The following is a 72,089-nucleotide window of genomic DNA, read 5'->3' as shown; positions in this document are numbered from 1 at the left end:
CAAAGAAGATGGTCAGAGATGGCCAAAGATGGCCAGATTTCTAAGGTCAAAGTGAGATGATGGAGCTTTAGGAAAATTTATTTCAGCTGATATGGGGGAAGAAATAGAATGGTTGGCTTGAGAAACCACAGAGACACAGGTGCATCAGACTGTTAGAGTTTTAGGATGCGGAGGGTCAAAGAAAACAGAAAATCCTTGGGTATTTGAGAAGCACAGAAAGTTGGGATCAAGGAAGCGACCCATCTTTGCCAGAGTGGATTACAAATGGCTTTAGAATTTAGAGGAAGAGTATCAAGGTGGTACAAAGATTTTTCTAAAAGTTGCCATTCGATGGAGCAAGGGTTTTGGTGAACTGTCTTACTAGCACTTCTTTGCTTTTGGTTGAGCGGCAGGCATACTAAATTAAAGCACAGGCTTCAAGGAACCTAGCGCTCTGTGCTCAAGGCTCCTGAGTCTCACTCTCCCTTTGGAGGTTTAAGGTCCCTCATTATCACTGCTGCTGCCATTCTGTCTGGAGGGCTCGAGGTCACTTTTGGTTCCCTCGATCACACTGCAAAGTTTATTTTAAGCGTTGCTCACTTCGGTACAGTGGATACAGGACAGATGGGGGATAAAAGATTCACAAGCACGTAGAGAAACGTGGGCTTCCTTATGAACAGCAACAGTCTAAAGTTAGCACGCGTAACTTACCGCAAAGGCCACAGCCCTGTTATTCCACATGACAGCTCAGGAAAACAAAGTTTGGGTTCTTGAAAGTAGAAATATTATCTATTGTTTTAATATTTATTGCATTCAGGCACCATGGAGAGTTCAGTAAATATATGGGGGATATAGATTTTCATATTTCTCTCTTTTTTGTTGTTGTTGCTGTTGCATTAGAAGAATGCAACTATTTCTCTAGTTGTATTTGAAGATAAAGCCAAAAAGGAATTTATTTTCCTTTATTCAATCTGAATTTAAACGGTCAGTAAGTACTACTGTTAAAGAATATGAGAAAAGAGAAGAGTTTATTTAGAAACGAGAAAGGAGAAGAGGATTTGCAGAACAGACAAAAGATTTCTTTGGCAGAAGAAAATACCTATCTATCTACCTGGAAATATCTGTCTGTCTGTCTGTCCTCTAGCTCCTCAAGCCACATCCGGCTTAAGCACTGCATATATACATATATCAAGGAGAGGGTTTTCAGAAACAGTGTTCTTTGACAGGTAACTGATTCCTAAGAACATCTCCCAAGAAGGAAGTCCGGCATCTGGGGAGAGTCCGGTGCAGGGACCCGCACGGGATCAGTGCCGTCTTTGCTGGGTTTCCAGGCCCCACACAGGAACTGGGCCATTGCAGACTGTTCTGCCTTCACTCTGGCAGACACGCCCCCTGCGCTGTTCCCAGCTAGACTCTGTCCTAGCAAGTCCTGGCAGTATCTCGCGGCCCAGGGTTCCATGGTGTTTTTACCCAGCAGGAGAGGCACTTGACCTGGCCTGTGATGTATTTCTTCCTCTTTGATTGCCCCTGCATCTGCCTACCACAAATCCCCAGGACTTTTCTCTGTAAAAATTGGGGGTTGAGAGCTGTGCTTCCTAAACTTGTCCCTTTACTTGGAAGACTTGATCTAAATCGCCCCGAGACTTACTCAGGTGTTGTAAATACAGCCAGATGCCATTTCCATCACCTCATTTAATACTCATAATTGGGATACATTCAGTTATTCTTAGGCCAATTTTAGGAAACTCTTTGAGTGGCTACACAGCTTGCAGAAAATAGACCCATGTGAGGAATTCTGTTTATTCAACACCAAAGCCAAGTTCCTGATCAGTGTTCTTTTATCTTCCTTTTTCTGGTCACTCCCTTCCTATGTCTGTAGGCAAAACATCAAGTTAGTATGCAGCGTCTCTACTTTTAAGCAAATTCCTTCTGCATTGCATTTTTAGTCTCAGCTGACTAATAATAGGAGTGACCCCACTTCATCAAGTGACCCTGACTCTTACATCCATGAATCAGCCTTCTGCCAGAGTATAAATATCTTAAATATTTAACAAATGTGCTTTCATGAAAGAGTTATGCAATGCATGGTTTATTCATGACAGGCCAGCATATTTAAACCTGAATGCCTTGCTGTAAATATCTGAGGGAAGAGATGAAAAAGGTAAGACAGAGAAAATGCTCACAAATTTAGAGATTCAGAAGTCTAAGAGTGGTCATGAATGGCTGAGTTGGTTCTCTTTAATGGACTGTTTCTAACTCACCATCCCATCAAAGGACCATCTAATCCCACCCAAACCAACTGTGTTCCCTATGAAAACTATTTCATGTTATTTATTTATGGTTTACTTTACGTCTTTTGAGTTATGTTTTGATCTATATTTCATAGAAAGTGTAGAATTCTGGATTTTTTTTGACATTTTATTGTTACTGAGGCAGGAGATAGGCCCACTCTGGGTTAGGCATTTATAGCTGGCTTCCTGTTTACATTTCTTAGGAAATGGAGAAAAGGTAGGCTTCAGGCTGGACACTTAACCTGCCTCCTGTTTGCAGTTCCTGAGACAGGAGATAGGTGAGCTCCAGATTAGGCATTTACAATCAGCCTTTGTTTGCTCTTCAAAATAGAAATAACAACAGACGTGGGGTAAATTGCCAGGCTTTGTCTCCTGTGGACACCTTACCCTAACAGTCATGGCAGGAACAGAGAGGGGCTAAACGCGGTTTGAAGAACAGAGCAAGAGATCACACATTCCCCTTCCTGGGGCAAGGGAGAGCCTACTTATGGGCAGAAAGGCTCCTCGGGGTCTAGAGGCAGGAAAGGCCAGGCTATAGTCTTGCCATTCTCCCCCACCCCAGACACCCTCATGCTGAAGTCCATCTGGCTGGGGTTCTGTGTGCACCTTGGGGAGGGTGCTGAGATGAATTAGCCAGGGGGGCAAAACAAGACAGTTGGCCAGAGGGGAGGCAAAGATTCCCCAAGCTACCCCCTTATAAATGAACCTTCCCGAAGGTGCGCCTCTCATGACTCTTGCAGAGTTTGACCACGTACCTTTCCACATGTGCTCCCCTTTCCCAATAGGCACTTTCCTTTTCTCTTTACCTGCTGCCTCCTCATCAGAAATTTCCTGTCAAAACAGGCAAGGACTGGGGATTTAGGCTCTCTAGCCCAGGCGACCAAGGTTCGATTCCTGGTCAGGGAACTGAGGCCTCACTTCTAGCTGTTGCTCAGTACAGGCTACCGCTCACGGCCGTGTGCATCTGAAACCATCGTAATACATGGCTAAGAAGAATGGCTTTTTCAACCACGTCTCATGTCTCTCTTTCAACTCTATCAGTTGGGCAATATTAAAAAGAGAACCATGGTATCGTGTATCATGAATACTGAAACACTAATTTAAAAATACCTATCCTATAGCTCACTGTCAATAAACCAGTAAGAGATAAGTTTGAAAGTGGTATTTTCTTCAAAAGTTGGTTAGCATTGCACATCAAGGATAATACACTGGTTTTCTTTATTGTCTGTGGGTTTGAACTTGAACGTTAAACGTAGCTGTGAGACCAGATTGAAATGGAGCTTGGTCACGTTTGTCAGTTTGAGGGAACTTACCTTGCAAATGACAACTTCTTGGCAATCCAGGTAGTGAAGGGCATCTGTAGGTCTTGATATGTAACTGAATTATTTACTTGTTGGCGATGGTGGTGCTGGTGGTCAAGTGTGCTGTTTCACAATCAGCTAAAGACACAGTCTTGCTTTTAACATAAGTCATATACAATTCATAGGTTCCATCTAAGATAGTTACTTTTTTATTCAGCATTTTTCTCTTAATTTCCTGTTGTCAGTAGAGGAAAAACAAATCTAATTTTTGCTTGTCCCAGGAATATGGGAGTTTGTTGTCAATATGAAAGTGTCAGTGTGTCTGAGGTAGGGCATGTCTGCTGAAGAAATCACTCTCTAATCAAGAAGGTGCAATCTGGCCTTTCTTTGAAACAACAGATAAGTAAAAAGTAATTGAGTAGAATAGCAGGAGCAACATGTTTATACAGGGTTTTATCCACAAGTCAGACTAAATCATGATCAACTCTACTATTAAAGTGGGACAATGGTTTCTTGCAAACTGGGAAATTACTCAGGGAAGGATAAATGGAACAGAGGTTCCTCCCATGTGCCCGTCTGCTGGTTTTGTGTTTATCCTTACTTCTTTATTCTGGCTCAGTCTAACACATTTATCCGTCCCACAGGAGTTACTCTGATATGCACTAGACATTAATATGCACATTTGAATGAGGAGTCAGGTTCCAAGTTATAATAAAAACCACTTGTGAAGACTTGCTTCCCACATTCAAATCTTTAAAACAGCCACAACAGATTAGATTATTTTTAAGGCATGTATGTTGTGTTTTATTACTTCTTTTTAAATGCTCAAAATTTGTTTTATTAGTTATTTTATAGTGTGTCCTTAATGAATACATTCATATCAGACCGAGGGGAATGAAGCCCGTCAGTGAGAAGGCTCTCTAATGAGCCATGGAGAACTGAGATAACTACATATGCATTCCACAAATGGACCATTAATTGGAAAAAGAACCAAAGTGTGAAGATAAAATCCTATAGGATGGAACTGAAAATGGAGATATATTTTAGGGTTTTAGAATTTTTGAGTCAGTTATGTGGAGAAAAAGGTGAATGAAAATGTGCTTTTTACCTCTATCTAAAATAAAAGCTTTTAGAAGAGGGGAAAAATGGAAACAGTGTCAGACTTTAGTTTTTTGGGCTCCAAAATCACTGCAGCCATGAAATTAAAAGACGCTTGCTCTTTGGAAGGAAAGCAATGACAAACCTAGACAGTGTATTAAAAAGCAGAGACATCACCTTGCTGAAAAAGGTCCATCTAATCAAAGCTATGGTTTTTCCAGTAGTCATGTACAGATGTAACAGTTGTAACATAAAGAAGGTTGAGCACTAAAGAACTGATGCTTTTGAACTGTGGTGTTGGAGAAGACTCTTGAGACTCCCTTGGACTGCAAGGAGATCAAGCCCATCAATACTAAAGGAAACCAATCCTGATATTCATTGGAAGGACTGATGCTGAAACTGACACTCCAATACTTGGGCCACCTGATGCGAAGAGCTGACTCATTTGAAAAGACCCTGATGCTGGGAAAGATTGAAGGCAGGAAGAGAAGGGGATGACAGAGGATGAGATGGTTGGGTGGCATCACTGACTCAATGGACATGAGTTTGAACAAACTCCAGGAAAGAGTGACAGACAAGGAAGACGGATGTGCTGCAGTTCTTGGGGTCACAAAGAGTCGGACGTGACTGAGTGACTGAACAACAACATAAAACTGTTATTGTAACCTAACTTGGAGAAAGAAATGGTTTTTGAGATGTGGTTAATTTAATTAATAAGAACTTTTCCCTTGATCTGATGCTTTTCCCCCTTACTTAGTTAGCACGTTTCATGACGCTGGGGGCTGTACTCTGCCTCTGCCGGTGCTGCCGGGACAGCTTAGGTGAAGTATACCCACCTTAGGAGACACGGGGCATCCCTAGTGCTCTGCCCACCAGAACAAACCTGGTAAGCAGAAGGCCTTCTGTGAACAAGCGATTTATCCTCCTATGCCCAAGGGGCAAGGGGATGCGTTAAATCAGGCCAGGTACCGCCAGCCACCACCAGCCTCCATGGGCCTTGAAAAGAATGGCCTAGGCTGGGCAAACAGCCACTTCTCCCAGCCTCCCCGCCCCTCCTTATGGCCTCCCTGGTGGTCTGTCCTCCTCTGGGGTCTTTCATCCCCAGCCCCCAGTGACCTACCGGTTGCCTTGCTCAGGGTCATCCTCAACAAACAGGTGACTCGCCAGCCCCACAGCTGGGGCCACCCTCAGCCTGCCCTTGTGTCTCTTTTCAGACAAACACAACCTCTCCTTGCTTTGTAAAAACAGCAACAAAAACAAAGCCCTGAGTGCATTTATGGGTCAAAAAGGAAGCCATTAATGTTCAGAGTTGGACCACAGTCTTAAACCTGGTCTGTCCTGGACTCATTAGAGTACATGGCTGTGTTAGGGTTCATCCATGTTCTTTATATGTATACTATACACAAAGATATTTATTATGAGGAGTTGACTCATGTGGTGATGACGGAGGTTGGACTATCCGTAGTGCTCATGTTACAGTTCCAGTCCGAAGGCTGGGAGCTGCTGTAGATCCAGGAGGAGCTAACGTCCCGATGTCCCAGTTTGAAGGCCTCCAGGCAGGAGGATTCTCTGTTACTCTGGGAGGACATGCTTTTGTGTTCTATTATAGACCTTCAACTGATCGGATGAGGCCACTTGCAGTATGAACAGCCATCTGCATTAGCTAGCCTACCAATTCAAATGCTAATCCCATTCAAAGACACCTCATAGAAGCCCCAGAATCATGCATGGTCAAATATCTGGGCACCCTGTGGTCCGGTCAGTTGACACACAAAATGAATAGTTGCAGGGCTGCCCCGCTGACTGCTGAGCCGCTGCTCACCTGCTGTCTCGTGTTGAACTGTCCAGTGATACCCACAGTGTTCTCTCCTGCCTTTACGGAATGACTGCAGTCTCGGCTGCTGCTTTCCTTGCTCTCAGCTTGGGTCAGAACCATTCTGGCTCCAACTCCATCACGATCATTTACCTTTCTCTTGCATGCATTTAATTTTATCACGTCATTTTAAAGCGGTCATTTACAGATGATGCTCTGTGAAGCAGTGTGGTGTGTGTGCTCAGGTGTGTCCGACTCTGCAGCCCCTTAGACTGTATTCTGCCAGGTTTCTCAGACCCTGGAATTTTCTGGGCAAGAATCCTGGAGTGGGTTGCCATTCCTACTCCAGGGGATCTTCCTGACCCAGGGATCAAACCTGTGTCTCTTGTGTCTCCTGCGCTGGCAGGCGGGCTCTTCACCCCTGCACCACCAGGGAAGCCTAGTGTGGTGTGGAGGTGGGCAGATGGAGAGCTCGAGGCCGCAGCGGTCACGCGTCACCTTCGCTTCACCTGTGGTGGCTCTGAACTTTTTTTTTTCTGTTTTATTGGTATTTCTTCAGAGTTAGCTGTTATCTAAGTACAGATTAGTTGACTAAAATATATTTGAAAATCTCTTCATTTTTTAAATGTTTATGATTTTGCGTAAGACAATCCACAAGACTGTTAAAATTGTGTATAATCATTTGTTTCTTTATGCAGATGTATTTTTCTGAGGACACGGCACACAAATTTCTCATTTTTTAAAAAATTTTATTTTATCTTTAAACTTTACAATATTGTATTGGTTTTGCCAAATATAGAAATGAATCTGCCACAGGTATACACATGTTCCCCATCCTGAACCCTCCTCCCTCCTCCCTCCCCATACCATCCCTCTGGGTCGTCCCAGTGCACCAGCCCCGAGCATCCTGTATCGTGCATCGAACCTGGACTGGCGACTCGTTTCCTACATGATATTATACATGTTTCAATGCCATTCTCCCAAATCTTCCCACCCTCTCCCTCTCCCACAGAGTCCATAAGACTGTTCTATACATCAGTGTCTCTTTTGCTGTCTCGTACACAGGGTTATTGTTAGCATCTTTCTAAATTCCATATATATGCGTTAGTATACTGTGTTGGTGTTTTTCTTTCTGGCTTACTTCACTCTGTATAATAGGCTCCAGTTTCATCCACCTCATTAGAACTGATTCAAATGTATTCTTTTTAATGGCTGAGTAATACTCCATTGTGTATATGTACCACCGCTTTCTTATCCATTCATCTGCTGATGGACATCTAGGTTGCTTCCATGTCCTGGCTATTATAAACAGTGCTGCGATGAACATTGGGGTACACGTGTCTCTTTCCCTTCTGGTTTCCTCAGTGTGTATGCCCAGCAGTGGGATTGCTGGATCATAAGGCTTGTAACTCACAACAAATTAATCACCACTGTGGGGTTGCACAGAGTCGGACATGACTGAAGTGACTTAGCAGCAGCAGCAGCAGCAGTCAAGTGTTACGTGTGACATCACGTATTTTAAAAAAGAGATATGATTTAGAAATTGCATTCAATGACTTTGAAAATATTGATATCTAATAAATGATGTTTTTACTTCCATTGGGTCACTAATGATACTGAAATAAAACAAGGATTCATCACACCAGAAAACAAAAGACAAACAAAAGTTTTCATTCCACGTTTAGCTGTAGACACTCCTGGCTTCTTGGTGGTAGTTTTGATATATGGAGAATTAAATATCTTCCTGCTCAACAGCCTTCTCTGAGACTTGGCTAAATAGAAAAATCATCGAGTCAGATTAAGTTCAGACAGAAACATTTTCAGTTTTCTGTTGTTGCATAGTGCCGAGGTTCAGCCCCGGCTGATCCAGGGTATTCGAAGGGGAGACGGCATAGGCGACCTACTTATTTATTTATTTATTCAGAGATATAAAGAGTAATAGAATGAGGATGGCTCAGTAGGAAAATTCAGTGGAGAAAAGAAGCTGAGTAGCTTGGTTTACACGGAAAATCAATATAACCCGTGACACTGGGTTAGCTCTGACCACGGAGGCCGCAGGCGCCCTCTCGAATAGCGGAAGGTGCCCCACCTTAGACACCTTCTCGAGTGGGTCTTAGAAGCCCAGGCAAATAAATGGTCGCAGAGGATATCCGCGCTCCAGATGGATACTCAGCTGGAGGTTGAGGGGAAGAATGACATGGGGAGACCAAGCGTTGGTGAGCAAGGCCCGTAGCTTTATTTTCAACAGGGGCTTTTATACCCTAAGTTACACATAGAGGATAATAGGGGATGCAAAGTCAGCAGTCTTTGATGCTTATCCAAAACCAAGGTTTCTTTCCTGCAAATTTATCGTATACAAATGGTTTAGGTGATTTACATCATCTTCTGGCCAGAAGGCCTATTAACATTTTATGACTCTTGACAAGGACTTATCAACAAAGACTTATTTTCTCTAAGAGTAATTATTTTAAGGTTTGGCGACATCTTCCGAAGATAAAATTGCATTTCTATAGGGCAGATGTGTAATGGGTTTACAAAGGAAAGAATTTATTACCTTAAGGGTCTAAAGTTACTAACACCAAGGCCACTACTTATTTTTTCTACATACCAACTATATTAATTAATACACATTCAAGGATACAATTCAGGGGATGTGAAAACTTGGCAACAAGCATTGGTTCATCAACGAAATCTTTTACTTGTTTTATTCTGACAGTTTCTAACTCTCTGAGAGGCTCTAAGCTATTTGAATATCTTAAGCTTCCCATGCCTCTCGAGGCTGGGAGACTGTAAACAATTGTATGCATAGCTGTAGGAGTCCAGGTAAACTTGTCAGGCGAGTTAGAGAGCCATCTGAAGGTTTTGGATTTAAACACTCCTAATTGCCCAGGAACTTTATTAATTGGAGCTGTAAGTTAGCTCTTTGACAGAGAGAGTGAGATGGTGGTGGGGGACAGCCCCCAGTCAAGTCAGAGGTGAGAGCACAAAGCAATAAAGTAGGCAGACTCTGGTTTTTGGGGGTAGATGCTCGAGAATATCCGGGGGGACTCCCGAGGCTGGATGCTGCCTTTGCGTATGCCGAGCCTCCTTCCTCATGACCTTTGTCACGAGTGGAATGTCTCTCGCCGGCTCCCGGCAGCATAGCAAACACTCCCGGTGTTCGTGGCGTCAGATGATAGCATGTACCATTCCCTGTGGTTCTGCTGGCTGGCTGGCTCGTGCACCATGTCTGTCAGCTGCGTTCAGCTGGGGGCGGGCCAGGCCACCTGGGTTCTCCGTGTGAGGCTTTATCCTCCAGAGTATTTCCGTGTGTTCTCTCTGTTCAGGAAAATAGCCTGGATTCCTTATAGCATGGAGACTGGGTTCCAGGAGAGGAAGTCCCGGGGACGAATGCTGACCAACCCTCTGCTCTCATCATGTATGCTGATGTATGGCCAAAGTTAGCCTCTTGACTGAGCCCAAACTCAGTATGTGATAGAATTACACAAGGCCTGAATGCTGGGAGAGTGAGTTTTTGGGAGCCGTCGTGTAATATCTAATACATATAGGAACTTGAGAAAGTTGCTTGCATAAGCAAGCTGGTAGCTCATGGAAAGGAATTAAATCTATTTTTAGAAATTAAAAATTATGTCATTTGGAACACTTAAGTTTAGGAGATGTATTCATATATATATAAATAGAAAAATTCATACCTTAAAATCTTTAAAATAATTAAGTGTTGCATTCAAAAAAAATATATATATATAATATATATTTTAAATCCAGAAAATACATATTAAGGAAAATACAGGCTTCCCAGGTGGCTCAGTGGTGAAGAATCTGCCCGTCAATGAGGAAGATGCAGGAGATTCAGGTTCAATCCCTGGCTCAGGAAGATCCCCTGGAGAAGGAAATGTTAGCGCACTTCAGTATTCTTGCCTGGGAAATCCTATGGACAGAGGAGCCCGATGGGCTACAATCCATGAGGTCACAAAGAGTTGGACGCAATTGAATGAGCATGCACACGAAGGCATAAACAATAAAGAAAAAGAAATAATTTAATAATTTGAATAATCTTCACATGCGGTAGATAAATACCAAAAACTGCTTTCTTGAAAACACATATGGAACTTGCTCAAAAAACTGAAACCAGGGTTGCCATGTGATTCACCAGTCCCACTCCTGAGCACATATCTGAACAAAATTGTAATTCAAAGAGATACACACACCCCTGTGTTTATAGCAGCCCTGTTCACAACAGCCAGACATAGAAACAGCCTGTTTTATGTCCATCAACAGATGACTAGATAAAGAAGATGTGCTACATACACACACACACACACACACACACACAAGGGAATACTATTCAGCCATAAGAAGGAATAAAATAATGCCATTTGCAGCAAGCTGGATGGACTTAGAGATTATCATACTAAGTCAGAAAGAGAATGACAAATACCATGTGATACCACTTTTATGTGGAATCTAGAATATGACACAGATAAACCTAAGTGTGAAATAGAAACTGACTCCCAGACGTCGGAGAACGGACTTGCGGTTGCCGACGGGGAGGCGGGGAGGGGAGGGATGAACTGGGAGTCTGCGGTTGGCAGATGCAGGCTGTTATACAGAACGGGGAGCAGCAGGGAGCAGTTCCCACTGATAGCAGAGGGGACTGCAGTCAGCGTCCTGTGACAAACCAAAATGGGAGAGAATACAAAAAAGAATGTGTATGTGTGTGTGTGTGTGTGTGAAACGGAAGCACTTTGCTGAACATCAGAAGTTAATATGACATTTTAGATCAACTATGTCAATAACAAAAGAAGAAATTAGGACACAGAAGTGGACAGAGAGAAGACCCAGGGAGAAGATAGCTGTCTACACATCAAGGAAAGAAGTCTCAGAAAAATCTAACCCTGCTGACACGTGCTATCAGACTTCTAGCTCCAGAAATGCGAGAAAGTAAATTTATGTCATTTAAGTAGGCAAACCCTCGCCCTCTTTCAAAAATAATGAAATAGGAAAAGCTTTCATAATTAAAAATGAAGTAAAACAGAGAAAATGTACACAGATGAAGAATGAAAACAGGGATAAACTTATTATAACTAATTCTAATCTTATTAATATGCATTTTTAAATACTATTCTGGACTCTATTACTGAATACTATAAAGACAAATTTGAAGCAAAAATATTCAAAAGAATGGTGTGAAATTTTCATAATTTATAGATAATGTGATTTGCTAACTAGATAACATGAGTAATTCGAAATTAAGATTAACAAGAAGTTGGATATTTTAAAATACATGTAGAAAAATAAAAAGCTGTATTATTCATCAGCAATGATAACAAAATAAACAGTTTACATTTGCATCGGTATCGAAACTTTATTTATCTAGGAATAAATTACCACATTACCCGATCTATGAAGGGCTTTCAAATATAATTTCTGGAAGATCAAAAACTATTGAAAATGAACAAGAAGATGTAGAACCTATATCAATAGAGCTAATACACTTTGCTTGCGACATAATAAAAGCCTTAATTAAACACATATCAGGTTCTGAGATGGGAAGTGTGAATGTTATAGAGATGCTAATTTTATCCCATTAAAGAGTTAACTCAATTCCATTCTGTACTTCCAAAAAATTTTTTGGAACTTAAAATTATTCAGAAGTTTAATGGAAGAACAAAAAGAGTGAAGAATTGCATACATTTCTTTTTAAAAAATAAGGATGCTACCAAATTTTTGAATTAAAACTGGGCCATAATAATCAAAGCAGCATATAATTAGCACCAAATCTCAACAGTTAGATTAGTGAGACTGAATAAAAATGTCAGGAACAAGCTTCAGTGTAATCAGAAATTTTATATAATGTAAAGTAAAATTTCAAACCAGTGGAAAATAACTATTTAAACAGCAATGTTAAAAGAAAAAACATAAAAAATAAGATCTGTTTCAAATCATCATCCATAGTAAGTAAAAACAATGGTAAGTGGCATATTTGCCTATATAAAAACTTAAAATCTTTGTATGTCAACGTATTATGAACAAAGTTTAAAAATATGTTCCAGTTATGTAAAATGAATTCAGTTCTAGACATCTGCTGAGCAACATCATGCCTATAATTAACAAGATTGTATTGTACACTTCAAATTTTTCTGAAAGAGAAGATCTCATGTTAATATTTTTACTGAAATAAAAAGCAACTCAATAAGGTGCTTTTCCAACAAACTCCCCCAAAGTGACTACATATCCTTATTAAATTAAGAGCCCTTACAAAAAATAATGAAAGAATGAGTAATAAATAAATAACAAAAACATGAATAGGACATGAAACAACAGAAAAGTACAAAATTGAATTAAAAGGAATGTGAGTTGTTTAATCTCACAGTTGATTAAAGAAAACAAAAGTTTATATACTTTACATTTAAAATATGAAAAACCGAGTAAAAATGATAGCTAGTATTGGCAATAGTTTAGGTAAAAGGTATACACTTTATAGAGGAAAATCCAAGTAACAGGACGTATGTGTAGGGCAATATATTGTAAAAGATAGTATCTTTTGATCCAGTAATTTTTCCTACAGCAATTCACTCTAAGGAAATAGTCATAGATGTGAACAGAGCATTAATATTTAATAGCAAACATGAACAACCCACATTTAAAATATGATTGAAGGACAATAACTATATGATAGGAATATTTGTAGGCATTAATAACACATGGCAAAAGAATATATACTTTATGATAGACAATAATATTCAGGGTGATTCATGCTATGTCTCTAAGTAATTTACAAAATATAATGCCTTGTATAATCCCAGTGGAAAAAAATCTTGGAATATACATACCAAAATATTAATAGTGCTTATTTCTTATTTGTGGCATTATGAGTGATTTTTATGTCTTTTTAGTGTGATTATCTGTTATTTCCCCCAAATTTTTAACAACTGTTTTATTTTTATAAGAACAAAGCTATCCAGGTACTAAACATTATATACAAAAGATGATCGAGCAAGACTTCCCGTTCTGCTTGCTCAAACGTGTGCGAGCGTGCGCACACACAGCTCCCAGAGTACAGACCTCTGTGCTCTGCAGCATCGGCCTGTACAGCGTTAACTGCAGGCCCGCAAGTGCATACGCATCCACACACAAACACACACACACACGCCTCTTGTGCACTTTACCAGAAGCTCAGGGAAATCAGGTAAGCTTTTACCTGGATTCCTCAAGTGTATCTTTTGCAGTCAGCCACTGAGCAGGCCAGCCTGATGCTATAACTTTTCTGGAGTGGTACAGGTGACGTGTTTGGACAATTCTTGGAGTGTTTCCCCAAGCACATGAGGCACTGAATACACTTTTGACTACTTGGTGGAGAAAGATTTGTTCTAGTCTAAGCAAATCTGATATATGAGGAATTTTCTTGGTCCAGCCCTGCCAATTCTCAAGTATTCAGAATTCTATTGGCCTAAAAGTTATTTTCCCCTCGCCCTTCAGTTACTCTCTGAAAAGTTTTCTATCTGTGAATGATACAAGATTTACAATTTCATGTAAGTCAAGAAGAAAGCTTTGTTAAGCCTGCCTAATATGCACTTAATCACTGCTCCTCCCGTTCATTCCTCCCTTCCTCCTTCCCTGAGTCCGTTCTTTTTCTTCCTTTTTCTTTTCCGCCACACTCTGCTTCTCCTCTCATGGAGAAGGAAATGGCAACCCATTCCAGTACTCTTGCCTGGAGAATCCTGTGGACGGACGAGCCTGGTGGGCTGCTGTCCATGGGGTCACAAAGAGTTGTACACGACTGAAGCGGCTTAGCATGCATGCATGCATTGGAGAAGGGAATGGCAACCCACTCCAGTGTTCTTGCCTGGAGCTGCCATCTAGGGGGTCGCTCAGAGTCGGACATGACTGAAGTGACTTAGCAGCAGCAGCAGCTGCTTCTCCCCTCAAGCATCTACTACGTGCCAGGGGTGAACCTGATGTTGGCTAGTGATAATCAGACCTCTTTCCTTGCCTACTATGCCCTCAGTTACTTGGAGAGGGGTGTTAGGAAATAAATTTGCCATTAAGGTGCTTTGTTTTTTCAGAAATTTTATGAGATAATGGTTTTCGGGGGCTGAATTGAAAAATTCTCAGAAGAATTTCGTGGGAAAGATGTTGAGAAGCCTACGTGTTTTGACAGAATACTTCGAGAGGAGCCAGGCAACCTGCCTCGCTCCATGACAACGCTGTTACTATGGAACGAAACGTCTCGGTGAAATGACCAACTTGAAAATTGTCTTCTATCAAGTTGGGATCTTTTTGTCTCCAGTATCCTGGTATGGACCGAATACTGCATTGCCTTAAAATTCATATGCTGAAACCCAATCCCCAAGGTGATGGTTTTAGGAGCTGGGACTTTTGGGTGGTGATTAGGCCTTTAGGGCAGAGACCTCGTGAGTGGCATTAGTTTCCTTGTAAAAGAGATCCCAGAAATATCCCTTGGACCTTCCTTCATGGAAGATTGTAGCAAAAAGTTAGATAAATGAGGAGCTGGGTTCTCACCAGACACCAAATTTGCCAGATCCTTGATCTTAGATTTCCCAGCCTTCAGAAATAATTTTTTGTCGTTTAGAAACTTCCAAGTCTATAGTATTTTCTTATAGCAACTCAAACTAAGATATACCCCTTGAAAGTGTTTTCCAGCATATCTTGACCAGGAATAAATTTTTATTCTCTCCATTTACTGTTAACTGTGTATAAAGTCATCTCCCAGCTTCAGTCTCTAATACTTGCAAACTGTGATTTTATTCTCACTGTTTTCAAATGTCACCCTTCACAAAACATCTTGATTTTCTAGGTTGATTAGGAAAGTAGACTTGAACTTTTCCCTGCTTTCCTTTGGTTCCCACTGTTAATCTCTTTCGTGCACACTAAGTTGCTTCAGTCCTGTCTGACTCTTTGCAGCCCCGTGGACTGTAGCCCACCAGGCTCCTCTGTCCACGGGATTCTCCAGGCAAGAACACTGGAGTAGGTTGCCATGCCTCCTCCAGGGGATCTTCCCGATCCAGGGATCAAACCCGCGTCTCCTGCAGCTCGTGCATGCAGGCGGATTCTTTATTGCTGAGCCATTGGGGAAGCCCCGTATTAATCTCTTTTACCATCGTTTAATTTCTGAAGATTCTGGATGTGGATATATCAACTTGGGAGCTGGTATGAAAAGGTGAAACAAGATTTCAATTTCTGTTTTGAAATCTTCCCCTAGAGATGAGAAACAGTCAAGGTCATGCTACTGTTCACAGTTCAGATAGTACATCCCCTCACGAATTAAAGATAATGTAGTAATGGTAGACAGGATTCAAATATAAGAATGTTCTGATTTATTAAACTTGTCTTTCTAAGTAAGATAAAGTAGTTGAGCTAATAGACAATTCAAACCTTTTCTTCCTAAGTCTCATAAGGAAATAATTGTGCGGCATGAACCTTGGGGGAGAGAGAACTCTAAAAACAGGTTCCACTCTGATGGACGGACATTGGGAGAGGGACTGTATAATTCGGTACATCAACTGAGGCTAATTCAAATAGTATTAATTGCTGGAAGCAGAACTTCCTGTCATGGTGATACCCGAGACTCAACACAATTCCCCTGAATCTCCCCCCAGAACTGAGAGTTCTGGAAGCTGAACTGGATTGCAGGAGGGGTGAAGGTCTGGCTGTCCCTGCCCGCCCGGCGTAGCGCCCTGGGGCCAGAGCTGGGAAAGCAGACAAGATGGCAGGTGCCCGTATCACTCCTATTACTTTTTGTCACTGCTTCCTGTAAGTTAGCTTTTGCTATTAAAGGCTGCTTAATTAAATTGTGCAGAGAGATGAGGGAGAGTTGACGTGGGCTATCGTGTTAATAGCTTAAAATCTTTTGTTTGGTTCCCTTTTGACCTTCTGAGCTTCCTCCACTAGTGTCTACCTGTATAGCCATGCAGCCAGGAAGACATTGCACGTCTAATCCACTAGGAAGTTTTTTGCATCTATACTTTGCCTTGAAAGCCAGGTTATTGTTAGATGAGTTGTTTATGGTTCATATCCCTTTAGGCATGGAAGAAATCTTGTTTGGTAACCTAGATCCCTGTGTTTAAACAGGGGAAGTGTTGTTAAGAAGAAGAGGAGGAAGAAAAGTGGAGAACTCGCTTTCCCAGTCTCGATGGATGGAAAGGAGACAGATGAGAGGCAGATGGCATGTGAAGGTGTCAGCTGCAGGGCCCCGCTTTCGACTCTTCAGGTTTCAACCCAGAGTGGTCCACGTGTCAGATAAGTCCGGGCATCGCCAAGCACACAGGGTCAGGCCCTCATGCTATGCTTGCACTTGGCAGACTGACTAAGGCCATGCCCCTGAACACATGGCAGGGAAAGAAGTCTCGACAGAAACCTGGGCCAGCCAGCCCGGCCCTGCGGCGGGGCTGTAGGATCAGGTGTCTGTTCTCGAAAGTGGTGGATCAAAGTTAGACTCTGGCACTGCCTGCAGCAGCGGCGGGAGATGAAGTGAACCCTGGGCAGAAGCAAGGGTCCAAAAACGGTGCAAGTGCCCTGACTCACAAAGCAGGAGCAGATTTACGGATATCGAGAACAAATTTCTGGTTACCAAAGGGGAACAAGACAGGGAGGGATAACTCAGAAGTTTGGGATTAACACACACACACTGCTGTATGTAAGAGACAACCAGAGGACCTGCTGTGTAGCACAGCGAACTCTACTCGATGTTCTGGAATAGTTTACATGAGAAAAGAACCTGAGAAAGAATGAGTGCATGCAGACGTGTAACTGAATCACTTTGCTCTACAGCTGAGACTAACACAGCACTAAATCAACTCCAAAAAAAGAGAAAGAGACATAGATCCAACCAAAGAAGGACAGGCTAAAAGTTGACCAAGGGTTGACATCCTAAAGGGGCCTTAGAGGTTGGTAAGCAATCTTCATTTAAGAATCATAAAGTGTTCCCCTCTGCCTCTGTCCGACTGCTTTGTCTTAAGGAGAGAAGCAGCTGGAAGGAAGTTATCTTTGAGACTAAGCCTTTTTAATCTGTAAGATGGAACATATCCCGAAGGGCCCTTTCTTGATATCAGGCTAAACTTTAAACTATTTACTCAACACAGACAAGGAGGGACACAGTAGGAAGACAAAGTTTGTTATAGAAAAAATAATAAGCTATGGATGACACCACCCTCATGGCAGAAAGTGAAGAGGAACTCAAAAGCCTCTTGATGAAAGTGAAAGAGGAGAGTGGAAAAGGTTGGCTTAAAGCTCAACATTCAGAAAACGAAGATCATGGCATCTGGTCCCATCACTTCATGGAAAATAGATGGGGAAACAGTGGCAGACTTGGTTTTTTTTGGGCTCCAAAGTCACTGCAGATGGTGATTGCAGCCATGAAATTAAAAGACACTTACTCCTTGGAAGGAAAGTTATGACCAACCTAGATAGCATATTGAAAAGCAGAGACATCACTTTGCCAACAAAAGTCCGTCTAGTCAAGGCTATGGTTTTTCCAGTGGTCATGTATGGATGTGAGAGTTGGACTGTGAAGAAGGCTGAGCACCCAAGAATTGATGCTTTTGAACTGTGGTGTTGGAGAAGACTCTTGAGAGTCCCTTGGACTGCAAGGAGTTCCAACCAGTCCATCCTAAAGGAAATCAGCTCTGGGTGGTTCATTGGAAGGACTGATGCTAAAGCTGAAACTCCAGTACTTTGGCCACCTCATGTGAAGAGTTGACTCATTGGAAAAGACTGATGCTGGGAGGGATTGGGGGCAGGAGGAGAAGGGGATGACAGAGGATGAGATGGCTGGATGGCATCACTGACTCGATGGATGTGAGTCTGAGTGAACTCCGGGAGTTGGTGATGGACAGGGAGGCCTGGTGTGCTGCGATTCATGGGGTCGCAAAGAGTCGGACACGACTCTACAGAGAAGGCAGTGGCACCCCACTCCAGTAGTCTTGCCTGGAAAATCCCATGGATGGAGCAGCCTGGTAGGCTGCAGCCCATGGGGTCACTAAGAGTTGGACACGACTGAGTGACTTCACTTTCACTCTTCACTTTAATGCATTGGAGAAGGAAATGGCAACCCACTCCAGTATTCTTGCCTGGAGAATCCCAGGAACGGGGGAACCTGGTGGGCTGCCGTCTATGGGGTCGCACAGAGTCGGACACGACTGAAGCGACTTAGCAGTAGCAGTAGCAGGAGATGGATACAAAAAGATATGATGTGATTTATGTCAAAGAGTGTTCTAGTTGTGTTTTCCTCTAAGAGCTTCATAGTATCCAGTCCTCCATTCAAGTTTTTAACCCATTTTGAATTTATTTTTGTGTACGGTGTTAGAGAATGTTCTTATTTCATTTTTTTGTGTGTGGTTGTCCAGTTTCCCCAGCACTACTTATTGAAGAGAGTGTCTTTTCCGATTGTATATTCTTGCCTCTTTTGTCATAGACGAATTGACCACAGCTGTGTGGGGTTATTTCTGGGCTTCCCATCTGGCTCCATTGATCTATGTTTCAGTTGTGTGCGTGTGTGTGTGTGTGCGTGCGTGCGTGTGTGTATGTGTGTGTGTGTGCGTGTGTGTGTGTATGTGTGTGTGCGTGCGCGTGTATGTGTGTGCGTGTGCGTGTGTGTGTGCGCGTGTGTGTGCGTGTGTGTATGTGTGTGTGCATGTGTGCATGTGTGCACGCGCGTGTGTGTGTGTGTGTGTGTGCACTGGTACTATACTGTTTTGATTACTTCAGCTTTGAAATCAGGGAACCTGATACCTCCAGCTTCACTTTTCTTTCTCAAGATTGCTTTTACTCTTCAGGGTCTTTTGTGTTTTATACACATTAAAAAATTTTTATTCTAGCTCTGTGACAAAAATATCATTGGGAATTTGATAGGGATTGCATTGAATCTATAGATTGCCTTGGGTAATATAATCAGAACAACCTACCTGAGGAGGAAATATGTCTTTATGAACAGAGAAAAACTTTGCTTTCTGATTATACCATAAAGGAGAAAAAAGTGAGAAATTTTATATGCCTTTAAAGGCATAAACTTGTTTTGTTATGTGGTCCTTGGTTTATTTTATTTAGCTGTATCTCTTTAGTTATTTTAAAGCAAATAAATAAAGATAAAACCAACAGAAAGATCAACAAGCACCCTTTGGATTTCTTTTGACCTTAGAAAGAAATACAAGAAGTGAATTACTACTTTTAGGAAATTGTTTTCCAAATAGAAACATCATTTAAAAAAATATTAAAATAATAAATTATGTAAAAAAAAACATTTAAAACATTTAAATTTTACTTGGAGGAGAATATGTATATGTCCTAAAATCTTGCCACCCAGAATGAACCACAGTATATCTTTAGAAAGAAAAAATTAAATGTCTTTTGTATTAACAAAGAGTTTAAAATAAATGGGGTCACAATATAATTTGTATTTTGTAATCTGTTTTTCCCATTGAGTAATATATCATTGTCATTTTCCCACAGAAGAGAAAATCTAAGCCATCATTTTCAATGCTATATCTATTTCAATTTATTATGTAGTCGCATATCACAATTAATTTTATCTGTTTCCTATTAAAAGTTTATTTTAGTTTTTCCTAGTTGTCCACTGTTAAAATAATATATTCATGTGTGACATTTTTGTTTATCTCTACATTTTTATTTTAATTTAAAAATTTTATTAAGATATATTTCAGACATACAAAAAATATAGAGGAAAAGGCAGTGGACATCTCTATATGCACTACTGAACTCAAGATATAAGACCCCAAGATGGGGGCCCAGAGAACTGAGCCCCTAGATGTACTGACATCTTTATATCATTATCTGACTGACTACTTCAGATAGAATTCCTAGAGACTGAATTTCAGCATCAAGAGCACAGTGAAGTCATTGTTTTAAATACATTTTACTATTTGTACTTATTTATTCAAAAAGTATTCTGTGCCCGTTGAGTGCCGGGGGGCTGTGCTTAGGTCAGGAATCAAGAGATAAAAGACACACAGAGGATACAGTCTTTGGTCAAATAATTTGTCAAATAATATAAGTAAAATATCGCATGAATAGTGATGAAGGACTAAGAGCAGGACATAAAGGAAACGGAGGGAGCTGGGCTCTCCTTGTGGCTCAGACGGCAAAGACTCCGCCTGAATGTGGGAGAGGCGGTGTTCAATCCTGGGTTGGGAAGACTCCCCTGGAGAAGGAGGCCGAGGGTGTGGACCTAACCGAATGGTCACGATAGATCTGGAAGATGAAGTGACTAGATCTGGATCAGTTAAGACGTGACGGTGAACATGGAAAAGTTTTCAAGTGTGGAGCATCACTTGCAACACGAGACTGGCCACCATTGAGAAACTGGCCCCAGTCAGCTCTGGCTGTGACACGGAGTTCTCAGAATGGTGAAGGACGGAGGCTTTTGTAAGAGAAGGTGGGATTTGACTGTTAGAAAGAGAAAACAGTAGGTAGGACCACTGGTATCATCAGCTGACTTTTTTTTTTTTTTTTACTAAGTTAGTAATTACTATGATAGAAGGCAGAAAGGGAAAATTTATAGCGGGAGAGACCTAGGATACTGAGAAATCATTAGACTATTGGGCGGATTTTAGTATGTTTGTTGGTCAGTTTCTGTGTCATGACTTCTTAAATTTTAAACCTTTTCTTTTGCAGTCACTATGATACACATTTATTTCTCCAGCTGGTATCTAGGGTTCAGCTTGCAAAGAGAGTCTATGGGCCTCCCTTTCACGTCCCTTCCCTTCAGGCTGTGTGTGTCTGCAGGCAATACCAGGTACTAGCTGCTTTCTGTCTAGACGGTCTTCGTGTTCATGTTGACTGTACAGAGTTTGGTGATGTGAAGATTGGAACTAGTGAAATTATCAGGTCTCTTTTCATTAAAAATAAAGCACCCACAGTCATCCCCCAAGAGTAAATCGGCATGCATAACAAATTTTTTATGTTATAGGCCGTTCGCTTTTAAGCTTTCAGTTCAGATCAGTTCAGTTCAGTCGCTCAGTCGTGTTCAACTCTTTGCGACCCCATGAATTGCAGCACACCAGGCCTCCCTGTCCATCACCAACTGCCAGAGTTCACTCAAGTTCACATCCAATGAGTCGGTGATGCCATCCAGCCATCTCATCCTCTGTCATCCCCTTCTCCTCCTGCCCCCGATCCCTCCCAGCATCAGAGTCTTTTCCAATGAGTCAACTCTTCGCATGAGGTGGCCAAAGTACTGGAGTTTCAGCTTTAGCATCAGTCCTTCCAATGAACACCCAGGATTGATCTCCCTTAGAATGGACTGGTTGGACCTCCTTGCAGTCCAAGGGACTCTCAAGAGTCTTCTCCAACACCACAGTTCAAAAGCATCAATTCTTTGGCCCTCAGCTTTCTTCACAGTCCAACTCTCAAATCCATACATGACCACTGGAAAAACCCTGGCCTTGACTAGACGGACCTTTGTTGGCAAAGTAATGTCTCTGCTTTTGAATATGCTATCTAGGTTGGTCATAACTTTCCTTCCAAGGAGTAAGTGTCTTTTAATTTCATGGCTGCAATCACCATCTGCAGTGACTTTGGAGCCCCTAAAATAAAGTCAGCCACTGTTTCCATCGTTTCCCCTTCTATTTCCCATGAAGTGATGGGACCAGATGCCATGATCTTCGTTTTCTGAATGTTGAGCTTTAAGCCAACTTTTTCACTCTCCACTTTCACTTTCATCAAGAGGCTTTTGAGTTCCTCTTCACTTTCTGCCATAAGGGTGGTGTCATCTGCATATCTGAGGTTATTGATATTTCTCCTGGCAGTCTTGATTCCAGCTTGTGCTTCTTCCAGCCCAGCGTTTCTCATGATGTATTCTGCATATAAGTTAAATAAACAGGGTGACAATATACAGCCTTGACGTACTCCTTTTCCTATTTGGAACCAGTCTGATGTTCCATGTCCAGTTCTAACTGTTACTTCCTGAGCTGCATATAGGTTTCTCAAGAAGCAGGTCAGGTGGTCTGGTATTCCCATCTCTTTCAGAATTGTCTACAGTTTATTGTGATCCACACAGTCAAAGGCTTTGGCATAGTCAATAAAGCAGAAATAGATGTTTTTCTGGAACTCTCTTGCTTTTTCAAGCTTAGCTTTATGGCAAGTTCTGTGTGAAATGCCTTGCATTTCAGGTTAATGCTATCGATCACCAGGGAGGACAGTAAAAACTGAGAGTGTGTGCCAAATAATCTTCCGTAATAGTAGACTGTGCGCTCCTCACTTGACCTCTGATTGCCTAGACGTTGCGGGCGCATTGTGCTGGAACGGCGAGCCACGCCCAGGACCTTCTGAGTCTTAGCATCTGCTTGAAGCTTAATGACTCACATCACTCTTGGCAACTGTGCGTTGGACTTGGAGCAGTAAAGCTGGTTCATGTGGATAATGGAAACAGTTTTCCGCTGTTGTGGTAGTAAATGGTCTCAAATGAACTTTGTTCAAAAAACTTTTCCTTATAGAACCATTCACACTGCTCTGACCTTGTACAGAACTCATTGTCCACTGCAGAAATGGTCATTGCTGGTTGGAGAGAGAAAATTACTTAACTATCATACACAGCTCTCATAAACTGAACCAGGAAAATGGAAGAAAAGGGATTTCTACAAAATAACTTTCTCTCCTTGCTAAGTAGAATTATTCTTTCCTCCGTTTTTGTGTTTGAGAGCAGCTTTTTGAGGATTTTTATTACCCAAGTAATTGCCTATCTAATTTCCCTTGGGAATTATTAAACTGCCTAATATATTGAGTTGTTTAATGTCATTTTTATGTGTTTTGACTTTTAGGCATTTAGAATTCTAATGAGGGATTGCAGTTGTTCTAATTTACCCCCAAAATAAGTAAATGTACTTTAATTTTGAATTTTAAGGAGTGCTTACTTAAGAAATGAAATTTTACAATAAGTACAATACATTATTTTATGTTTTTAAAATTAATCCATTTGTTAAACGTATGTGTGTGTTTGTCATTGTATTTGACAAGACCTAGGATAGTGACATATCTGAAATATCACAGAAAAAAGGCAGGAGTCTGAGGAAGCATTTGAACCTATAGAAAACATTTAATTTTGTGGAAAAACCTTACATGAAACCAAACAAACAGTGAACTCATGGAAAATGATAAAGTTAGAACTAAAGTTGCAAGATAGATCATTTTAAAGATCCAGGAGCATTGCTGGAATATTGTTCAGATATATTTTAGGAGCTGATTTTCATTACATTATTTATAAGAAAATATTTAGATTTCTATGATTTCAGATAGAAGAGAATCAAAAAGCAAAGGAGAACAGGAAAGATATAAACATCTGAATGCAGAGTTCCAAAGAATAGCAAGAGATAAGAAAGCCTTCTTCAGCGATCAGTGCAAAGAAATAGAGGAAAACAACAGAATGGGAAAGACTAGATATCACTTCAAGAAAATTAGAGATACTAAGCGAACATTTCATGCAAAGATGGGCTCGATAAAGGACAGAAATGGTATGGACCTAACAGAAGCAGAAGATATTAAGAAGAGGTGGCAAGAATACACAGAAGAACTGTACAAAAAAGAGCTTCACAACCCAGATAATCACGATGGTGTGATCACTGACCTAGAGCCAGACATCCTGGAATGTGAAGTCAAGTGGGCCTTAGAAAGCATCACCATGAACAAAGCTAGTGGAGGTGATGGAATTCCAGTTGAGCTATTCCAAATCCTGAAAGATGATGCTGTGAAAGTGCTGCACTCAATATGCCAGCAAATGTGGAAAACTCAGCAGTGGCCACAGGACTGGAAAAGGTCAGTTTTCATTCCAATCCCAAAGAAAGGCAATGCCAAAGAATGCTCAAACTACCGCACAATTGCACTCATCTCACACGCTGGTAAAGTAATGCTCAAAATTCTCCAAGCCAGGCTTCAGCAATATGTGAACCATGAACTTCCAGATGTTCAAGCTGGTTTTAGAAAAGGCAGAGGAACCACAGATCAAATTGCCAACATCCCCTGGATCATGGAAAAAGCAAGAGGGTTCCAGAAAAACATCTATTTCTGCTTTATTGACTATGCCAAAGCCTTTGACTGTGTGGATCACAATAAACTGTGGACAATTCTGAAAGAGATGGGAATACCAGACCACCTGATCTGCCTCTTGAGAAATTTGTATGCAGGTCAGGAAGCAACAGTTAGAACTGGACATGGAACAACAGACTGGTTCCAAATAGGAAAAGGAGTTCGTCAAGGCTGTATATTGTCACCCTGCTTATTTAACTTATATGCCGAGTACATCATGAGAAATGCTGGACCGGAAGAAGCACAAGCTGGATACAAGATTGCCAGGAGAAATATCAATAACCTCAGATATGAAGATGACACCACCCTTATGGCGGTGTCTTGATGAAAGTGACCTTGATGTGACTTGAAGTGACCATCAAACCTCTTGATGAAAGTGAAAGTGGAGAGTGAAAAAGTTGGCTTAAAGCTCAACATTCAGAAAACGAAGATCATGGCATCCGGTCCCATCACTTCATGGGAAATAGATGTGGAAACAGTGGAAACAGTGTCAGACTTTATTTTTGGGGGGCTCCAAAATCACTGCAGTTGGTGACTGCAGGCATGAAATTAAAAGACGCTTACTCATTGGAAGGAAAGTTATGACCAACCTAGATAGCATATTCAAAAGCAGAGACATTACTTTGCCAACAAAGGTCCGTCTAGTCAAGGCTGTGGTTTTTTCCTGTGGTCATGTATGGATGTGAGAGTTGGACTGTGAAGAAGGCTGAGTGCCGAAGAATTGATGCTTTTGAACTGTGGTGTTGTAGAAGACTTGAGAGTCCCTTGGACTGCAAGGAGATCCAACCAGTGCATTCTGAAGGAGATCAGCCCTGGGATTTCTTTGGAAGCAATGATGGTGAAGCTGAAACTCCAGTACTTTGGCCACCTCATGCGAAGAGTTGACTCATTGGAAAAGACTCTGATGCTAGGAGGCATTGGGGGCAGGAGGAGAAGGGGATGACAGAGGATGAGATGGCTGGATGGCATCACTGACTCGATGGATGTGAGTCTGAGTGAACTCCGGGAGTTGGTGATGGACAGGGAGGCCTGGCGTGCTGCGATTCATGGGGTCACAAAGAATCGGACAGGACTGAGTGACTGAACTGAACTGAAGATATATTAAAACTTAGCATGTGTTAGAAAACTTATTCTAAGTATTGTTCTCATATGCAAGTGCCATAATAGTCATTTCAAGTATATTTTTTTATTTCACAATTTTTTAATTGAGCATCGTCTAGTAAGTTGCCGGAAGCTTTTAGTAAGTTAAAAACTAAATCCCTTCTATTTATTAGGAATGCCTTTGGTAAAATGGGGTGTGATGGGGATTGAAATAATACTGATTTAGAGGAAATTCAATAGCCGAAGAATGAAGTACAAATGACCTAGACCAAGGTTGTGGCAATGGGGATAAAAATAAGGAAATGGGTTGAGAGAGATTTTTAAAAAGCCAATACATTGGCTGTCTTGCAAATTTTGAAGCCCTAGGTCTTTCATTAATTAGAGACCAAGTATGTGTCTCCTGGATGTGTGTAGAAAATGCTACAGTAAATATCAGAAAGTTTAGAGTGAGTTAATACAGTTTGAATGGAGGAAAATTCTCATCAGAGGCTTAGGAAATTTCAGATAAATTTCTTCTGGCAGCCATGTGTATGTAAACGTGAACCCAGAACTCAGAGTCAGCCCTGCTTCTCTGTAGGAAACTACCCTTTTAATAACGATGAAGGAGATTTACAGGAGAGACTTTATTTTCTATCTCTCTTCCCCATTCTTTCAAAAGTATCTTTGGAAAAGCAAATGTTTTAGACTTTGATGAAGTTAATTTCTTCCTTCATAGATCATAGGATCGAACATATTTTTGTCTAACATAAAGTAATGCAAATTTTATCTTATCCTTTCTTCTAGAAATTTTATAGTTTTACATTTACATTTAGGTCTGTGATTCATGTTGAATCAATTTTTCAAGATGGGATGTGAAATATAATTTGAAGTATAGCTAGATAGGAACTGTCTATTTGTCTTAGAATCGTTTGTTGAAAGACTATCATTTCTCTATAGATTTGTCCTTGAGTGAAAGTGAAAGTCACTCAGCTGTGTCTGACTCTTTGCGACCCCATGGACTAATAATTAACCCCATGGTTAATTCTTTAACCCATAATTGTAGCCCACCAGGCTCCTCCATCCTTGGGATTCTCCAGGCAAGAATACTGGAGTGGGTTGCCGTTTTCTTGTCCAGGGTATCTTCCCGACCCAGGGATCAAACCCTGGTCTCCTGCATTGCAGGCAGACACATTACCATCTCAGCCACCAGGGAAGTCCTTGAGAAAATATAAATTGACCATATATATGTAGATCTATTTTTGGATTTTTTTCTGTTTCACTGGGCTTCCTGGTTCGATTCCTGGGTCGGGAAGATCCCCTAGAGAAGGGAAAGGCTACCCACTCCAGTATTCTGGCCTAAAGAATCCCATGGGCTGTATAGTCCAAGGGGTCCCAAGAGTCAGACACGCCTGGGGGACTTTCACTCTCACTTTACTGCTCGCTTGATCTGTAAGGCAGTCTTTTCTCTAATACCACACTGTTTCATTAGTGCAGTTTTATACTAAGCTTTGAAATTATGTATTGTTAGTCCTCCAACTTTGTTCTTTTCTTCAAAATTGTTTTTGAAATTCGAATTAGTCTTTCCATATTAATTTTAGGGTTAGCTTGTTGAAAAAATTTTGCTTAGATTTTTGACTGAGATTGTATTGAATCTGTGTATATATTTGGGGTTAATGGACATGTTTATAATGTAAAGTCTTTTAACCCATAGTTGATTTATTTCTCTTAAGATTGAGATTCTCTTTGACTTTTCTCATCAGTGTTTTGTGTTTCAAGCATACATAGCATGCATATGTTTTGTTAAATTTATAACTGTGTATTTCATTATTTAGTGCTATTATAAATAATATTGCCTTTTAAACTTTAATTTCCAATTGTTTATTGCTAGTATATAGAAAAATAATTGAATTTTGTATATTAGCTCCATACTGTGTGACTCTGTAAACTCACTGATGGTTCTAGAAGTCTCCTAGCTCCTTTTTATATTCTGTAAAGACTTTCTAAGTAGGTAATTGTGTAGTGTTTATGAAGAGTAATACTTTTATTTTTTCCCTTCTGTTTTTTAATTTATTTTGTAATTGTAGGAAGATTGCTTTACACTGTTGTGTTGGTTTCTGCCGTACGACAGTTCGAATCAGTCATGATTACACATACATCCCTTCCCTCTGGGTCCTTCCTCCGCTCCCCGACTCCCCTGCTCTAGGTCATCACAGGGTGCTGGGCTGGGCTCCCTGTTATAGAGCAGCTTCCCAGAAGCCGTCTATTTCACATATGACAGCGTACATATGCCAGTGCTTCTTTTTCCAATCGTCCCACCCTATCCTTCCCCCACTGAGTCCACGAAACAATTCTCTACCTCTGTATCTCCATTCCTTCCCTGCAAATAGGCTCATGAATACCATTTTTCTAGATTCCGTATAAATGTGTTAATATGTGATATTTGTTTTTCTCTTTCTGACTGACTTCACTCTGTTTAATGGGGTCAAGGTTCATCCACCTAACTATCACTGACTCAAATCTGTTCCTTTCTGAGTGACATTCCATTGTGTATATGTACCGCATCCTCTTTATCCCTTTATCCGTTGTGGACATCTAGGTTGCTTCCAGCCCTGACTATTGTAAATAGTGTTGCAATGAACACTGCGTGTGTGTGTCTTTTAGAATTGTGGCTGTCTCAGGGCATATGCCCAGCAGTGGGATTGCTGGGTCATGTGGTAGATTTGTTCCTAGATTTTTAAGGAATCTGCATTCTGTTCTTCACAATGATTGCATCAGTTTACATTTCTACCCACAGTACAAGACTGTTCCCTTTTCCCCATATTCTCTCTAGCATTTACTGTTTGTAGATTTTTTGATAATGGCCATTCTGACTGGTGTGAGGTGATACCTCGTGTTAGTTTGATTTTCATTTCTCTAATAATTAGTGATGTTGAGCATCTTTTCATGTGTTTATTGACCATCTGTATGTCTTTGGAGAAACATCTGTTTAGGTCTTCTGCCCATTTTTTGATTGGGCTGTTTTCTTTCTGATTTTGAGTGGTATGAGCTGCTTAAATATTCTGGAGACTAATCCTTTGTTAGTTACTTCCTTTGTAGTTATTTTCTCTGGTTCTGAGGCTTTATATTTAATTTTGTTTATTATTAAGTTTAATTAAATCTTGTTTGTTTATTTTTGTTTTTATTTTCATTACTCTAGGAGGTGGGTCAAAGAAGATCTTGCTGTGATTTACTTTAGAGAGCATACTGCCTATGTTTTTCTCTAAGAACTTTATAGAGTCTGGCCTTACATTTAAGTCTTTAATCCATATTGAATTTATTTTTGTATTGTGTTAGGAGGTGTTCTAGTTTCTTCTTTTGCATGTCCAGTTTTCTCACTACCACTTATTGCAGAGGCTTTCAATATTGTATTTCTGTTGCATGTTTGCACCTCCTTTGTCAAAGATGAAGCGCCCACAGGTGCATGAGTTTCTCTCTGGCTTTCTGTCTCGCTCCATTGGTCTGTATTGCTGTTTTTACGTAAGTGCCATACTTTCTTGATGAGTGTAACTTTGTAGTATAGTCTGAAGTCAGGAAGGTTGATTCCTCCAGCTCCATTTTTCTTTCTCAAGCTATTCAGGGTCTTTTGTGTTTCCATACAAATTGTGAATTTTTTTGTTCTAGTTCTGTGAAAAATACCATTGGTAATTTGATTCCCTTCCACTTTGTATGCATGCTTATTTCCCTTGTGTTATCAGTATGATGTTGAAGAGGAGAAAGTGAGCATCATTGCTTTTCCTCAGTTTGGGGAAAAATTCAGTCTTTTACTATTAAATATGTTTGCTGTAGTTTTTTTAATGCTACTTATTAGACTAATGGAAGTTTCTACACATTTCTAGTCTGCTGAGAGGTTTATTTTCTATTAACAGGTGTGGACTTGTATAAAATGCTCGTTGTTTGAAAAGCTTCCATGGGTTTTCCACTTTGCCTGTTTATAAGATCAGGTGAGTTTTAAATGTTTGACCAGCCATGCATCTGCAGGGTACATCCACTTGTTTCTTTTTCACATATTACTATAATTAGTTTGGTATGTTTTGTTGATTAGTTTTGCATTTATTTTCATGGAGGGTATTTTGCTGTAGTTTTCTTGTAATGTCTTTGTCTTCTTTTGGTGTTGATAAGATGCTGGCATCACAGAACGAGGTGGAAAGCACTCTGTCCTCATCTGTTTTTGGAATAGATTGCATGCAATTGTCTTCTTTCTCTCTACAATGTCTGGAAGAATTCACCACTGAAGCCACCTGGAGCAGGATTTGTCTCTGATAAAATGTCAGATAGTTTTAAAATGCAATGAGCACCTGTTAGGTGTCTGAAATAGTGGTCACTTTATCACATCTTTTCTCAATTTCTATGATTATTACCTGTACAGCAAGTTTTGGCTTATGTTAGCATGAGGTATTGTTGGAAGAAAAGATCAATAAGTAGATTGAATGCAAAGCAGACACAATTTTATTAGTGCTCTTGGCATTTTATTGAGGACACTGAAAATGCCTGGTAGAAAAGCTAGGCTTAGGACTTCCCTGGTGTTCTAGTGGTTATGGCTGTGGGCCTTCACTTCAGGGGGCTTGAGCTGATCCCCATTCAGGGACCAAGATTCCATAAGTTGCAGGGCAAAAAAAATAAGCTAGGATTGTGGCTGTTATTGTTCAGTTCCCCTGTCGTGTCTGACTCTTTGCGACCCTGTGGACTGCAGAGCACCAGGCTTCCCTGTCCCTCACCATCTCCCAGAGTTCGCCCAAGTTCATACCATCGCATCGGTGATGCCATCCAGCCATCTCATCCTCTGACACCCTCTCCTCCTTCTGTCTTCACTCTTTCCTAACTAAAGGGACCTTTCCAATGAGTCGGCTTCCCAGGTGACTCAGCGGTAAAGAATCTGCTTGCAATGCAATGCAGGAATGTAGTTAAAAACGACATAAATCTGTGACTTCAGATCAAGTCACACAACTCCTTTGAGTCCAAGTATTTTTAGGAAATGGATACATTGCGTCATAAAATACATCATATAAAGTATTCTGAACTTATACCAAGTTTATAAATGACCTAATTACTCAGATTTTTATGAAGTATAAACATTAATTTTTCACAAAGTATAATTTAAGTTCTTTAACTGTGAGAGAAGCAACTAGTTGCTCATCAAAGTATGTATTCCCTTTGCTTTCTGGGTACATAGCATGCTCTTATTTCTCAGCTGGTGATTAGAATGACGAGTTATTCTAACTGTAGCAGAGTCGCCGTGAGGAGGTGCTGCAAGCCTCTTCCGGTGCTCTTGTATGCGGGCCCTGTTTCATCCCCTCAGGCTGGCGGGGATGACGGTCACCCATCAGTGGTGGTCTTACCCATTGCAGAGGCGCTTGAACCTGCGTCCCTGAGTTATTACGTGGATGAGAGTTATCCCACCAAAACATTTGCCTTTCCAGTAATATTGTGAAATGCAAAATAATCTAAATTGTTTGGATCATTTTGAGATACATTTGTTAACAACAGCCGTGTGCTAAGTTGCTTCAGTCGTATCCCCTTTGTGACCCCATGAGCTGTAGCCCACCAGGCTCGTCCGCCCATGGGATTTTCCAGGCAAGGGCACCGGATGGGTGGCCGCGCCCGCCTCCAACAGCAGCTGGTGCCACCCTGATGTGTACAGTGTGATAGGCGAGCACTCTTTCTTATAGTGCTATCATTTTCTTACTAGGAAGGATGAATGTTCAAATTTGAGGAATCCCAAATGGAACAGAAGTATCCTATTCCAGAGAGGACACCATTTATGATCCCTTAAACCTATGGATCAAAGGTAAAAAAGAAAAACAAATGTATGAGTTTGTTAATCAGATGAAATATTCCAAGGGAGGATATTTGTGATGATATTTTCTTATTTAAGGAGAGGCATAATAATCCTAGTCATGCTCTGAAATGGGGCAGTCCCAGCCTCAGTGGTGTTCAGTTTATGTAGCTGGAAGCTGTATGAGACAGTGGATGAACAATGCTGGTTTCAAACTACTAAATAACTCTTGGAAAAGCGTAAGTATTTTATGTCCTTCAAAATAATAGGAGCATTTGGGTATGTATGTGGCTGACTAATACTTTCTATAATTCTACTTTAAGGATGAGAAATATTTGCAGACATTTAAACTGAATTCCACAGTATTTTAGAAATAACAAGCCAACAATTAAAAAACGCAGAGAGATAATAGATTCATGTGCCTTCTGTATGATGGAAGATTGCTTAGATCTCAAGGTTTGTTTTGTCCTGCCAACACTGTTATTAATCACCGTTCCTCATTTCCTTCCACTGCTGGGATTTGACAAGGATTTTCTTTCACCTTGAAAAACTGCACATGGAGGAGAGCTCCTTTGCCTGGTTCCTGCAGTCTGAACATATCCTACTGGGTAGAGGTAAATTGCTTTTTTATTCTGTATTCTGTTATATTTTTGAAAAATGATTTTCAAATCAGGGATTTGATTCCTCTCTTGGTATTGAAAGATCATAAACAAATACATTTTTATGTTATTTTTCTTTAGTAAGCTTTATGATTTTATCCCCAGCAACTGGACTAATTCAATAAGCAACAGACCGTAAGGCAGTAAATGGATACCCTATTAATTTTTATTGCTAAAGTTTCTTTTATGTACTATTTGATCTAAAGATGTTATTCACATTTTTATGGTGATACTGGCAGACTGGAAAAAACCTAACTCTATAATTCTTATTGATGAAGTCTGGGTATTTTTAACTCAGCGGCTCAAGGAATGACAACAGTTCACATGTCAGGAGCCAGTTCATGAAGTGAAAGTCTGTGTGAAAAGGGAAGAGCAAAGAAGTTCGAGCAGAGTTTCGTTGCTCAATCAATAGAACACAGTCGGGAGGTTTAACCACAGTGCTAATATCAGTTCACGACACGAGGTTGGCGGATGATTCAGCCTTTTCTTTGTTCATATTCCAGATGGGAAACATAGGCCTGACTTACCTCGAAAATAGTTTCTTTAAATCGCTTTGATTCTGAGGTTGCACAAAATTGGAGCTAAAACAGTCGACCATTAAAACAGAATGTTCAAATTAAAAAAAAAAAATTAAGGAAAGGAAAGGAAAACAAGAATGTACCTGGTTCCCAGATGGACTGACATTGCATAGGTCCTGATCTCCAAGACGAATTTGCTGCTAACTATGAAGAAGGAAATGGCAACCCACTCCAGTATTCTTGCCTGGAGAATCCCAGGGACGGAGGAGCCTGGTGGGCTGCCGTCTCAGGGGTCGCACAGAGTCGGACACAACTGAAGCGACTTAGCAGCAGCAGCAGCATGAAGCTGTACTAACTGTTGAGTACAGCAAAGTCTCCCAGCCCAGACTCACCCTGGTTAACCCAGGTCTTGAAATGTGTATTCCCTCCTCTTTGAAAAAAATCTTCCCAGGTGGCACTAGCGGTAAAGAATCTGCCTGCCCATGCAGGAGGCGCAGCTTCAATCCCTGGGTTGAGAAGGTCCCTGGAGGAGGCATGGCAACCACTCCAGTGTTCTTTCCTGGAACATTCCATGGACAGAGGAGTCTGGCGGGCTATAGTTCACCAAGTTGCAAAGAGCTGGATACAACTGAGCACACACACACAACACAACACCTTTGAAAAAATGTGTGTCCTACAGAGACATGGAAGAAATGCTGAATCCAGTATAAACACCGGAGTTTAGTGCTAGGCCAGGCCTTTCCAGGACTGTGTTTATAGCAATTTGACCATCATTTACTGAGAACTTATATTTAAACTTCATGGAAATACGAATAAATACAGTTATTGCCCACTAGGAGCTTAATAGGAGAAATGAGATGCAGTCATAAAAGATACATAAAATTAATTGATAACCATGGAAAACTGTTTTAAATCTGTTTGGCACTACATGTTAAATGGCTGCCATGGGTATGTCAGGGTGAAGTAGCTCATTCTGTGCTGGTATAGCCTGGGAAGTTATGACATTCATTTTACTCTGAAAGTTCTTTAGTATTAAGCAATATCAGAACCCAAAGATTATTGTCTTTACATGCATGAGGCAGACAGTAAATATCAAAGACACTCAAAGAGGAAGATGTGTAGTCTGAAAATTCTTTATGGAGAATGCAAAATATGAGTTGGGTAGCTCTCAAAATCTATGGCAAACAATGAGTCATGATTAAGCATTAGAAACTTTCCCTGAAATGAGAAATGAGATATGTATGACCATTGTGATTTTTTTTCTATTTAACATTAGGCTAGTCATCCTCATAAATGTATTAAGAGAAAAGCTAATAAAGGATTGAGAATTTGAAAGCAATATACAAAAGAGCCAGGCTGCTGATCACAAATCTAAAGTAGATACTTTTTGAAATAGTTTTCATTTAGTACCATAAATAATAAAGTGTAAAATTCAATATTTTTAATGTTAATTTTAGGATATCCGCAGTTAGCTACAATAGTAATCTAATTTTACTCCATTTTCATCAATCAAAAATCTAGCATTAATTTACAAAGTAAAATCCTTGTACCAGCATTCCAGATACCCTAGCCTTAGGCGACCATCAACATATTTGTCTTCAAAATTTGACCACCATTGTTTCCTACATGAAATCATACAATATATGGTCTATTGTGACTGACTTCTTTCACTAGAGTGTCCTGCTTTTGACCTTCATCCATTACTTTTTATGTTTTATTGACAAAAAGTATTCTATTATCTACATAGGTCAGATTTTATTATTTATTAATAAATAGATATGTCCATTCATCAGTTAATAAACATCTGGGCTGTCTCCACATGTTGGCTGTTATGTACAAGTTTCTATGTGGATGAATGTTTTTACTTCTCTTGATTGGGAGGAATTACTAGATCATATGGTAATTCTGTATTTAACCGTTTGAGGAACTGCTGGACTGTTTTCCATACCTCCTGCAGGATATAAGGTTCCCAACTTCCCTGCATCCTCACCAAACACTCGTGTTTTGGCTGTCTTTTGGCCATAGCCAGTCTTGCAGGTATGAAGCGGTACCTGGCTAATGTTGATTGCACATATTTTCATGTGTTTAATTAGCTCTTTGAATATGGTTTGTGAAGAAATACCTACTCAAATTCCTTGTCTGTTTTTAATTGCTTTATCTTTTTATTATTAACTTGTAAAAGTTCTTTATATATTCTGAATGCATTTCCTTTATGACACATATGATTTAAAAATATTTTTTCCTTTGGGTTGTTGTTTTATTTTTTCAATGGTATTCCTTAAAAAACAAATGTTTTTCATTTTTATAAAATTAATTTATCTACTTTTGGTTTGCCTGCTTGCATTTCTAAGAATCCATAACCTAATCCAGAAATCACAAAGATTTCCTCCTATAATTTTTCCTAGGAGTTTTAATGTTTTACCTCTCGCATTCAGCTCTGTGATCCATTTTGAATAAATTTTTGTATTTTTGATGCTCTAATCCCCAGAACCTATGACTCTGTTACCTTACCTTGCGGATGTGATAAAGGTTATGGACCCTGAGATTGAGAGAATATTCTGGATTATCCAGATGTGCCTGATCTCATTACATGAGTCCTTAAATTCAGATACTCTTTCCTGACTGTGAAAGAGAGAGAGATGGCCATGTGGAAAGGACTTGGCGCCCCATCGTTGGTTCAGAGATGTAGCGTTCCGTGTGTGAGGACTGGAGAAAGGCCTCTGGGAGCTTAGAGTGCTCCCATGTGTTGACAGCCAGGAAGATCCCCTGTAAAGTCTTCAGTCTTACAGCTGCAAGGGCCTGAATTCTGTGAGTACGCAGATGACCAGGAAATGGATTTCCCCCAGATCCTGCAGAAAGGAAGACAGGCCCATGGGCACCTTGCTATTAACCCTGTGAGATCAGTGCTAGGCTTCTGATTACAGATAATAAATCATGAAACGTAACAGTTTTGTATTGTTTAAGCCATCAAATCTGCGGCTACTGCAACAAGAAAATTAGTACAATTTTCAATTTTGTTATGGGATCTTCCAAGTTAGTCTTTTCTTTCAATCTGGGGAGAATATTCTCTGTCCTTGGATTTGGGAACACTCAATGGTTTAGTTCATGCTGTGAATTTCAGTTTTACTCATTTCTATGTTCCTTTGCAGTCTCATGCTACTGATGGCTTTGCAGAAATTTCTACCACACTCTTCAAGGACTCTTATTATGACATTATTTGAAAAAGATTTGTTCTCTGATGGGGTGTATGACACATTTTCTGGTTATCCCTTAAACTTTGCCTTTGAAAAGTGAAGTGAAAGTTGCTCAGTCATGTCTGACTCTTTGTCCCCATGGACTGTCGCCTGCTATGCTTCTCTGTCCATGGTCCAGGCCAGAATACTGGAGTGGGTAGCCATTCCCTTCTCCAGGGGATCTTCCCCACCCTGGGATCGAACCCAGGTCTCTCCTGCATTGCAGGCAGATTCTTTATCGTCTGAGCCACCAGGGAAGTCCATAGTTCACATATGTTCTGAACATTTGAACAACTTAAATTATGTCTTTTAAAAAAAGAAAATAAAAAACTTGTGGGAAAGCCATGTAAATGAGAGCCATATCTCAAATAATAGTGATAATTTTGGTAGCCACACTACTGAACTATACTCTCTGGAAATCACAGAATCTTAAAGTCAGAAGTGATGTTAACCTCTTAAACTTGGAACAGAGGAAACTGTTGCCAGAAAACGTAGAATGTAAGTGACTGGCAAAGGGTTGTCTGGTCTGTTGTGGCAGACACAGGATCTGACCTCCAGTATTATGTTTTCCAGTTGAAATCAGTATCCAGTAAATATTTCATTCTTTAAGACAGACGGTAGAGGAGTTACATATAGATATACTTATATCTTTATATGTAAAATGTAGATTTAAAGTGGATCCATAAACCCAAGAGTTTAATGAAAGGACAATATATTAAACTTATGGGTTTATGGGACCCAGTTTAAAATAATTATAATGTAAAATATGATGGCAAGTTTATTACTTTGTGGTTCAAAGTTTATTTTCCTATATAAGGGCACACAACTCTTTTTTTTTTTTCCAGAGATATGCTGAGATTGGTAAATGTTAATCACTATTAAGATAAAAGTAGATAAAATATCTTTACTATACTATTTTCTTACATTTCTATATGTTTGAAAATTTCCATAATTAAAAAAAAGAACATGCTGTAGTTCATAAGGAAACTGGAGCCTATTATACAGAGTGAAGTAAGTCAGAAAGAAAAACACCAATGCAGTACATTAATGCATATATATGGAATTTAGAAAGATGGCAACAACAACCGTATATGCAAGACAGCGAAAGAGGCACAGATATAAAGAACAGTCTTTTGGACTCTGTGGCAGAAGGCAAGGGTGGAATGGTTTGAGAGAATAGCATTGAAACGTGTGTATTATCATGTGTGAAACAGATCACCAGTCCAGGTTCCATGCACGAGACAGGGTGCTCAGGGCCGGTGCACGGGGATGACCCAGGGGATGGGACGGGGAGGGAGGTGGGAGGGGGGTTCAGGATGGGGAACACATGTACACCTGTGGCTGATTCATGTCAGTGTATGGCAAAACCAGTACAATATTGTAAAGTAATTGGCCTCCAATTAAAATAAATAAATTAATTTAAAAAACTGTCAGAGGTGCAACAAACACCATGGAGTTTGAAATTTTGAAATTATCAAAAAGATGTTAAACTTCATTAGATTTTAATGTCATTTTTTTCTATTTTTTTTCATTTATTTATTTATTTATTTTATTTTTTAACTTTACACTATTGTATTGGTTTTGCCATATATCAACATGAATCCGCCACAGGTATACATGTGCTCCCCATCCTGAACCCACCTCCCTCCTCCCTCCCCGTACCATCTCTCATGTCATTTTTTTACATCCTTTTTTTTTTGGAATGGGCGTGGGTGTGAGCCGTGCATGTTATTCACTCAAAGGCACAATGGCAAGAGGTCTTTTCTAGAAAAACAGTAAAGCTCTAGGCATTTGAGTTAGCTGATGGGGAAGGAACAAGGGATGCATTAAAACAAGGAAAAGCTAGGATGAATATCAATTCGTTATATAAAATACATGCAGTTCAAGATATTTGTATATGTATATATTATGACTGTTTAAATGCTGATCTTTAAGTAAGTTTCTCCTTTGTGTTTCTTTAAAGAAAAAAGTATAGCAACTTTGAAAAAAAATGATAAATTTTGTTTCTGCATTTTAAAATATCTTTAATACTAATTAAGACCATAAATTTAAGGTTAGCAAAATTATACTCCTTCAGACTTAAGAGAAAATAATAGTGGAAAAAAATTTTGCAATTTAATGGTATCACCATTAGCAACCTCCTTTTCTTCATTTAGATATATTTGGGGAAACAGATTGCAGTGCAGATATGATTTTCATATTCGTTAATAAGTCAGTGAAGGGAACGAGCTCCAGCTGGTTCTGTTTTGTGCTTTTTTACCATTGTACTCCAGATCGTTGTACTAGCAGAGTCAAGCAAAGTTTTCATCTCATCCTCTGATCTGTCAATTTTTAGCCCTTTAAAATGAAATTCCAATGACAATCCTATTGTAACGCCAGTGAGAGACGAGCAGTTTAGGACTAAAATTTTATCCCTCTGTCCCCCAACCCCCACGCAAATGAAAGAATAAGGACTCATTAAAGTGCCTTCCTTCTTCTAGATATCATTTCAGTGATATCTGACATTAATGGGAAATATAGATTATAACTTTTCCTAGCCCTAATATTCATTGTCATTTCTCTGTGTACATCCCCTATTGGACAAGTCTTGGCCTCTACTTTTATTTCATAGAACATCTTTTAAAAATTCAAAGACAAAAATGAGAATTAGAATCATGTCTAAAAATTCAGGGACAGTTGTGAGAATTCGAGTCATGTCTTCTCTTTAAAGATTCTTCCATGACATAGCAGATCGCAGTTCCAGTCTTTCTTCGTCCATGGAGCAGAAGTTGGGTCTTAGTGACCCTCTGATTTTGCCTGCTTCCCCAGCATCCTGGAGTTAAAGCTGTGTGATCTATTCCTCGAGTGTGTTAAGACTAGCTCCGGCCTTTCGCTGATGTGTTTCCTGGTGTTAGGACTGGTAGTTGCCCAGTTGTGTCCGACTCTCTGTGACCCCATGGACTATACAGCCCGCCAGGCTCCTCTGTCCATGGGATTCTCCAGACAAGAGTACTGGAGTGAGTTGTCGTTTCCTCCTCCAGGGTATCTTCCTGACCCAGGGATCAAACCCACATCCCCTGCATTGCCAGGCAGATTCTTTACCATTTGAGCCATCAGAGAAGCCCTGATATGTTTCCTTATTTAGTCTTTACATGCAACTAAAAATAACCACGTTTATGTATCATATTTCAAACCATCACTAGATCATTTAAAATGATTCTATTGAAAGGACCTAGCTAGGAATGTGGCTTCCAGGCACGCCCCTTCTAAGACCCTCGTTTGTAAAAAATGGTGACTTTCCACGTCCCAACGTGTGGTATACACTCACCATCCTGTTCAAAGCAGCAGCATCTCACCTTTCATTACTGAAAATTCCTCATTTTTCTTACTTTGGGCATGCATCGCCTAAGCACTGCCTCTGTTTTTCCCTTTATTCAGGAGTCCAGGGCTTACTTTTTTTTTGTCTCTTGATACTGTCGCCAGCAGCATGGTTTTGAGTTGCATTAGGATCAGGGCCTCTCCCTTCCCCAGGAGGCTACCTGATACAGGTCAAAGCCTCATAGAAGAAAGCAAGAGCATTTGTTGGCCAAAAAATCTGGGTTTGAATCTAAGTGTCATCTGATAAGCTTTCTGAGAAAAATAAGTTTAATAACATATACAAAGATCTGACACAATGCTGATGTTCAACAAATGTTATTTCCTTTCCTTTATTTCTTCGGTCCCACAGGATTTCTAATTTATATTTTTAGTTGAATTAGCACCTAAAGTATTTGCATCAGATCAGATCAGATCACTCGCTCAGTTGTGTCCGACTCTTTGTGACCCCAAGAATCGCAGCACACCAGGCCTCCCTGTCCATCACCAACTCCCGGAGTTCACTCAGACTCACATCCATCGAGTCAGTGATGCCATCCAGCCATCTCATCCTGTCGTCCCCTTCTCCTCCTGCCCCCAATCCCTCCCAGCATCAGAGTCTTTTCCAGTGAGTCAACTCTTTGCATGAGGTGGCGAAAGTATTGGAGTTTCAGCTTCAGCATCATTCCCTCCAAAGAAATCCCAGGGCTGATCTCCTTCAGAATGGACTGGTTGGATCTCCTTGCAGTTCAAGGGACTCTCAAGGGTCTTCTCCAACACCACACTTCAAAAGCATCAATTCTTCGGCGCTCAGCCTTCTTCACAGTCCAACTCTCACATCCATACATGACCACAGGAAAAACCATAGCCTTGACTAGACGAACCTTTGTTGGCAAAGTAATGTCTCTGCTTTTGAATATGCTGTCTAGGTTGGTCATAACTTTCCTTCCAAGGAGTAAGCGTCTTTTAATTTCATGCCAGCACTCACCATCTGCAGTGATTTTGGAGCCCAAAAAATAAAGTCTGCCACTGTTTCCCCATCTATTTCCCATGAAGTGGTGGGACCGGATGCCATGATCTTCATTTTCTGAATGTTGAGCTTTAAGCCTACTTTTTCACTGTCCACTTTCACTTTCACCAAGAGGCTTTTTAGTTGCTCTTCACTTTCTGCCATAAGGGTGGTGTCATCTGCATATCTGAGGTTATTGATATTTCTCCTGGCAATCTTGATTCCAGCTTCTGTTTCTCCCAGTCCAGCGTTTCTCATGATGTACTCTGCATATGAGTTAAATAAGCAGGGTGACAATATACAGCCTTGATGAACTCCTTTTCCTATTTGGAACCAGTCTGTTGTTCCATGTCCAATTCTAACTGTTGCTTCCTGACCTTCATACAAATTTCTCAAGAGGCAGATCAGGTGGTCTGGTATTCCCATCTCTTTCAGAATTTTCCACAGTTTATTGTGATCCATAGTACCTGTCATAAAGCATTGCTCAACAAATATTAGTCATTATTAAAGTCATTACCATTATACCACCCTTATGGCAGAAAGTGAAGAGGAACTCAAAAGCCTCTTGATGAAAGTGAAAGTGGAGAGTGAAAAAGTTGGCTTAAAGCTCAACATTCAGAAAACAAAGATCATGGCATCTGGTCCCACCACTTCATGGGAAATAGATGGGGAAACAGTGGAAACAGTGTCAGACTTTATTTTTCTGGGCTCTAAAGTCACTGCAGATGGTGAGTGCTGGCATGAAATTAAAAGACGCTTACTCCTTGGAAGGAAAGTTATGACCAACCTAGACAGCATATTCAAAAACAGAGACATTACTTTGCCAACAAAGGTTCATCTAGTCAAGGCTATGGTTTTTCCTGTGGTCCTGTATGGATGTGAGAGTTGGACTGTGAAGAAGGCTGAGCGCTGAAGAATTGATGCGTTTGAACTGTGGTGTTGGAGAAGACTCTTGAGAGTTCCTTGAACTGCAAGGAGATCCAACCAGTCCATTCTGAAGGAGATCAGCCCTGGGATTTCTTTGGAAGGAATGATGCTAAAGCTGAAACTCCAGTAGATTGGCTACCTCATGCAAAGAGTTGACTCATTGGAAAAGACTCTGATGCTGGGAGGGATCGGGGGCAGGAGGAGAAGGGGACGACAGAGGATGAGATGGCTGGATGGCATCACTGACTCGATGGATGTGAGTCTGAGTGAACTCCAGGAGTTGGTGATGGACAGGGAGGCCTGGCGTGCTGTGATTCATGGGGTCGCAAAGAGTCGGACACAACTGAGCGACTGTTCTGATCTGATCTGATTATCTTTCCACCCCAACTTTTCATGACTAAATTTCCTGTGAAGTTCTTTATGTTTTCAATATCAAACATATTTATTGTCCTCCTCTAAATGTAGGCTGAGAATATTTTGTCTTGAAACTAGCTCTTTTGATGTCCTTTCAGGAGGCTGAGTACCTAAAGGTGAAAAGAGAAGAACACTTTCTAACACTATACACAAAAATAAACTCAAAATTGATTAAAGGCCTAAATGTAAGACCAGAAACTATGAAATTCTTAGAGGAAAACATAGGCAGAACACCCTCTGAAATAAATCACAGCAAGACCCTCTATGACCCACCTGCCAGAGTAATGGAAATAAAAACAAAAATAAACAAATGGGACCCAATTAAACTTAAAGCTTTTGCACAATGAAGGAAACTATAAGCAAGGTGAAAAGAGAGCCCTCAGAATGGGAGGAAATAGTAGCAAATGAAACAACAAAGAATTAATCATCAAAATATATAAGCAGCCCGTGCGACTCAATACCAGAAAAAGGAACAACCCGATCAAAAAGTGGGAAAAGACCTAAACAGACATTTTCCAAGGGAGACGTACAGGTGGCCAATAAACACAGGAAAAGATGTTCAGCATCATTCATTATTAGTGAAATGCAAATCAAAACTGAAATGAGGTATCATCTCGCACCAGTCAGAATCAGTTCAGTTCAGTCGCTCAGTCGGGTCTGACTCTTTGCGACCCCATGTACTGCAGCACACCAGGCCTCCCTGTCCATCACCAACTCCTGGAGCTTGCTCAGACTCATGTCCATTGAATAAGTGATGCCATCCAACCATCTCATCCTCTGTTGTCCCCTTCTCCTCCTGCCTTCAGTCTTTCCCAGCATCAGGGTCTTTTCCAATGAGTCAGTTCTTCACATCAGGTAGCCAGAGTATCGGAGCTTCAGTTTCAGCACCAGTCCTTCCAATGAATATTCAGGACTGATTTCCTTTAGGATGGACTGGTTGGATCTCCTTGCAGTCCAAGGGACTCTCAAGAGTTTTCTCCAACACCACAGCTCAAAAGCACCAATTCTTTAGCACTCAGCTTTCTTATAGTCCAGCTCTCACATCCATACATGACTACTGGAAAAACCATAGCTTTGACTATACAGACCTTTGTCAGCAAAGTAATGTCTCTGCTTTTTAAATTGGTCAGACCAGACAGAGTGGCCACTGGTCAGAATGGCCACCATCAAAAATTCTACAAACAATAAATGCTGGAGAGGGTGTAGAGAAAAGGGAACCCTTTACACTGTTGGTGGGAATGCAAACTGGTACAGCCACTATGGAGAACAGTGTGGAGATTCCTTAAAAAACTGGAAATAGAACTGCCATGCAACCCAGCGATCCCACTGCTGGGCATACACACCAAGCAAACCAGAATTGGAAGAGACATGTTCATCGCAGCACTGTTTACAATAGCCAGGACATGGAAGCAACCTAGATGTCCATCAGCAGATGAATGGATAAGAGAGCTGTGGTATATATACACAATGGACTATTACTCAGCTATGAAAAGGAATGCATTTGAATCAGTTTTAATGAGGTGGAAGAACCTGGAGCCTATTATACGGAGTGAAGTAAGTCAGAAAGAGAAAGACAAATACTGTATATTAATGCATATATATATGGAATCTAGAAAGACGGTACCAGTGACCCTACATGCAGGGCAGCAGAAGAGACAGAGATGTAAAGAATGGAGTTTTGGACTCTGTGGGAGAGGGCGAGGGTGGGATGATACTAGAGAACGCCCTTGAAATGTGTATATTACCGTCTAAAATAGACGATCAGTGCAAGGTTGATGCATGAAGCAGGGCACCCAAGGCTGGTGCTGTGGGGCAACCAGGGTGGGAGAGGGGTTCGGCATGGGGGCGTCACATGTATACCTGTGGCCGATTCATGTTGACGTATGGAAAAAATCATCACGATATTATAAAGTAAGTATTCTACAATTAAAATAAACTAATTAATTTTTAAGAAAAGAAAGGAAGAGAAACAGGTAAAGTGGAAGAATAATTACAGCATTAAATGATATAGAAAAGTTGGAAAGGGAAAAGAATGAGTCTATGCTTGTCTTATTTGGATAGTATTTATGAAAGACAATTTTAAAGAGTCATGTGTACTCTATAAAGAATTGTTAAGATATTGATATTTTTAGATTCACTATGTAGCCTTTGATTGACCCATTGTATTACTAATGCATACTGATGTTTGACCAATAGAACAGGAATTGAACGTGACATGATGCATGGAATCTGCTGTGTGATTACTATCAAGATAGAGTTTTATTTCATGAATGATATGAAATCTTTTTGGAAAAGGAACTTCAGATTTCACCTTGAGATAAAGCTCACAAGATTTCATGACATGTGGTTAGATATATTGTTCAAATACGTTTTGTAGAAAATGGAATAAACCATGACCACTTGTGTGTTCATTAAACATATGAAGTTAATGGGTTGATACTTCCTTTGAAAACGCATCTTATTTGGTATCAGCCTTCTTGAATGCCGGCTCTAGGTACCGCTAGTTATAACTGGTTCACACCCTCCTATCAATGCCGGCCGTTACCTTCCCTAATTGTTTCGTCCTATATGGGCTATTGTCACAGAATGACTTTTAGCATCTGATGCTCGTTTCCTATAAAATCTCCTCCCCGGCAGAAATGTTATATTAAAAATAGAAAGCAAATATGTGAAGTGCCTCTACTCTTCTACGTATTTTAAATGTTTAGCAGTTTGCTGTGTAAGATGGTGTGTGAGTGCTCTCCATGGGAGGGTCTTATTCTTTCCAAGGGCTACAAGTCTAATGTTCCAAAGACGTCTGAATCTACTCAATCAAGCCAGGTCTTTCTTTTGAATTCCATGCCTACATTCTGTACTGCCTACTGTTCATTACTACCGACGTTCAACTACAGTTAGGAAGCGCTGAACTCGTTAACGTCCCTTCTCACAACTCTTAATGAAACCACCACCCAGATGTTAGCTTTGCTTATGTTTTGAGAAGACAGAGGGTAGTCAAAATGCCTCCTTCTCTGTAGACAACCTCTGTGTTCAATCAATAAATATATCTTTTGAATCCTACCACCCCAGTTGAATCTGTTTCCTTCTCTGCATCTCCACAGCTTTAACCATCTTAGGCCATCAGCATCATCCACCCGTCTTACTGCAGCAGCCTCCAGTTCAGTTAGCCGCCTCTCGCTAGACACAAATGCAGGCACAGAATTGTTTGCATCATGTCATTCCCCAGACACTCCCTCTGCCCAAAGATTGAAGCTAAAACTCCCGAGCACGGGTTACAGTTTCCTGCATGATGCATTCAAGCTGCCTTGTTCAGGTGCCAGGTCCTGTCCAGCTCTTTGCCACCCCATGAACTGCAGCACTCCAGGCCTCCCTGTCCTTCACCAACTCCTGGAGCTCAATCAAACTCATGTCCATCGAGTCGGTGATGCCATCCAACCAACCATCCTCTGTCGTCCCCTTCTCCTCCTGCCCTCAATCTTTCCCAGCAGTGGGGTCTTCTCCAGTGAGTCAGCTCTTCCCATCCAGCTTCAGTGAATATTGAAGCTTCATTCACCTTCCAATGAACACCCAGGACTGGTCTCCTTTAGGATGGACTGGTTGGATCTTGCAGTCCAAGGGACTCTCAAGAGTCTTCTCCAACACAGCTTCATCTTTGTGCTTTTCCTCCCTAGGATGCTTGCTACAGGTCCACTGAACTTCTTCCGGTTCCTTATTCATCATTCTGCATCAGAGACTTGCCTGCTTTATTCAGTCTGAAGCACTTCTCTCTCTACTTTGTTTTTATGATTCACTCTTAGTGAATCTTAATTAAGGTTCACTAGAGAAGCAGAACCAAGATTATTTATTATAAGGAATTGGCTCACATGATTATGGAGACTCGAGGTCCCAAGACCTATAGTTAATAAGCTGGGGACCCAAGAGCAGTGATAGTCTGAGTACCAGTCACAGTCTAAGTTCAAAGGCAGAGACCCAGTGTCCAAGCTCAAAGGCAGGTGGAGAAAATGAGTTCTGTTGTGGTGATGTTCAGTCGCTGAGTCGTGTCTGATTCTCTGCAGCTCCATGGACTGCAGCATGCCAGGCCTCCCCATCCCTCACCCTCCCCAGTCCTGCCTCCAAATTTTTGTTCTCTTCAGGAATTCAGTGGATTAGGCGAAGCTCATTCACCTGGGGAGAGCATTCTGCTTTATTCTGCTACAGATTCAGATATTAATCTTATCCAGATACACCCTCATAGACACACCCCAAATAATGTTTAACCAATTATCTAGGGACCGTGTGGCCCAATTAAGTTAGCACACAACAGTGGCCACCACAGCCTTCTAGAATCATTCTGGCCACCTCTTTTCTCAAGACACACTGCTCTGACCCAGGTCCTGATGAGATTCTTCTTACTCTCCTACCTCCTTCTGTAGCTCTGTCTGGACCCACGCCAGCACTCACACATGTCTCCCTCGCCTGCTTACACACGTCCTTAAAAACCCTAGTTCCTGCTCCTCCTTCCCTTTGTGATTCCTACTTTAGGAGTTAGAAAGTATACTTTGGCACTTAGGTGTTCAGTAAATATGCATTGAATGCATGAGCTATTCTATTAACCTTTAGCTTGAATCCCTATGAACATTAAGTTATTTTGGCTTGATCGCTGATATAAAACCAACATTTACTCCTGCCCAATTATGGCTGAATATATATGTAACCATATTCAACATTCTGGTTTCATTAACTTTCCCCTGCGATTTATACACTAAGCTTGCTCACTCTGTGGTCTAGATACTCTGTACCGATTAAAAGTGTGGCTTCCTTGTTAGAATTCTCTTGGTTGATCACCACCAGGGAAAAGGGCATTCCGTTTCGCTGTTCCAAGTTAGAAAGTGGCATGTGAAGGGGGCAGAGGCTTTGGAATACAGCCCAGGGTAGGAGACTAGCTCTTCTGATCTTCATTCTGTCTTATTGACTTCTGCAGACTGAGCATATAGGAAAGTGCTTGGCAGAAATTAGGTTTTAAAAATTGTTAGATACTTTGATAATTTACAAAAGTTATTTTAGTCCCAGGCTTCTCACTTGATGACAGTAATTGTATCCATTTCACAAAGATATTTGCGACTATAAATGAGTTAATGTGCTCACACTGAGTGCAAAGAATATGCCAAATGAAACTCTGTTTATATTTGTTGTTTTCATACTATTGGAGTATCTGCGAATGTGTTTATAAGTGCAAAATTTTCCATCCTGTAACCTCCAATTACATACATTTTCCCTCTATTTTTAAGTACTTACATGTGCCAGGTACTACCTAAGTGCTTTACATACGGCATCATTTCATTTCATTTTAATAACGGTATTGTTCTTCTCAGTTAACAGAGAAAATCTGGTTTCATAAAGACTGAATAACTTTGCAAGTTCACAAGCCTAAACTGGCACCGGAAATTATACCAAAATTCAATGGCAAGTTCATTCTCTAGGTCTGTGAGTCTGCTTCTGTTTTGTAAGTAAGCATCATTTGTATCATTTCTTTTTAGAGTCCACATATAAGCGATGTCATATGATATTTCTCCTTTGTCTGACTTACCTCACTCAGAATGACACTCTGTAACATACGGTTGCTGGGGGAAGAGAGGGGAAGGGAGAGTGAGGGAGTTTGGGATGGATGTGGGCACACTGTTATACTTAAAATGGATAACCAAGAAGGACCCGCTGTGTAGAGCAAGCACATGGAACTCACTCGATGCTGTGAGGCAGCTGGGATGGAAAGGGAGTTAGGGGGAGAATGGATTCATGTGCACATAAGACTGAATCCCTTTGCTGTTCACCTGAAACCATCACAGCGTTGTTTATCGACTATACCGCAATGCAAAATAAAAAGATCAAAACATTCATTGGTGATAATTGTGCTCAATTTTGGGCTTCCCTGGTGGCTCAGATGGTAAAGCGTCTATCTGCAATGCAGGAGACCCGGGTTTGAACCCTCGGTTGGGAAGGTCTGCTGGAGAAGGAAATGGCAGCCCACTCCAGTATTCTTGCCTGGAAAATCCCATGGACTGCGGAGCCTGTTAGGCTACCTTCCGTGGGGTCGCAAAGAGTCAGACACGACTGAGCGACAGCTCAATTTTAAAACACCTGGAATGAAGTCTGTGTTCATAAGTTAATTTCTTTTCCCTTCTTGTCCTGTAGGATCAGTGCCCTGTTGTTCTGTATCCTTTGCGTTTGCATAAGCAGAGAGCCTCTGACATTGTTCCGTGGAAGGCATTTCCAGCAGAGCGTGTGAAGGCGTTTGCTCCAGCTGTTCTCGGCTCCTCCCAGCTATGCTGCCTTCTCCCTCAACCCCGGGGGGTGTTACCGGGCGCAGCTGACTCAGCCATGATTGCGCAGATGAAACCTCCCATGGATGGGCTTTGGTCAGACTACACTGGAAAATTTGTGATGGAAAGATGGTTTGTCTTTCATCTTTGACAAAGTGAAAGTCCCACCTGGCTGCATCCAAGTAAAGGGAAAAGCAAAGGTGAAACTTGCGTCTCTGTAGTCCTCTGTCTGCAGCGTTCAACTCAGCATGTACACTGAGTCCCTGCGTTACCCGTCACTGCTTAATCCAGCACCCGGTGATGCTCTGCCACCTGTATTCTGGAGACTTTCCCTTCTCTTCTCGTCTCAGATTTCCTTCCACAATAGTCATCCTCCTGGTCTGTCAATGGTATCTTTTTCTTCTGTTCTTATTGCCCTTACTCTTCCAGTCTACTGTCAAGAATATGAATAACAACAAGCATCCTGAATTGCTCTGATTCTTTTCTTTAGTTACCATTCTTTCTTTTTCCATTTGATAGAAAACTCTTGGAATGTATGGTAATCTTAACTTTTCTCCTATTATCTTCCAAAAAATACAACTTAAAATTTGCTAAAAGAACTCTAGTAAGATATTTTATTGAATTTAAAACCATCAGTTGAACTATATTTACAACTTAATAATTAACTGAATGATGTAAATTAGCTTATTGATTTCATTGTTTTAAAGCTCATACTTCAAGTATTTAAAAAAGCCTTTATTTACAGTTAACAGTATAATATTTTATCCCTGAAGAATCAAAGATATTCTCTTCAATTAGTAGGGACCATTTTTCTATATTGCAAACATTTAGCTAATTTACAAATCACTGCCCTTTTCCACTCAGGGTTTAATAAATTGATTTTAATAATAAATGTATTCAAGCATAATCGGAAAATACAGTTAATAATATTAGTAATTTGAAAATTAAATATGTGAGTAGCTGGTTGGTTTTGTTCTGAATTACTTTAGGTATACAGATGCACAGGTACACTCTTCTGTTGCCTGTTTCTACCCATAGAAAATTTAATAATAGTTCGACTAATGCGATGGGGAAAATTATTCTATTTATAGCTACTGAAAATTTTGAAGAACCTTGCACATTTTGTTCCTAAAGTAGAAATTAACATTTTAAGGATACAGCGTTGTCAGAGTTCAGCAAAGCATTTGGTTATTTTTTAGCCTCAAGAAGTGGGAAAATTGTAGTTATTTAAATGTCACTGCTTTGCAAAGAAAGACTTCAGTCTCTTGTTTCTTTGTCTCTTTATCCTTCATTTGCAAGTGCTTGCATAATATATCCAGTAAGTGTATTTTTTGAAGTATAACTATTTTTTAACAGATGCAATCTTTACTTTTATTGCTTCATATTTACATTAGAGATTAATATATTTTCTTGAATGCTTGGCAGATTAACATTTCTTTGTTTATCTTTATGATTTTTTTAAGCACTAGAGAAGTCTGTCATTGACAAAACTGAGCTAATGTCAATGACTATTTTTTAAGAGTTCTTCTGTGACACTGAAATTTTGGAAAATCATGTACACATATAAATTAGATGATAAGGGTAGAAACTGAAGCTTCAATTGCAAGAGTTTCTCAGTGTATTATTTTTCTTAAGCTTACTAGATGAGAACATTGAAGCTGTAGTTATATGTTTATAAAATAGTTAATTGCTGTTTGTGAAACCTTGCCATTTTTATTCTGATTCTTTAATTCTTTTAATAAAATAATCAATCTAATTAAATCATTGAAGGTTAAAATCAAATTCCATTTCAATATTATTTACCTAGGATTCCTAAGAGCTTCTAAGTGTTTAATTAACTCAGTTGTAGAAGGGTTAACAGTCAGAAATATATCCAGGTCATCTAAGTCATACAATTGTCAGATGGTTGCTAGGCAACAGATATCAGGTTGGCTGATGCGTGTTCTAGGCAAAGATTATAGTGTGAAAAGAACAAATTACATGATACCTGCATTTTTATTGTTATGCTTTTTGAAAATAAAGTTGTATTGGAGGAAGAAAAAAAGCCTTGACATTTATTATGCACATTCTATTTCTTCTAAATGTCAGAACTATATTATTTGATAGTTAAGTGATAAGGGACAATAACTTCAAATGACAGACATTTTATTTCTTATGTGGTTTTAGAGATGAGCCTCCATTTAATCCTGTTTTTGTAGTGTGTCATCAAGTTAATTAATTTCTAAATTCATTGTGATTGAAAAGAAACTGCAAATGAAAATTAATTGAAATATAATTAATTTAATATATACACATTTTAATGCTACTAAGGAAAAGAAAGGAAAATGACTTATATTACATGATTCTAGTGAAATACCAGAATATTTAAGCAGTGATGAAAATGATATTGAGAGAAGCCACAGTTTATAAATTTAGGGTGAAATGTAATTATTTGCAAATGACTTAAAACTGCCCTTATTCCATATGACTTGATTTATTTTTATAATCCATGTGAAGCATAATGCCTGTATCTTAGTTATAAAGTCCTATAACATTAGTTTTTCCTAATTGTTTTACTATCCTTAATAATTGATTAATAAGGAGTAGGTGAGAATTTTGATTGCAAGAGGGAAAAAATCAAAGTTATCTATTGGATGTCTAGGAAACAAAAATATATTGTATGATAATTAGTTTTCAAACGTACTATATGTTATGTTAAGCAAAATTTTAAAGATCTCATTTTTATCCCCAAATAAGTAGGTGTGGCAGAAATCATAAGAGAATCTTTTAATTAGTTCTTCAGGAAAATTTAATTCAAAACTTAGCAAAACTGATATTTTCTTTTGTGTCAATTGGGAATGCAATCTCTCACCAATTATGAGGTCTCTCGGTGAATTTCTAGTTCTTAGGATTAGAGGAAAATCATAGAAGAAATATATTTAAACCCAACATCTTTACAAAAGAAAATTTTATTAAATTTATATCTAAAATTATGATCCTGATTTCTGCTATTAGATAATAGAATTTAATAGAACTCAGTTGACAATGATTTAGCAAGCCAGTTGAAAAGTACCACCATTTTTTTCTAATTCAAACCAAACTTGTTGCTTATATAAACCTGAATTCTGTATTCAGTTCACAAAGCAGACACCCACTCATTTATTATAGACTCTAAAGTCAGGCCAGGATTTATCTTACCTCTTGGAAAATCAGCCAGGGAAGACGTCTTTATGTTCTTGATATGGAAAGTGAGAACTCCAGACTCCGTGTGAGCTCGCTGATGGCACCATGTAACGGTCAAGACAAGAAAATAACGTTACTTCAAATTGTGAAAACTAAGCTATTTATGAATATGTCCAACATAAAGAGAAATGTAATTATGCTTAATATGAATCCTCTATATAGCAGCTTTTATAATGTGTGACCTTGTTCAAGAGCAAACTGTCTGCCTAACACTTTTTAAAATAAAGACTAGACTCAAGTAAATATTGTTACCAGGTTTCAGAAATGTCTCAACATGTTATGAAATAAGTGCATTTAGAAAATCAAGGCTGTTACAATTTGAGGACTAGATTGCTCAGAAGGTGTTGCTGTTTTCAAAGTTATGCCTCTTAAGACTATTATGCTCAATTTTCTTTTTCTTTTTGACATCCAGAAATAGGCATGTCTGGATGAAAAGAGTTTTATTTAAAAGGTAAGAGAAAACCCTTTAAAGAATTAGTATAGATGCTTGATGATTTAATACGCATTTCTGGGGATATTTTGGAAATTAGTTGTGTCTAATTCAGCTTTGCTCGTTTCTTCTAGATTTATTCCACTTTGAGGGACATATGAAATTAGTGGAACTAGACGTACATACAGGATCAGGCTGTATAAACCCCATCTCCCTTAAATTGCTAACTACCGTTATCTATATTTTAATAAGGAGACTTTTATTGGTATTGAGGATTCTTGTTTTATACCCTCCATTGAGTTGTTGTATTTTTACTTCCTTCCTTCTTCCCATTGGGGGCTTCCCTGGTAGCTCAGTTGGTAAAGAATCTGCCTGCAATGCAGGACACCCCAGTTCAGTTCCTGGGTTGGGAAGATCCACTAGAGAAGGGATAGGCTACCCACTCCGGTATTCTTGGGCTTCCCTTGGGGCTCAGCAGGTAAAGAATCTGCCTGCATTAAGGGAGACCTGGGTTCTATCCCTGGGTTGGGAAGATCCCCTGGAGAAGGGATAGGCTACCCACTCCAGTATTTTGGCGTGGAGAATTCCATGGACTGTATAATCCATGGGGTTGCGAAGAGTCAGACACGGCTTTTACTTTCCTATATTTTTAATTGATTATCTGTATAGAATTTCATGACCATTCTAAGAAATGATGATGGAAAAGCTCTTTAGACTTGAATTGAGGTAGAGTAAAATAGTAAATTTTTGTTAGGTCAACTAAATCATAAGTCTTTTCAGTTATTTCATAAAGCACATTAAGGCAGAGCCATAATAGGGTCTTAAGACTTTATTTTCCTTCCACCTATGGACATAATCTAGTAGAAACTGACAGATACCTCTATTGGATCGCAAATCACCCCATTTATATGGAAGAGATTCCAGATGTCCAAAACTGACTTGGAAATTTGTATGTTATTCTTGAATTACTGAAAGAGACTGATCCAAACATGTGGCCTGCTCAGTCACGAGTAGGAGAATAGAGGAAAATAGACGTGGGATGGAAAAATTAAGAGAATAATGATGTCATTAGTTTTGTTTATATCATACTTGAAATTGATTTGATTATATTATGATTGCATTATAAAATAAATATAAAATTAGTATCTGAGAAAGGCCTTTGTCAGAAGACCAAGCCTGGATTCTCTCAGTGCTTACTGTACACGTGGAGACTGGAGAAAGAAAGAGAATAAAGAAGACCGATGTTTATTAGATGTCTTCCACTTCTCAGACACTGTTCTAAGGGCGTGTTATCTCATTTAACTTTATAACCCAGTAAGGCAGAGAGTGTCATCTCCAACTGACAGATGAGAAAAAAGAAACTTACAGAAGTTATGCGATTTGCAAAATGGCTTAAACTGGTGCCCAGCAGAGAAGGCATCTGAACTGAGGCATGTCTGCCTGCTGGGCCCATGTTCACAGCGGTTGCTGAGCTTGAAATTAGCAGCAGCAGCAGCGCCTGTAGCGAAAGAGCCGTAAGAATGTTCCTCGTTTTGTGGCCTCCTGATAGTGGCTGAATAAACATTCAGTGACTTGGGCAGAAAGCGAACAAGTCTTCGCTTCGTTTCCTGAATCTTATGTAGGACAACACTTCAGTTGCAGATATACAGATAACAGCCTGAGTGTGTTCTTCTGGCTAAACGAAAAATCCAGGTGTTAGGAAAACACACAAATGGTGAACATCACTTACAACAGTGGTTTGCAAACTTATGTTTCCAACTTATTTTTTGATATGACTCATAGTAAGAAGAATATACTTTCTTTCATCATCAACACACACACACAGAAATGTGTCAAGTAGCACTTTACTGGAGTTACAAGTAATGTGGTATATATTCCATCTCATCCTAGTTCATGCTATGGTATAATAGTCTACCGTTAAAAAAAAATACTAGTTATAGACACACTGAAATGAGTTCGTAACACACCATGGGCCATGATTTATAGTTTGGAAATTACTGATTGAAAGGTATCAGGTAAAGTTTCCTAGGGTGCTGGGAGCCGGCATATTGCATATTGAGTGAGGATCTGGAATAGCTCAACTAGAATTCTATCACTGCCGGGAGCCGGCGAGAGACATTCCACTCGTGACAAAGGTCATGAGGAAGGAGGCTCGGCATACGCAAAGGCGGGATCGAGCCTCAGGAGTCCCCCTGGAAATTCTCGAGCATCTACCCCCAAAACCAGAGTCTGCCTACTTTCTGCTTTGTGCTTTCACCTACACCTCTGACTTTACGGGGGGCTGTCCCCCACTACCTCTCTCTGAAAAGAGAGTTAGCTTACAGCTCCAGTTAATAATTCCTGGATGTGACAGTGTTTCAACCTACAAACTCCTTTGGAAATCCTCTAGCCTGCCTGAATGGGTTTTTCCGGCCACATGTGATTGTTCAGAGCCTCCCAACTGTGAGAGGCAGGAGATGTTCTAAACTGCCTAAACACAGATTCCTTTGAGTAGTTAAAAGATTGATTAGAAATTGTATTGGTGAAGGGTTTTTCACTTGTTGGGCCAATGTTTGCTGCTAAGTCTCCATACTCCTTACCTACTGTGTCTTTGGCAGTGTATTGATTGATATAATGGGTGTATAGAAATGTAAAATGCAGCTTTGTCCAATGCTTTTTGGAAGGCTGGCGCCTGACTTTGGAATAATCACCTTTAGAGAAAGATAAGTTTCTTAAAATGTTAACAGGCCTCCTGGCCAGAAGATGATGTCTATCACCTGAACTTTTGCATATGATAAGTTTACAGGAAAAAAGCCTGGCTTGCTGCATGACTCTACCCCTTCCCCCATTATCCTCTATGCATAACTTAAGGTATAAAAACTACTTTGAAAAATAAAGTGCGGGCCTTGTTCACTGAAACTTGGTCTCCCCATGTCACTCTCTCTCCCAAATTCCAGCTGAGTGTCCATCTGGAGCGCGGATGTCCTCTGCGACCATTTATTTGCCTGGGCTTCTAAGACCCACTCGAGAAGGTGTCTAAGGTGGGGCACCTTCCGCTATTCGAGAGGGCGCCTGCGGCCTCCGTGGTCAGAGCTAACCTGGTGTCACGGGTTATATTGATTTTCCACGTAAACCAAGCCACTCAGCTTCTTTTCTCCACTGAATTTTCCTACTGAGCTATCCTTATTTCAGCCGCTTTTCTCCACTGAATTTCCTCACTGAGCTATCCTTATTCTATTACTCTTTGTATCCTTAATTAAAGTGTAATTAAGCAGTTATTCCCTGACCCTCGCCTAGCCGTCTCTCCTTCGAATACCCTGGATCAGCCGGGGCTAGACCCCGGCACTAGGGGGCTTCCCTCTTAGCTCAGATGGTAAAGAATCCGCCTGCAATGTGGGTGACCTGGGTTTCATCCCTGGGTCGGGAAGATCCCCCGGAGGAGGGCATGGCACCCCACTTCAGTATTCCTGCCTGGAGAATCCCATGGACAGAGGAGCCTGGCGGGGTATAGTCCATGGGGTCACAAAGAGTCGGACACGACTGAGCAACTCACACACACAGGCTCCCAAAGGTTCCTAGAGAATTTAAACTGTAACCTTAGACTAAGAAAATAAGTCGAAGGCCACTAGGCCAAATGCAGGGAAGAGGAGGCGGTGCAGACTTGTGCTCCAGGCAGAGACAACAGGAGGCGTGCCAGCCAGAAGAGGAAAGGGGTTTGGTTAGCTCAGGAAACCGAGAGGAGGGACAGGGTAGCTGGCGTGAGTTGGCAGAGGGGGAAAGTAGTCATATATATGACACGTACGCATGTTACTCAGAGCTACCCATGGGGTCGCCTGGATACGGCGGAGCGGCCGAGCGTGCACACGCGCAGGCTGCATTCACAGTGAAATTTGGGGGGTGCTGCTGGAGGAGGGAGTAGTGCTGACTTAATAGATTGTATGGAGGTCAAGGTGGGGAAAGCTAAGAGGGACAGGACTGGACGTCAGGAGAACCATATGGAAGCTGTGCCCGTGGTCTGGGTGGGGCTGTGTGGGACATACTTTAGAACAGGCCAGTCAAGGAGAGCTGGAGGAAAGTAGGCGATATAAAAGTATATTTAGGAAATAAAAACAAGATGATTTAGTGATGAACTGGTGGTGGAGGGGAAGTGAAGAAGAAACATGGCTATAATGGTTATAATAATTGTTAGCATTTTAGACTATGTCAGATACTTTTAAAGTAATGTTTGTGCTAAATTTGACTTTCAAACATCCTTCTGAATGTAATCTGCATTCAGTATTTTCTGTTATTGTTCACACACGTTTATCTGTGAAGCAGAACCTCTCAGGTTTTTCACTTAACTGGGTAAAGGCTAGTACTGTGAAAGTGTAGTCATGTAAAGTTACTTCCCTGGTGGCTCAGACGGTAAAGCATCTGTCTACAACGCGGGAGACCTGGGTTCAATCCCCGGGTCGGGAAGATTCCCTGGAGAAGGAAATGGCAACCAACTCCAGTATTCTTATCTGGAGAATCCCATGGACAGAGGAGCCTGGTGTCCATGGGGGTCACAAAGAGTCAGACACGACTGAGCGACTTCACTTTCACTTTCACTTTAGTGCTATAAACGAAAATAAGGAATAGTGGAGATGTTTGTTCTTTAGAGTGGAAATGAGGGGTTGATGAGTTTGGTTTGAATGTCATGGACTTTGGATGCCTCTATGTGGATCTGTTGTTCAGTCGCTCAGTCGTGTCCGACTCTGCGACCCCATGGACTGCAGCACGCCAGGTCTCCCCATCCATCACCAACTCCCGGAGTTTACTCAAACTCATGTCTGTCAAGTCAGTGATGCCATCCAACCATCTCATCCTCTGTCCTCTCCTTCTCCTCCCACCTTCAATCCCTCCCAGCATCAGGGCCTTTTCTAATGAGTTGGCTCTTCACATCAGGTGGCCAAAGTATTGGAGTTTCAGCTTCAGCATCAGTTCTTCCAATGAATATTCAGGACTAATTTCCTTTAGGATGGACTGGTTGGATCTCCTTGCAGTCTAAGGGACTCTCAAGAATCTTCTCCAAAATCACAGTTCGAAAGCATCTGAGGGAGGTTGTCGATTGTGTGTGTGATGGGAAAGATTTTCAGGTTAGAGCAGATACAGAAGGCATGAAAAAGTAAAGCACTGGAGTGATTAAGAACAGACAACTCCTTAAAGAGGACATGGCTGATTCATGTTGATGTTTGGCAGAAACCAGCGCAATACTGTAAAGCAATTATCCTTCAATTAAAATTAAATTTTTTTTTAAAAGGATTGCTTGCCTATAAAGAGAAAAAGACACTAGGTTAGTATTTGGGATCTCTTTTTAGAAGCATTTATTTTCTCAAGGGATGAGGCTGTCTGTCGGTTTGCAACCCTGAGAAGTCTGGAGATGAAATTAAACACTGACTCCCTTAAAAGAAGGATAAGAGGAACTAAGGGAAGAGGCGGACCACTCCAGATTGGTAGGTGGCAGTAAGTTTCAATAAGCAGGGAATGTAAGGAGATCTCTGCCTGTCAGAATCTTAACAGTTTGTATAGAGGCTTTCCTGGGGCTTAGTCACATACGCTTCCCCGATAGTCTCAACACCAGGTTATTCTCTGAAGGCTTGCGTCCTTGAAAGCACTCAGTTGGGCAACGGTGGAGAGACAGCACGTGCCGGGGCGGGGCTCCAGCTCCTGGGCCAGCCAGCGGTCACGTCCTCTCTGCGATGCCCTCCAAAATACCACGTCTGTGTAACAGGAAAGAGGTGAGGAAAGAAGGAAGCCATTTTCAGTAGATTTATGAATGAAGAGAAAGTGAAAACGTTAGTCCCTTAGTCGTGTCCGACTCTTTGCAACCCCATGGACTGTAGCCCCCCAGGCTCCTCTGTCCATGGGTTTCTCCAGGCAAGAACACTGGAGTGGGTTGCCATGCCCTCCTCCCAGGGGTTTTTCCTGACCCAGGGGTCAAATCCTGGTCTCCTGCATTGCAGGAAAATTCTATACTGTCTGAGCTACCAGGGAATCATGAATATGATGGGGCAAAGTTGAGTTGATTATTTTCTAAAGACTTTTATATTCTCTGTGAAATATATAAACTCTTGAGAGAAAGAGAAAGAGAAATAACAGGAGGTATGAGAGTCAACAAGAGAAATAAGAGAAGCCTTGTAGGATTCCTGAGCCAGACTGAAGCCCAATTTTAGCTTATAATGGTTTTAGTCTCCTCACATGTGTGTGTTTCCATCAACTCCACAGCTTGCACAAGGGAGGCAGGTCATCCACCTTGTTTCCTGAAAGGATTGGAAGGCGTGTTCGGGGAGGATGAGGTCTGAGTTTAGTATTGCAAAGCCAGGGAAATTCTGTGGGTGATAGTATCCAGAGTGTGCCCAAAGGAGTTGTCAGCTGAGGCAGAATGACGCTCTTGCAAACAGCAAGCTTACTCCCCTGTGGCAAGACTGCTGTGTGGTTTGGGTCCTCAATGTTGACTCGGAACATCTAAGACCTCAGGCTTCCCCGGTGGCTCAGCAGTAAAGATTCCACCTGCAATGCAGGAGACGTGGCTGCGACCACTGGGTCGGGAAGATCCCCTGGAGGAGGGCACGGCCACCCACTCCAGTGTTCTTGCCTGGAGAATCCCATGGGCAGAGGAGCCTGGAGGGCTGCAGTCCACAGGGTCACAAAGAGGCAGATACGACTGAAGCATCTTAGCGGGCAAGACACACAAAAGCGCTGGAAAGGAGACTGAGACCATGAGCCCAAACCTTCAGTGAGTGAGGCAAGAAGTGCAGACGGCAGTAGCAAATGGATTTTAAGTATGATTTTCAGTAGGACTCTCTGATCATTAAGGAACAATAGAATTGAAGGGATAAAATACAGTCTAGACGCTTTTTAGAGTTAGCATGCAAGGAGGGATTTATAACTGGAAAGGGGTCAAAGAGAACAATGTTAGAACTTTCACAGTAAGACTTGCTAAAGAAGACGTAATTTCTGATGCATTTAGAAGTTTTGTCTTTGGCCCTCATGTGTTACTGTGATATGGCATAAAGATTTCCTTCACTTCTTCATAGATCAGGGGTTGTTTGGAAAAGAATAGGTGAATGGTGGGGTGAAAGTCACAAGACAGCCTTTCTTTTCCTGACTCCTGGTCTCTGCTGTGGTGTGCAGCAGCGTCTGGAGTTGCGCTTACTGTCCATAATTCTGTCTGCTCCTTGTTGACATTTTACATAACAGAGTATGGAAGTCAGTTATGAATAGTAGTCACTGTCTTTTTCTTGTATTTTGATCAAAAAGACATGCTGAACTGTCCTTGGACACATGGACCTTGTGAAAGTGGTTTCAGATATCTCACCCTGCCAACTGAATGTGAAATGCAGGAACCAGTGGGATGGTGTGGGAGGCTGCAGGAAGAGACACAGGCAATTCTTGGCTAAATGTCAACTGGGAGAGGCTTTGAAGTGTACTGCTTAATTGTGATTAACTAGTTGAGCACTTGATTTAATTAGCAGTTGCTCAATTAGAGAAGAATTTGGTGGGTAATTTTTTTTAATTTCCACAGTTTCATTTAGTGGGTAGATTGTATCTATTATAAAATGCATTTCCATGTAATACTGATTTCTTCAATTGCTTTTTCATAAAGAATTCTAGAATTAACACTTTGAATAAAGTTCCATATTATGCACACTAATCTTTTAAAGAAATATAAACCAAACCATTCTGATGAGTTTGCAGAGTTGTCATGTGGTCTCTTTATTTACAATCATTAGAATTTATGCTGTTCTCAGAAATTATACCTTATTACATGGCTAATTTTTTTTTAATGCTAAAGGTGTTATCTAATTATGCCATAATTAAATGTAATTTATCAAATAGAAATAAAGACAAAGCCAGTAATCAGAGACTCTTCCTTCATTCATAGATACTCAGTGAAGGTGTATCATGTAGTGAGTTTACCAGTGTTTACTCTAGAACAAGCAGAATAAAATTGTCATCATTTTTCCTTTCATGGTTGACGGAGCACTTGGAATTCATTTGCATAGCTATACAATGCAAGTCATTACCCTCATCACAGATCTGCTGTTATACAACCGGCAGTGGAAAAAGGGAAGCTTTTGAAGAGGGACAAGATAAAGAAGATAGATTTCTTATTGAATGAAAGAGTTCAAAGTTCCTTTTCCTTTCGAGCAACCTGTGTTAACATACAGCTCGTGTGATCTCAGGTTTGGCCAAATCTCCAAGAAGACAGTTTCTACACAGCAAAGTGAGGAAGACTTCAGAGGGGCCTGGCTTGCAAAGGAGACAGCTGGTGCTGTAATGTGCCCAGTCTGCATCCAAAGTGATAAAGAGATTAAAGTGGAGCGATAAGGTAAGTGGAAGATAAAGGATTTCTTCAGAATTGGTGTGCTGTGTCCTTCCCCTCCCCAAGGTATGTGTGTGCACACGAGCGTGGATGTGTGTGTTGGGATGGTGAACTGTTTACTAATTCTCATCCTATTCTTCAAATCTGTTGAGAGGCACTGCACGAAAACCTCATGAAGATCCAGATACGTGTATCTGTGGTTTGGAGAGCATAGAAGCTGAGGCGGGGGATGCCTCTGCCATGCTCAGTCACTCAGTCGTATTCGACTCTGCGACCCCATGGACTGTAGCCTTCCAGGCTCCTCTGTTCATGAGATTCTCCAGGCAAGAATATTGGACTGGGTTGCCATCATTCCCTTTTCCAGGGGGTCTTCCCGACCCAGGGATTGAACCTGGGTCTCCAGCATTGCAGGCAGATTCTTTACTGTCTGAGCCACAGGGAGGCCTAAGTTCAGGATAGGGAAGCATCAGTTCCCCAACTCTCAGCCCCCACCTCCATCCCTTTTCCACTCTTGACTTTCTGCAGTAATGGTCTCTCTTAATCCATTTATTGTGATTAGCAACATGGACATTCAGGTCAACACAGCTGGAATAGAGTTTTCACTCCACCCTGGACTGCCCCATGAGAAGTTGCAGTTACTGAAACCCGTAGGCTTCTGTTTTATCATCTGCAAAATGGAGAGAAGTGTACCACTGACTTCACAGTCACTTACAAACCAGCGCGTGTCAAGTCACGAGCTCAGTGCCTGAAACACGGAGCTAAATGGATGTCAGCTATTCTAGAATATGGGCTTCCCAGGTGGCACTAGTCGAAAAGAACCTGCCTGCCAGTTCAGGAGATGTGAGAGATGCGGCTTCGATCCTTGAGTTGGGACGATCCCCCGAAGGAGGGCATGGCACCCCACTCCAGTGTTCCTCCCTGGAGAATCCATGGACAGAGGAGCTGGGTGGGCTACAGTTCAGAGGGTCACAAAGAGTTGGACACAACTGAAGCAACTTGGCCAAATATATATTGAAAATGAGTAATACGGAAAGGGAAGTCTTTCATAGCCAGTCATATCCATCATATGACTACCGAGTGGAGGACAGAAGAGGCTTATGCATAAAGTCAGGGAAATATTCTTGCTTATGAATTGAGTTGGCAGGAACAGCTCTATGAAGCTACCAACCATTCTCACTTAAATGATTCATGAAATGACCAGCTGCGTCAGATCTCTGGAACAACTATGGATCCTAGGCATTTGAATGGTGTCCCTTAAAGAGCCTTTCTCCAGAATCGTTCACTGAAAAATTTTCCAGTCAACCATTGTACTTTGGAGTCTAGGAGGGCTACGCCTTCAGCTTTGTCCTTTTCCTCACCATTGCTTTGACAATTCTGGGTCTTTCCCCTGGTTAATCTTTCCTGTTATCCTAAAAGAGTGGTGGTATGGGACTTTCCAGGTGGTCCAGTGGTTAAGACTCTGTGCTTCCTGGGCAGGGGTTCAATCCCTGGTCAGGGAACTAAGATCCCACATGCAGCCAAAAAAATAAATTAAAAAAAAAAAACCCACCAAGAAACAGAATGATATCATGATCTCAGTACATACTAGGAAATCATGGGTCAAAGAAGGTATATATCTTGCTTAAATTTGCATCACTAAGTAAGGAGCAGAAATAAACAGTGTCTCAGTCTTTGCAGTATCCCATGACCTCCATGATTACTCAAGTTCAGTTAATTGGTATTCCTTAAGTAGAGATGACCAAAACATGGACCTTCTTCTGGAAAAGGTAACATAATGACTTTTCAAAGGTACTCATAACTTTTCCTGAAATGAATTTTCCCAAGGCAAAGAGGAAGATATATTTTTTTTTTTTTTTTTTTTTTTTTTTTTACTGGTAGTATTTTTTTTTTTTTTAATTTTATTTTATTTTTAAACTTTACATAACTGTATTAGATTTGCCAAATATCAAAATGAATCCGCCACAGGTATACATGTGTTCCCCATCCTGAACCCTCCTCCCTCCTCCCTCCCCATTCCATCCCTCTGGGTCGTCCCAGTGCACCAGCCCCAAGCATCCAGTATCGTGCATCGAACCTGGACTGGCAACTCATTTCATACATGATATTTACATGTTTCAATGCCATTCTCCCAAATCTTCCCACCCTCTCCCTCTCCCACAGAGTCCATAAGACTGTTCTATACATCAGTGTCTCTTTTGCTGTCTCGTACACAGGGTTATTGTTACCATCTTTCTAAATTCCATATATATGCGTTACTATACTGTATTGGTGTTTTTCTTTCTGGCTTACTTCACTCTGTATAATAGGCTCCAGTTTCATCCACCTCATTAGAACTGATTCAAATGTATTCTTTTTAATGGCTGAATAATACTCCATTGTGTATATGTACCACAGCTTTCTTATCCATTCATCTGCTGATGGACATCTAGGTTGCTTCCATGTCCTGGCTATTATAAACAGTGCTGCGATGAACATTGGCGTACTCGTGTCTCTTTCCCTTCTGGTTTTCTCAGTGTGTATGCCCAGCAGTGGGATTGCTGGATCATAAGGCATGTCTATTTCCAGTTTTTTAAGGAATCTCCACACTGTTCTCCATAGTGGCTGCACTAGTTTGCATTCCCACCAACAGTGTAAGAGGGTTCCCTTTTCTCCACACCCTCTCCAGCATTTATTACTTGTAGACTTTTGGATTGCAGCCATTCTGACTGGTGTGAAATGGTACCTCATAGTGGTTTTGATTTGCATTTCTCTGATAATGAGTGATGTTGAGCATCTTTTCATGTGTTTGTTAGCCATCTTTATGTCTTCTTTGGAGAAATGTCTATTTAGTTCTTTGGCCCATTTTTTGATTGGGTCATTTATTTTTCTGGAGTTGAGCTGTAGGAGTTGCTTGTATATTCTCGAGATTAGTTGTTTGTCAGTTGCTTCATTTGCTATTATCTTCTCCCATTCTGAAGGCTGTCTTTTCACCTTGCTAATAGTTTCCTTTGATGTGCAGAAGCTTTTAAGGTTAATTAGGTCCCATTTGTTTATTTTTGCTTTTATTTCCAATATTCTGGGAGGTGGGTCATAGAGGATCCTGCTGTGATGTATGTCAGAGAGTGTTTTGCCTATGTTCTCCTCTAGGAGTTTTATAGTTTCTGGTCTTACGTTTAGATCTTTAATCCATTTTGAGTTTATTTTTGTGTATGGTGTTAGAAAGTGTTCTAGTTTCATTCTTTTACAAGTGGTTGACCAGAGTTCCCAGCACCACTTGTTAAAGAGATTGTCTTTAATCCATTGTATATTCTTGCCTCCTTTGTCGAAGATAAGGTGTCCATATGTGCGTGGATTTATCTCTGGGCTTTCTATTTTGTTCCATTGATCTATATTTCTGTCTTTGTGCCAGTACCATACTGTCTTGATAACTGTGGCTTTGTAGTAGAGCCTGAAGTCAGGTAGGTTGATTCCTCCAGTTCCATTCTTCTTTCTCAAGATCGCTTTGGCTATTCGAGGTTTTTTGTTTTTCCATACAAATTGTGAAATTATTTGTTCTAGCTCTGTGAAGAATGCTGTTGGTAGCTTGATAGGGATTGCATTGAATCTATAGATTGCTTTGGGTAGTATACTCATTTTCACTACATTGATTCTTCCAATCCATGAACATGGTATATTTCTCCATCTGTTAGTGTCCTCTTTGATTTCTTTCACCAGTGTTTTATAGTTTTCTATATATAGGTCTTTAGATTCTTTAGGTAGATATATTCCTAAGTATTTTATTCTTTCCGTTGCAATGGTGAATGGAATTGTTTCCTTAATTTCTCTTTCTGTTTTCTCATTATTAGTGTATAGGAATGCAAGGGATTTCTGTGTGTTGATTTTATATCCTGCAACTTTACTATAGTCATTGATTAGTTCTAGTAATTTTCTGGTGGAGTCTTTAGGGTTTTCTATGTAGAGGATCATGTCATCTGCAAACAGTGAGAGCTTTACTTCTTCTTTTCCAATTTGGATTCCTTTTATTTCTTTTTCTGCTCTGATTGCTGTGGCCAAAACTTCCAAAACTATGTTGAATAGTAATGGTGAAAGTGGGCACCCTTGTCTTGTTCCTGACTTTAGAGGAAATGCTTTCAATTTTTCACCATTGAGGATAATGTTTGCTGTGGGTTTGTCATATATAGCTTTGATTATGTTGAGGTAGGTTCCTTCTATTCCTGCTTTCTGGAGAGTTTTGATCATAAATGGATGTTGAATTTTGTCAAAGGCTTTCTCTGCATCTATTGAGATAATCATATGGTTTTTATTTTTCAATTTGTTAATGTGGTGTATTACATTGATTGATTTGCGGATATTGAAGAATCCTTGCATCCCTGGGATAAAGCCCACTTGGTCATGGTGTATGATCTTTTTAATGTGTTGTTGGATTCTGATTGCTAGAATTTTGTTAAGGATTTTTGCATCTATGTTCATCAGTGATATTGGCCTGTAGTTTTCTTTTTTTGTGGGATCTTTGTCAGGTTTTGGTATTAGGGTGATGGTGGCCTCATAGAATGAGTTTGGAAGTTTACCATCCTCTGCAATTTTCTGGAAGATTTTGAGCAGGATAGGTGTTAGCTCTTCTCTAAATTTTTGGTAGAATTCAGCTGTGAAGCCGTCTGGACCTGGGCTTTTGTTTGCTGGAAGATTTTTGATTACAGTTTCAATTTCCGTGCTTGTGATGGGTCTGTTAAGATTTTCTATTTCTTCCTGATCGAGTTTTGGAAAGTTGTACTTTTCTAAGAATTTGTCCATTTCTTCCACGTTGTCCATTTTATTGGCATATAATTGTTGATAGTAGTCTCTTATGATCCTTTGTATTTCTGTGTTGTCTGTTGTGATCTCTCCATTTTCATTTCTAATTTTATTGATTTGATTTTTCTCCCTTTGTTTCTTGATGAGTCTGGCTAATGGTTTGTCAATTTTATTTATCCTTTCAAAGAACCAGCTTTTGGTTTTGTTGATTTTTGCTATGGTCTCTTTTGTTTCTTTTGCATTTATTTCTGCTCTAATTTTTAAGATTTCTTTCCTTCTACTAACCCTGGGGTTCTTCATTTCTTCCTTTTCTAGTTGCTTTAGGTGTAGAGTTAGGTTATTTATTTGACTTTTTTCTTGTTTCTTGAGGTGTGCCTGTATTGCTATGAACTTTCCCCTTAGGACTGCTTTTACCGTGTCCCACAGGTTTTGGGTTGTTGTGTTTTCGTTTTCATTCGTTTCTATGCAAATTTTGATTTCTTTTTTGATTTCTTCTGTGATTTGTTGGTTATTCAGCAGCGTGTTGTTCAGCCTCCATATGTTGGATTTTTTAATAATTTTTCTCCTGTAATTGAGATCTAATCTTACTGCATTGTGGTCAGAAAAGATGCTTGGAATGATTTCTATTTTTTTGAATTTACCAAGGCTAGCTTTATGGCCCAGGATGTGATCTATCCTGGAGAAGGTTCCATGTGCGCTTGAGAAGAAGGTGAAATTCATTGTTTTGGGATGAAATGTCCTATAGATATCAATTAGGTCTAACTGGTCTATTGTATCGTTTAAAGTTTGTGTTTCCTTGTTAATTTTCTGTTTAGTTGATCTATCCATAGGTGTGAGTGGGGTATTAAAGTCTCCCACTATTATTGTGTTATTGTTAATTTCTTCTTTCATACTTGTTAGCATTTGTCTTACATACTGCGGTGCTCCCGTGTTGGGTGCATATATATTTATAATTGTTATATCTTCTTCTTGGATTGATCCTTTGATCATTATGTAGTGACCATCTTTGTCTCTTTTCACAGTCTTTGTTTTAAAGTCTATTTTATCTGATATGAGTATTGCTACTCCTGCTTTCTTTTGGTCCCTATTCGCATGGAAAATCTTTTTCCAGCCCTTCACTTTCAGTCTGTATGTGTCCCCTGTTTTGAGGTGGGTCTCTTGTAGACAACATATGCAGGGGTCTTGTTTTTGTATCCATTCAGCCAGTCTTTGTCTTTTGGTTGGGGCATTCAACCCATTTACGTTTAAGGTAATTACTGATAAGTATGACCCCGTTGCCATTTACTTTATTGTTTTGGGTTTGAATTTATACACAATTTTTGTGTTTCCTGTCTAGAGAATATCCTTTAGTATTTGTTGGAGAGCTGGTTTGGTGGTGCAGAATTCTCTCAGCTTTTGCTTGTCTGAAAAGCTTTTGATTTCTCCTTCATACTTGAATGAGATCCTTGCTGGGTACAATAATCTGGGCTGTAGATTATTTTCTTTCATCATTTTAAGTATGTCTTGCCATTCCCTCCTGGCTTGAAGAGTTTCTATTGAAAGATCAGCTGTTATCCTTATGGGAATTCCCTTGTGTGTTATTTGTTGTTTTTCCCTTGCTGCTTTTAATATTTGTTCTTTGTGTTTGATCTTTGTTAATTTGATTACTATGTGTCTTGGGGTGTTTCGCCTTGGGTTTATCCTATTTGGGACTCTCTGGGTTTCTTGGACTTGGGTGATTATTTCCTTCCCCATTTTAGGGAAGTTTTCAACTATTATCTCCTCAAGTATTTTCTCATGGTCTTTCTTTTTGTCTTCTTCTTCTGGGACCCCTATGATTCGAATGTTGTAGCGTTTAATATTGTCCTGGAGGTCTCTGAGATTGTCCTCATTTCTTTTAATTCGTTTTTCTTTTATCCTCTCTGATTCATTTATTTCTACCATTCTATCTTCTAATTCACTAATCCTATCTTCTGCCTCTGTTATTCTACTATTTGTTGCCTCCAGAGTGTTTTTAATTTCACTTATTGCATTATTCATTATATATTGACTCTTTTTTATTTCTTCTAAGTCCTTGTTAAACCTTTCTTGCATCTTCTCAATCCTTGCCTCCAGGCTATTTATCTGTGATTCCATTTTAATTTCAAGATTTTGGATCAATTTCACTATCATTATTCGGAATTCTTTATCAGGTAGATTCCCTATCTCTTCCTCTTTGGTTTGGTTTGGTGGGCATTTATCCTGTTCCTTTATCTGCTGGCTATTCCTCTGTCTCTTCATCTTGTTTAAATTGCTGAGTTTGGGGTGTCCTTTCTGTATTCTGGCAGTTTGTGGAGTTCTCTTTATTGTGGCATTTCCTCGCTGTGTGTGGGTTTGTACAGGTGGCTTGTCAAGGTTTCCTGGTTAGGGAAGCTTGTGTCGATGTTCTGGTGGATGGAGCTGTATTTCTTCTCTCTGGAGTGTAATGAAATGTCCAGTAATGAGTTATGAGATGTCTATGGTTTTGGGGTGACTTTGGGCAGCCTGTATCTTGAAGCTCAGGGCTGTGTTCCTTTGTTGCTGGAGAATTTGCTTGTTATGTCTTTCCCTGGAACTTGTTGGCCCTTGTGTGGTGCTTGGTTTCAGTGTCGGTATGGAGGCGTTTGATGAGCTCCTGTCAATTAATGTTCCTTGGAGTCAGGAGTTCCCTGGAGTCAGGGATTGGACTTAAGCCTCCTACTTCCAGTTATCGGTCTTAGTTTTACAGTAGTTTCAAAACTTCTCCTTCTATCCAGCACCACTGATAAAACATCTACATTAAAGATGAAAAGTTTCTCTACTGGGAGGGTCACTCAGAGAGGTTCACAGCGTTACATGGAGAAGAGAAGAGGGAGGAGGGAGTTAGAGGTGACCCAAATGAGATGAGGTGGAATCAATAGTGGAGAGAGTGGGCTAGCCAGTAGTCACTTCCTTATGTGCACTCCACAACTGGACCACTCAGAGATGTTCACGGAGTTATACAGGGAAGAGAAGAAGGAGGCAGGAGACAGAGGTGGCCAGAAGGATAAAAGGGGGAAATGAAAAGGCGGGAGACAGATCCAGCCAGTAATCAGTTCCTTAAGTGTTCTCCACCGTCTGGAACACACAGAAATTCACAGAGTTGGGTAGAGTAGAGAGGGGTTAGGGAGGAGATACAGGTGACCTGGTGGAGAAAATGGAGAGTCCAAAGGGAGAGAGAGCAGTCAAGCCAGTAATCTCGTACACTAGTGAAAAATGGGTCCTGAAGATTGGGTTCTTAAAGGTACAAAATTGGTAACAAATACATAAAAACAAAAATTAGAAATTAGAGTAGAGTTTGGAATTTCAAAAATGCGATGTTAATGAAAAGGAGAAGGAAAAGAAAGAGAGAAAAAACGAACAAAGAAAAACAAACAAGGTCGTGAAAGTAATAAAGAAACTACAGGTACAAAATTGATAACTAATACCAAACAGCAAAAATTAAAAATCCAGAGTAGAGTTTGGAATTTCAAAAATACAACGTTAAAAAAAAAAAAAAAAGAAGAAGAAGAAAAATAAAGAGAGAAAACAAACAAGCCAACAAAAACAATGTCGCAAAAATTATAAAGAAAATACAGGTATAAAATTGATATCAAATACCAAAAAGCATAAATTAAAAATCTTGAGTAGAGTTTGGAATTGCAGATATACGATGTTATATAAAAGAAGAAGAGAAAGAAACAGAGGAAAAAAAAAAAAGTCACAGCAATTATGAAAAAAACTATAGGTACAAAATTGATAACATATATCAAAAGGCTAAAATTAAAAATCTAGAGTAGAGTTTGGAATTTCAAAAATGCAATGTTAAAGAAAAGAAGAAAAAGAAAAAAGAAAAAAAAAAAAAAAAAAAAAAAAAACCACGGTCAAAAAATTATAAAATATATATATGAAGTTTGCTGAAGAAGAAAAAAAAAAAAAAAAAAATAGGGTCTTTTTTTTTTTTTGCAAAGTAATAGTTATAAAAGTGAAAATTAAAGGACAATAGAGGACTTAAAAAAAAGTTTTTTTTAATTAAAAAAAAAAAAAAAAAGAAAGAAAGATTGATCGTAAAAATAGTAAAAATATATCTAGGTCTTTCTCTGGTTTTGTTGTGAGTATTGTGGGTTCAGTTCATTTTTGGCAGTTCCTTAGTCCGACTTATATTTCTCAAGATCTATAGGCCCCTTCCTATGTAATCTGTAGTAACCACAGGGTTTTAATCTATGGCCTGTAGCTTCCAAGGCGTTTCCCTCTGTTAGAGCTTCTTCTGTTTGCTGGTCTCTTCAGTGTCTGGTTCCCGCCCTGACACAAAGGGGACGGTGGAGGACCCTATTTTTTTTTTTTTTTTAATTTAGGCTCACTTGTTCAGCCGCGCTGTGGGGAGGGAGGGAGGGATGCTGCAAACAGATAACACTGGCGTGCGCTCGAAGTGCCTCGGCCACACTGGGTCTGCCCCCGCTCACGGCGCGTGTAACCTCCCTGCCCACACTGCTTGGGCTCTAGGTTGTTCCGCCGGGAACAATCAGAGGCCGGCCCTGGACTGAGCTCCCAGGTCCAAGCCACTCAGGTTCAGGCACTCGGGTAGTCCTCAGAGGCGCAGACTCGGTTGGGCCTGCGTTTTGTGTTCTTCCCAGGTCGAGCAGCTCAGGCGATGAGGTGCTTGGCGGGCGCCAATGCTGCGACTTATCGCCTCCCCGCCACTCGGTTATCTGGGTGTAAAACCGGCGCACCTTCTCAGGCAGATGTTGACCGTCCAGACCCCCAAGAAGTTTTAGTTAGCAAAGAAGCCTGCTTACAGTTTTATAGATAGTGTCTCTCTGGGGCTGCGATTGCCCCCTTCCGGCTCTGGCTGCCTGTCACCGGAGGGGGAAGGTCTGCAGCCGGCTATCTCTGTTCAGTCCTTTGTTCTGTGCGCGGGCCTGGCGGTGTCTTAGGTTAGGGCTGGCTTTTCGCGTGGTAGATATCCCACAGTCTGGTTTGCTAGCCCAAATTATTTCGCTCAGATAGCGCTCAGGACATTCGGCCGGATTCTTACTCTAAGGGACACAGCCCGTGCCGCACTTCCCTGCCCAGCCCCCGCTTGCTAATGCCGTATGCAGGCGTCTGCGCTGCTTCTCCGCTGGGGGAGTTCCCGTAGGGCTCACAATCCGCGATTTTTAATTGTTTTTTTTTTTTTTTTTTTTTTTTTTTCCCCTCCCTTTTATGTTGCCCTCTGTGCTTCCAAAGCTCGGCACAGATTCGGCAGTGAGAGGGTTTCCTGGTGTTTGGAAACTTCTCTCTTTTTAAGACTCCCTTCCCGGGACGGAACTCCGTCCCTCCCTCTTTTGTCTCTTTTTTTGTCTTTTATATTTTTTCCTACCTCCTTTCGAAGAGTTGGGCTGCTTTTCTGGGTGCCTGATGTCCTCTGCCGGCATTCGGAAGTTGTTTTGTGGAATTTACTCGATGTTTAAATGCTCTTTTGATGAATTTGTGGGGGAGAAAGTGTTCTCCCCGTCCTACTCCTCCGCCATCTTGGCTCCTCCTCCCTATATTTTTTAAAAAAACCTAGAAAGAGAAATATAAATTTGGTTCACTTCATCTTGTGGCCTAGAGGTTACACTGGTGTATGTGTTTAATATTTAAACATATGGAACATAGTATTACCAGCTATAGAAGTTCCAATATTCCCACACGTGGAAAAGAAAAAATGAGTTAACTGACATCTATCATTAATCTGTTTTAGGGTATTTGGTAGACATTTCATCTAATATCAAATAAAAACAGTCGGCCCAATGAAGAGCCTTTTAAATCTTTAACTCCCAGTTTTTGTTTTTTGTTCCCCTCAAAATGTTGGTCTTAAGTTTCCATATACTAAAATGTTTCCAAATTTCATTTTTTGAGGCATTATATCTTAGATCATGAAATATATTAGTCCTTACTGTTTTATCATTCAATATAGTTTTATAAATTTTGAGCAAAAATTTCAGATGCAGAGACACATTTAAATGGCATTTAAAAATCAAACAAGAATATATCTTTGCCCTGGTTATATGCTCAGGGCAGGAAAATTAACATTGGGTATCAGATGTTTTTTCTCCAGAATTAACATGAGTTAATGGATTCATATACTGCTTTTCAAAACTACAGCTAAATAAATAGTTATTGAATTTGAGGATTGGATAATCTGTGTAATATTACACACAGGCCCCTGGAGGCTATAAATTACCTATAATTTTGTAGATCGAACTAAGTTTTGTTTTGTATGTTTGTTTTTTGCTTTTTAAAAGTTATATTACACACAGGCCCCTGGAGGCTATAAATTACTTATAATTTTGTAGATCGAACTAAGTTTTGTTTTGTATGTTTGTTTTTTGCTTTTTAAAAGTTATATAAATACCAGAAATACACAGTATGAAAATATACTGAAACATATTTTATAACATATAAATTATTTTATGTCAGTTGTCATTTCTAATCTGTATTTTTTGTACCTGAGTTATACAGGCATTCACAACTGGTCAATTGCAAATATTCATGGAATAAACTGAGAATAAAATCTGGATAATATACCCCTGATGTGCATATTGTAAAATATTATATTAGATAAATATCTGTCATATCCCTCCTTATCCTTTAGAATTTAGACTTCCTTAAGATATTACTATCTGTACTGTATTTTGAAAATATATTTTTGTGGCTCATATTTATTAAAATTTACTATGGTTGTTATTTTACTATTTAGCATAAATAAGAAAGAATGTAAAAGAAAAAAATCTAGTGTTTTTATTGGTATCAGTATGTGCTTATATTATGTCCAGTGGAATTTATTAACCTTTATTTACATATTTTCTTTTTTCTTTTGCTAACTAAATATATAAATAAATTTCTATAATTTGCACTTAATTTTAAAATTATCTTTCCCCATATTTTATTGATCAGAGCAATATAGGAATCGATGGTGATGGGGCATTATGAGAATACCAGTCTTCTGGGTTAGAGCTGACCTGCTGCTGCTGCTAAGTCGCTTCAGTCCTGTCTGACTCTGTGCGACCCCATGGATGGCAGCCCACCAGGCTCCCCGTCCCTGGGATTCTCCAGGCAAGAACGCTGGAGTGGGTTGCCTTTGCCTTCTCCGTAGAGCTGCCCATATTACATCAGAAAGCCACTGAGGAATCACATTTACATGTGAGTGTTTTCTTGAATTTGGGGGGCATATAGAGATACTGCTGTGGAGAGAAAGTAATTTCTACAGAGTTATTTCAAACCAAGGTTTCACTTAGAAGTCTTTTCCTCCAGATATTTAGGTTACTGTACTTACAGTGAAGGGTTCTTTCGTTTTCAATCCACATTTCAGTTTTAGCACATTTCCCCAGAAAAAGTAGGAGATTGGTGCAGGCTGACGTTGATTCCCCTGGGGATTTAGAAATCCTGTACACTATGGCACCCACTGCAGTGCTCTCGCCTGGAAAGTCCCAGGGACAGAGGAGCCTGGTGGGCTGCGGTCCATGGGGTCGCGAAGAGTCGGACACGACTGAGCGACTTCACTTTCACTTC

At 40.3% G+C, this 72,089-nt stretch overlaps 1 long non-coding RNA gene across 1 annotated transcript; it reads left to right on the top strand.

The window, feature by feature from the left end:
* Window positions 1-31,367: 31,367 nt before the first annotated feature.
* Window positions 31,368-48,419, top strand: LOC129627364 (uncharacterized). Its single transcript, XR_008702585.1, has 5 exons — window positions 31,368-31,440; window positions 31,957-32,042; window positions 46,870-47,000; window positions 47,687-47,706; window positions 47,977-48,419. It is a non-coding gene; the product is annotated as an uncharacterized LOC129627364 (long non-coding RNA).
* Window positions 48,420-72,089: the final 23,670 nt, after the last annotated feature.

Source organism: Bubalus kerabau, chromosome 14, assembly GCF_029407905.1.
Source record: "Bubalus kerabau isolate K-KA32 ecotype Philippines breed swamp buffalo chromosome 14, PCC_UOA_SB_1v2, whole genome shotgun sequence".
NCBI lineage: Eukaryota > Metazoa > Chordata > Mammalia > Artiodactyla > Bovidae > Bubalus > Bubalus kerabau.
Note: the sequence above shows the minus strand (reverse complement) of the source record. Positions and strands in the feature narration are given on the sequence as shown.